Raw genomic sequence first — 72,089 nt, forward strand, 5'->3', positions numbered from 1 at the left:
GCCAAAGATTAAAAAAATCGATATCTTTATTAAAAAAAAAATGGACAAAATTGAAATCATTTTAAAATAACCATTGTTACATGGCTTGCCATTGCAGGGGTCATGATCACAATCCACTACATCAAATGCTCCAAAGGGATGAGATTAGGAGCAATGTGTATGGGTTGACACGTTTCGATGATTCGTCTGCTTTTTCAGGACCCTCGGCCTCGGGTAAGAGTACAGTTAAAGCTTTACTGACACAATAATCTCAGGGGGACCCCTTTCTTCTCTTTGATATGTGTAGGGCAGATTTTCAGCTATACAGTACATTTTACGTACCTATATTTTTAGACTTTGCATTGTGGCCTCTTACATATAAGGACTCGTGCACACTGAACGCTTTGCTATCACTTCTAGATGCCCTTCCTTTTTGGCAGAAAAAAATGCTTGACGCCTGTAAGATTGTAGATTGATAGCAGAAGAGGTCCTGCGCGGCCTCGAAACGTTGCAATCTTTGTGATGTTGTCACTGCATTAAACTTTTGGAAGTCTTGTACGATCCGCAGTGTGCTGGCGAATATGTTCGTATGATAGCAGCGGGAGTCATTGGCTCCCGCTGCTGTCAATCAAATCTCGTGACACAAGAGCGGGGGGCGGGCTGAGAACTGCTGTCTGTGTCAATAGACGCAGCGGCGGGATTCACGGGTGCCCCCCAATGGAACGTGGCTCTCTGTTGGGGCACCCGATGAGGAGAAGGGGCCAGGAACGCCACCGGGGCACCCAAGAAGAGGATGATTGGGGCTGCTCTGTGCAAAACCCTTGCACAGAGCAGGTAAGTATAACATGTTTTTTATAAAAAAAAAAAACCTTTACAATCACTTTAAGCACTAAACGTGCCTAGCGATAACGCGTGTTTAGACGCGTTTACAGGAGTCAAGCGTTTCTTTCGATTAAAACACAGCTGCTCCTGAATGCGCTAGCAGTGGGGTTTTTTTCTGCCATTAAACACCCCTGCCACTGTGTGCATGGACACATAGGCTAGCAAGCAGGGTCTTTTAGCAGCAGAGGAAAAAAAAAAAAACAGACACCCATAGGAGCAGCGTAAAAATGTCCAATGTGCATGAGGCCTAAAAAAACATCACTTTGTTGGCTGCAGAAATGAAATATTACCTTCTTGTTGCAGTTTACTCAAGTGACCTTTGCATTATACAGCTGGATGAAAGTGTTTGGAATAATGCCTTGCTGGTATGTTTGTCTGTATAGCAGGGGCGTACCTAGAGCATTTGACACCCAGGGCGCATCCTATATCTGGCACCACCCCCAACTTTAAAATGTAAAAATGCCCACTGTACCCCATGCATACCTCTGGACCCCCAATATCTCTTTGTCACTACCTCTCCACAACCGCACCTCTGGACCCCTTTACGTTACACAGCCCCCCCTCCCCAGCTCTGAACCACTTTACACTACACAGCCCCCGCCCCACAAGTCTGTACCCCTGCAGATTACACATTGCCCCCCCCAGCTCTGGAGCCCTGCACATTACACTTTGCCCCCCCCCAGCTCTGGAGCCCTGCACATTACACATTGCCTCACCCCCAGCTCTAGACCCCTGCACATTACACTTTGCCCCCCCCCCCCAGCTCTGGAACCCTGCAGATTACACATTGTCCCCCTCCAGCTCTGGACCTCTACACATTACACGTTGCCCCCCCCCCAGATCTATACCCCTGTATATTACACATTGCCCCCCCCCCCCCAGCTCTGGACCCCTACATATTACACATTGCCCCCCCCCCCAGCTCTGGACCTCTACACATTACACATTTACCTCCCCTGGTTTTGGACTCCTGCACATTACACATCCCCCCCAGCTCCGGTCCCTACACATTACACATTGCCCTCCTAAGCTCTGGAACCCTACACATTACACATTGCCCCCCTCCAGCTCTGAACCTCTGCACATTACACATTGCCCCCCCCCCGCTCTGGACCCCTGCACATTACACATTGCCTCCCCCCTCAGATCTGGACCCCTGCACATTACACATTGCCCCCCCCCCCTAAGCTCTGGACACATGCAGATTACACATTGCCCCCCCCCCAAGCTCTGGACCCCTGCACATTACACATTGCCCCCCAGCTCTGGACCCCTGCATATTACGCATTCCTCCCCCCCAAGCTCTGGACCCATGCATATTACACATTCCCCCCCCCCCCCCGCTCTGGACCCCTGCACATTACACATTGCCCCCCAAGCTTTGGACCCCTGCACATTACACATTGCCCCCCCTCGGCTCTGGACCCCTGCACATTACACATTGCCCCCCCAGCTCTGGACCCCTGCACAGTACATATTGCCCCCCCTGGCTCTGGACCCCTACACATTACACTTTGCCCCCCCCCCCCCCCGGCTCTGGACCTCTACACATTACACATTGCCCCCCAGCGTATATCGCTGTGATTCTCACATTTGCTGAGACATGTCCCCCACACATTCCTGGATTGCTGCAGTGAAGCTGTATGGATGAATTAGGTAGGCATACAGTATATAATGATGGGGAGTACACAGTCCTGATACTGTATGTCATGCACTTAATAACGTGTGTGACTCAGATAGAAATCTCTCTAAAATGTGTATGAGTTCCATGGTAATATTGTGATCCTCATACATGATGTCTACGTGATGGTACGTGCACATGTGGAAGGAGAGGAGGACACTACTTAAGACTAGTCCATTGTTACATCAGCTCAGTAGGGGGAGGAGGAGGTGAAGGAGGCTGAACTGGAGGGAGGTGACAATGCAGATGTTCCATAGAAAGCTGCATCCCCTGCACACTGCCTGTATGTGGACTTCTACACCCTCTACAGCTATGTTTACTGCTACAAAGTTATCCCAAGCACTGATACAATGTACTACTCAGTATTGATACAATGTAACACTCAGCTGATAGCTGTATATTTAGTTATACTTTAACCCAATCATGTCTAGGAGCTCCCTGGTGGCTTCATACAAATAAAGGGACACTAAATAAAAATGATATTCAAGTATGTATTGTTACCTCTTAGGTACTTTCTATTGCTTTCAGCCTTGTTTTGTGCTGTGATCCTGTTAGAAGATGGCTACGTTCTTTCTCCATGGTCCCACTGTATGTAAGTGGATTCAAATATATTTGGACAAACGCTAAAGTTACCAAAAAAATAAATAAATACAAAAACAAAAAAAAGAACCCATTCACACTAGAATGCCATGCCGGTGACGTGTCGTTAAGGTTCCCCTATCAAGATGGTTCCTGTAAGGACTGCGCAGGCGCAATCCTTGCCGACGGAAATCTCCGAACCTCGGCCGGCATCCAGGCTCATTCCTTAAAGCGGGGGTTCACCCTTAGAGGGCACTTTTTCCCCTTAGATTCCTGCTCGTTTTCTCTAGGGGAATCGGCAATTTGTTTTAAAATATGTGCAGTACTTACCCGTTTACGAGATGCATCCTCTCTGTCGCTTCCGGGTATGGGCTGCGAGAATGGGCGTTCCTTCTTGATTGACAGTCTTCCGAGAGGCTTCCGACGGTCGCATCCATCGCGTCACGATTTTCCGAAAGAAGCCGAACGTCGGTGCGCAGGCGCAGTATACAGCCGCACCGACGTTCGGCTTCTTTCGGCTACGAGTGACGCGATGGATGCGACCGTCGGAAGCCTGTCAATCAAGAAGGAACGCCCGCTCCCGAAGACCCATACCCGGAAGCGACGGAAGAAGATGCAGCTCGAAAACGGGTAAGTACTGCTCATATTTTAATACAAATAGCCGATTCCCCTAGACCGAACGAGCAGGAATCTAAGGGGAGAAAAAAAATTTTTTAGAAATGGGTGAACTCCCGCTTTAACATCCCCGTGGATTGGAGGGTGTTAAAAAAAGAGCCAGGAGGCCGAGCGAGCGTAGCGAGCCGTCCGACTGGCCACTTTCCTCAAATTCCACGTCGCCCTGGATGCCGTCCGAGGTTTGGAGATTTCTGTCGGTAAGAATTGCGCCTGCGCAGTCCTTACAGGAACCACCTCGATAGCCGGAACCATATCGTCAGATCACCAGATGAGGTTCGGAGATTTCCATCGGCAAGGATTGCGCCTGCGCAGTCCTTACAGGAACCACCTCGATAGCCGGAACCATATCGTCAGTTTACCGGTCGCACTGCCCTGGTGATCTACAGGGGGTGTCAGTGCAAAGTTAACACCCCCCCAAATGCAGGTGGTTTGCCCGCACTGAATCGCTTGATACAAAAGTATCATGTAATGCGGTTCGGTGCGATTTCAGCCCATTTAAAATGAATGAGGCTGAAATTGCATTGCACAGAACTGCATGTGAATCACACTGTGTGGTTCCTGTGCGATTCACACGCAGTTCCTAGTGTTAATGGGCCCCCAATTAAAAAAAAAAGGGGGGGGCAGACTTGGTGGATCACTTGCTCTTTTTTCTGCTGTTACATTTCTATGTTTCTGTATATGTAGCCGTCCTCTCTTGCTGGCTTGCCAGATGGACAATGGACTTTGTAGTGTGCATAGACCAGTATGACCACAAATAACATGTACTGCTCATTCCAAACAAGTGAGGAGGGAAAAGGAGAGGTTCGGGAGCTCACTGAGGATGTTGACAGGAAAAAAATAAATAGATTACAGAACTATTAGGTAGTGGATGTTTATGTTTTTTTGCAGCAGCAGTATAAGGATTTTTTTAGTGTCATTTTAACCCATTCATGACTACCACCTCCTCGGTGACTGAATAATTACCTCTTTAATGACTTGTACTTTCCTGAGACAGGATGTGATTAACCAAGTTATAATTAGCAGCCTGTACATAATTTGTGCCTGTACAATCACACTAGCTTCTTGCATTTGGAATAGTCTAGAACACACGTTATGCTTCCAAGATCAAGTTCTCATGCGTTTAAAAATACTTGGGATTATGTGCGTTTCGACACAGATTATGTAATTTGCTCATGGACAGATAGATTTCTATTTTTTTTTTCTAAACACAGGTAAACTGAGTACACCCAAACATAAGCACGGTGCAAATGAGTAAAAACAGAATTCAACTGCATGTTTTTACCGCAGCACAACAGCAAATGAAAGAAAGCCATACTGTGTTTCTTGAACCTTTTTAAAAGTGTAAGCCAGCGTAGGTGGAAGTGGGCGTGAGCCATGCTAATGAGACGTGACCCCATGCAAATGATGGGCCAAGCACCATAGAAGTACTTAAAACGAACGGCGCATGTCCCGTGGACGCATCCCAGTGCGCATGCGCAGAATCACGTCGGAACTACTCCCTAAGATACGACGGATCACTGCCTACGATGTGAACGTAAACCTACGCCCAGCCCTATTCACGTACTACGTAAATGACGTAAAATACGACGGCTCTGTTCCCTGGTCCATACCTTTGCATGAGTTGCGCCTCCTATATGTGGAATAACTTTAAGCCGGACGTACGCCTTACGCAAACCGCGTATATTATGCGCCAGGAGCAACTACGTTCGTGAATCGGCGTATCTCCCTCATTTGCATATGTGCATAGAAAATCAATGGGAGCGCCCCTTGCGGCCAGCGTAAATATGCGCCGGCAGAGGAAAGTTACGTCGGTCGTATGCAGCCTATTTTCAGGCGTATCTCAGATTGTGGGCACGGCGCACAGATACGACGGCGCATAGTTACACTTACGTGGCGTATCTCGAGATACGTCGGCGTAAGTGCTTTGTGAATCCGGGCCATAGACCGGAAGTAGGGGCAAAGAGGCTGCAGGAGATCAGCAGTGTTGATGGCAACAAAGGGAGAAAAAAAAGTAAACATTTGGATTTTATACTTTAAAAATGCTCTAGCAAACAAAGGGGGTTATAAAAAAAGGGGGGGAGAGAGAGAGGGGGTTATTTACAAAAGGGAAATCCACTTTGCATTACAAGTGCAAACTACAAGTGCAAAGTGCCCTTGAAATTGCACTGAAAGTGCGCTTGGAAGTGCAGTCGCTGTAAATCTGAGGGGAAGATCTGAAATGAGGGGAAGCTCTGCTGATTTTATCATCCAATCATGTGCAAGCTAAAATGCTGTTTATTTTCCTTGCATGTCCCCCTTAGATCTACAGCGACTGTACTTCCAAGTGCACAGTGGATTTTCCTTTGGTAAATAACCCCCAAAGTGCCATATGGATTTACATAAACTTTCAGAAATGCCATCCACCCTGTTATACTATCCTCTAAGCCAGGGCCATCTTAATAGCATCATGGGCCCCTGGGCAAAGTAATGCTCTGGGGCCCCTACAATGATGACAGTGCAGATAAACAGACATCAAGTAGGTAGGAGGCAGATTGCCTCCCCTGTGTATCCATCAATCTCAGTGCCATCATGGGCCCCCCAATTTCGGGGCAGGGTGGGCTCAAGGACCAGCTGCTTTGGGCAAAGTGCAGGGGTCCCCCATGCAGCTGGGGCCCCTGGGCAATGCCCAGGTGTGCCCTCTTATTAAGACAGCCCTGCTCTAAGCAGACATCTCAGAATGGAACTTAAACCTATCTGTGACCTTACCAATGCCCATCAAGCTAATGCAGCATACATACCAGTGGGTTGAACGAAAAAGAAATTGAATGGGAAAAAATGACTTGATTCCCCCAGCCACACATTTGATGTGAACGGGGAAATCTTCCCACTCAGCTACTGTGTTCGGACGGTGGGCAGACTTTACCACCTCAGAATACACCAAATTAGGACTGCCAGCTACAGCCTGCGGCACTGACCGAGCTTACATTTTCCAACAGGTGTGATGTACAGAAGTATATCGGTAGATCAAATTTTGTAAAACCAGCCTGCCCATACATGGATTGAAATTTGGCCAGTCCCCGATGAACCATCTGAATTTTGATTCACTAATGGGCAGCTTTACCCTGGTTCCTGCACCCTACCCACGCAGGGAAACTATTTACAATACAGATACCCGCAGCATTTGTCAAAGAGTGTAGAATTGTCAAAGTGCCTCCACCCTACAGAATATTCTACAATATCACCTGTAATCCCACCACCACATATGCAGCTCATGTTAGCCTGCACCTTCCAGAGGGACACAACATTTTACAGCCTAGGTTGGCACTGTTGGCATCTTTAATCCCTTGGTACATACCCACTCCCTGACATCTCACAATACCTCCAATAGCTGACAACACTCTTCACACTCACTCAAATACCTACACAATGATGGGGAGGGAAGGGAAGGATGGTGCTGTGGGATGCCTGGAATCCAGCACATAGTTTGGTAGGGTACTAAAATATGCTGTTAGGAAAGACAAAGTTCATTCAAACAGGCATCAGAGAGCTGCTGCTAGCCATGAATGGATACATCTTATCCAGTCCTAGGAAGGCATTATTCAGCAAATGGTTAATTATCCCTCACCACCAGAATGTTTCCAGATGTAAATGGGCTAATTACCCCCAGCCTCCAGGAGCCACTAACCTAGAGTAGAGTAATCCTGGTCAGCTGTCAGGGTGCCACTAGTCATGAAAAGGTTAATCATCCACATGCGTCAGGGAATGGTAAGCTATGAAATGGATGAGCATACAAAAAGCATAGAGCTGCCCGTCATTAAAAGGGTAAAGTATGCACATGTCAATGAGCAGCCAATAATGAAAGCATAAAGGCCTGATTCACACCTATGCAGGTTGCAGTTTGCATATTCCAGGTGTGTTTTGCTTTTTCAAATACACATTTTTGATCCATTGACGTCTATGGAACCAAAAAACAGAAAAAAAGTCTATGGCTCTTTCCTTAAAATGCACAGATGTGAACAACATCCATGTTAAATGTACTGTAGCGCGTTTCTGCAAAACTGAAAACGCGCAAATGCATAAGTGTGAACCAGGTCTAAAGCCCAACTCTGACAGTTGGTAACTCTCATCTCTTGTGATTTAACAACTGCCTTGGTTTCCATTTGTACTCATTCACATACACTTGGGAGATGTCAGTCATGAAAGAGTTTTTAAACCACAAATCAGAAGCTGCCAGTCACAAAAAGGTTAATGATCTACAAATCGGGGAGCTTACGGTCATTAAAGAGTTAAATATACACAAATCGGGGCGCTGCTAGACACGAAAGGGTTATTAATGCCCAAATTGGGGAGCTGCTGATTATGAAAGGTTAATAACTCACAATCACCTCAGTCATTAAAAGGTTAATAAGTCATACTTTAGGGACCTACCAGTAATGAAAGGGTTTGGTAATCTACAAATATAGGACCTGCTGGTCATGCAAGGGTTAATAATTCACAAATCGGGGACCTGACAATCATGAAAAGCTTGTTTATCTATAAATCAGGGTCCTGTCAGTTGTAAAAGAAAAAAAAAATCGTAGAGCTGCAGGTCAATAAAGGGTTAAATATCACATTGGCCATGAATAGGTTGTTAAGCTCCAAATCAGGAACCTGACAATTATAAAAGGGTTAAAAACTGCACAAATCAGGGTGTGCTGTTGGTCATAAAAGGATTGACAATTTACAAGTCGGGGACCTGCTAGTCATGAATAGGTTGGTAATCTACAGATTGGGGTCCTGACAGTTATAAGGAGGGTTAATAATCCACAAATTGGGGTGCTGCTGGCCACGATAGACTTAATAATCCACAAATTATAGAGCTGCAGGTCATTAAAAGTTTAAATATTTGCAAATTGGGGAGCTGCTGGTCATGAAAGTGTTAATAATGGCCAAATTGGGGACCTGCTGATCATGAAAAAAATGAATAGCTCGCAATTGAGAAGCTCCCAGTCATTGAAGGGTTAAGAAATCGCACTTTGGGGACCTGCCAGTCGTGAAAGGGGTGTCCGGCTACAAATCCGGAACCTGCTGGTTAAGAGAAGGTTAAAAATCCACAAACCAGTGCGCTGTCGGTCATGAAAGGGTTAATCATTCACATAGCGGAGGGGGACCTGCCAGTCATGAACAAGTCATTAATTGTAAAAAGGTTAATGACCAAAAATTCAGGGACCTACCAGTCATTGGGGGGGTGTTGCTGGTTATGAAAGGGTTAATGCTCCACAAATCGGTGACCTGCCAGTGATGAAAGGGTTGTTAAGCTACAAATCGGGGACTTGCCAGCCATGAAAGGGTTAATAATCCACAGCTCACGGTCATGAAAGATCTAAATATTTTTTTTTATATATATATATATATATATATATATATAATTATTTAGACATCTTTTTATTTTGGATACAAATATGTAACGTTTTTTTTCTCTTGCTGTCTGTCCCAATATGGTGATATAGCATTACTTCCTGTCCCAGGGACACAACAGGAAGTGAGAGGAAACATATCCATTTGCGATGGGTTTTTTAGTGCGCTTAGGGGCATTTAAAAAAAAAAAAATTGTATTATTACATTTTTAATAAGTTGCGTTTTACACGCGTTTGCGCACATGGATGTGCATTTTCAATGCGCTGTGAGAAAATGCAACATGCCGTGCATTTGTAAACTCACGACAGCACTGGTGTAAAGTAGGCTCATACATTAATATGTCTTGCATATAAATCTCTACTGTGTTTATACTGCATTAAAAAAACGCACCCAACTGCATGTAAGAGATGGTTGCAGGTAAGCGTCATCAGAGCTGGGGGGGACACATGGGATTGCCTGCACACTGTTTTGGGATACAGGGGATGCAGATTTTTGTGTAACACCCTGCTAGAATTTAGCTGGGTGGGGGAGGGGCACGACCAGAGGCTTGGCAGACAGCAGCCAATAGTCACTTAGAAGAGTACCGGCTATTCTAGGAAGTTCTGGGTCTAGGAGGGGGGAGGAGGAGACAGAAAATGGTGACACGATGACATTGGTTGTTTGTGCTGTGACTCTGATACAGGATGTATAACACACTTAGAGGCAAATAAGACCTTTGGTCTAATTTCACCACCCCAAACCGGTATTCATGTTGTCCTGCCTCTTAATGTGTCCCTACCCCCAGTCCCTCCCTGTTCGCTGTATCCCCACACCTCCCACTTATCTTCATCTTCTAGGATCTGGGTGACCCACTGCTGTCTCCTTTCTGCTGCCAAGATGCCAACCTTCTCTGTGCGCACTGTGGGGTAAGTGAATGGAATGGGGAGATTCGCACACACAGCATTGCATTCTTCACATAACTTCATACATGACTGGAACTCATTTTTAGATTACATGGATATATATACACGACATCATGAGGTCAGACGTAACCAAGGCTCAATGACGCCTGCGGGTACACCATACAGTCATAGGTGTGCATATCATATGGGGTCACCTAAACGCACAAGATAAAGTTAACGGTGGGTGGTGATAGGTTTTTATGTGATATAAAGTCATTACCATCTAACTGTGCATGATCACATATAATTCCAACGCACGCATCGATCGAAATTCGGCTGGTTCAGCAGGGACCAAACAAATGTCGATCAGTGTGTGGAAGTCAATCATTTCATCAGCTTCTGTGGAAGGGACATGTTGGAAATCTTGTCTCACTCTGTGGCTGATGATCATTGTATACTGAGAGTCGGTTTACACATAGGCGGCACGACTTCGGGGGCGACTCTGCAAGTCGTCCTGAGGACGACTTCAGAGGCGATTCGCAAAACGACTTCTGTATAGAAGTCAATACAGATCGCCCCGAGCCGCCCCCGAAATACTACAGGAACCTTTTTTCTAAGTCGGAGCGACTTGCGTTGCTCCTATTAGAACGGTTTCATAGCATTGCATGGGACGCGACACTTCAGGCGGCTGAGCCGCCTGTCGTGTCGCCCCATTGTGGACCTGGTCTGACAGAGGCGGGTGCCGCTGTCAGAATACAATGTCTTGGAAGGGGGTGGAATCTGTATCCATCTCATTTCTGTGGATGGAGTGGTCTGTAAAGCTGACCATTCATGGGTGAGTTTTTTGGGGGGTTTTTCGTTCGTGCATTAGGTTGAATGTAAAAAACTGACCTGGTTTGGACCCTTTCACACTGCGGCAGTTTTCAGGCATTTAAGCGCTAGAAAAAACGCATGAAAACTGCCTCCACTGTCATCCCAGTGTGAATGCCTGAGTGCTTTCACACTGGGGCGGTGCGCTTGCAAGATGTTAGGAAAAAGTCCTGCAAGCAGCACCCTTGGGGCGGTTTAGGTGTGTTGCATGCAGGGCTGCTGTTGGAAATTATGGGGCCTCGTACAGCCTACCTGGCAGGGCCCCCCTTAAATATATCCACAGGGCATCCTATAATTGCCCCTCCATCCGACCGCACTGATTCCCTCTGCTGTTTGGGCCCCCATGTGTGCCTCAGGGCCCCCTACAGGAGGACTGGTGGTCCCCCCCTATCAGCAGCCCTGGTTGTATGCACCGCTATCAGATTGCCCCTGTCCATTGGAATGAATGGGCAGCACTTCTAAAGTGGTTAAGTGCCGCAACACGGGAGATTTTAACCCCTTCTTGGGGGTTAAAAGCACCCCGCTAAAGAGCAGCACTTTACAGCTAACGCTCGGAAAGCTGCGGTGTGAAAGCAGCCTCAATGTGGATGGGGGAATCCTCCCCGCTGTGTCATTGTATTCTGACAGTGGGGAGACTCCCCTGCCATCAGAATACATGGATCAGCGCTGCAGCCTATAGTGCTGAACGAGTTGAAATATACCGACAGCACTGAAAAGAAAAAAGTTGATCAGTAGATCGACTTGTGTTCAACCACAGTGCCCATACATGGATCGAATTTTGGCTGGGCCCTGCTGAGTTTGGATCCATGTATGGCCAGTTTTCACTTTCTCTCTACAACAATGAGGTGGGTGGAGGTATCCCCCAAAGTGACATTGTATTCTCATGGTGATAGCGGTATCCTCAGCTGTCAGAATACTCTGATCATTGTATGGCCAGCTTTAGCGTACATTTTAATATGGGGATGCAATCTAAAGCCGGCCAGAGATGGTTCGAATCTTGACCAGTTCAGTAGGGACCAGCTGCGATTTGAACCATCGATGGGCAGGCTGAATTTACCTAAGTCGATCCATCGATTGACTTGGGTACAGCCAGCATGTAAAGTTTATCATGCGATTATGTCAGGGGCTATAGCCACTAGCAATAATTGCTGTATGTTTTCCCGGCTGGGACAACTCCCTGCCCCCCCAGCTGGGAGAACACAAGCGCTCCACGGGAGGGATTACCCCCATCAACACTGACTGTGTTGATGGGGGGGGGGGGATCAAGTGATTCTCTTTCCTGTAATCCATGGTTGCAGGGAAAAAAAATCGCACCATCTATGGTCAGCTTAAAAGTTGCTGGTCATCAGGAACAGGATGAAATTCGGGTCGTAGGAGACCCAGACAGAACCCACTTGACCGAAATCTGAAAGTTGCAGGAACCGAGGGACGAATTGTCATCCAATCAGCTGCAGGCACTGTTTGTGTATTCTGACAGCCACAGACGTGGGCTGTCGGAATACAGTAGCCAGCAGGGCATATGCCTCCTTTCAGACTAAACCAGAATCTATAGATTGGGGGAATCGATAGACAGACATCTTACAGTGTATGTCCAGCTAAAGCCTACGCTGGTTTACTTTTGATCTACCTATAGCTACTCTGATGAGCAGAGATAATGTTTGTCTAGGGATAACCACTGAAAGTCCGCTATAGGTTTCCTGTAATGGGCTGATTTAGTACGGAATGCGGTGGTAACTAGTCATGCTGGGTTAGCAGCTGAGCTCTTCAGCAGCAGTCATGGTTATGACCACCCCATTCCTGAAAGGTAGCTCTGCTTACTCATATGGGCAAGCCACTGTCATCTACAGTACACAAAAAGTAACTTGCACTTCTTAGCTGTGTGCGTAACTTTGCTGAATATCACCACTTAATAGAAAGCATAAGCAGGAGTATAATTATTTATAATAATAGTTGTCCCATGCTAGAACTTTATACACTCAGTGCCTAGGCTCAATTTAGAGACAGTCGATGTAGCATTTATACATGATCTTCATTTATAATATATACTGTATATACTACTCTGACATTGTCTGCTTTACACCACCACATACAATTGGATAGGGTCTATTCTTGCGCACAAATAAGGCAGATTGCAGTCATGATGGCTCTGCTGGTGTCCAAGTTAAATTGAGCATTTTCTATTTTCAGATATCTCTAAAATAATCAGCCGGGGCAATATATTTCTATTGTGCATGTGAGATATGGACCTTAGACTGTAAGCTCCTTGAGGGCAGGGACTGATGTGTATGTAAATTATCTGTGCTATATACTGTACATACTGTACCTGTAATAAAAAAAGATAACGTTCAAGAATAAGGGTGCCAGAAAGGGTTTTTCAAAGCTTTGCATACTGTTAGGTAGATTCACGTAGAGTGGCCTAACTTTAGGGCGGCCTAGCCTTTTTAGGCTACACCGCCGTAAATTAGTTAGGCTAGTAGTGATTCACAAACCACTTACCTGCTAATCTAAGGCGGTGTAGCCTAAAACGAGCGGGCGTAAGGGCGCCTAATTCAAATGACTTGGAGGGGGGCGTGTTGTATGGAAATGAGGCTTGACTTCACGTTTTTTGACACTGCGCATGCGCCGGGCGACTACATTTCCCAGTGCGCATTGCGGCTAAGTAGGCCGTACGGGCCTATTGATTTCGACATGTACGTAAACAACGTAAATCCCGATTCGCGGACGACTTACGCAAACGACGTAAAAAATTCGAACCTCGCGGCGGGAACGGCGGCCATACTTAACATTGTTATTCCACCTCATAGGTGGAATAACTTTAGGCGGCCTATCCCTTACGGAAACAACGTAATGCGACGGTGTAGGCCTGGCGTACGTTCGTGAATCGGCGTATCCCTTCATTTACATCTACGCCGGCCGCAATGGAAGCGCCATCTAGCAAACAGAAACATTGCAAGCTAAGATAGGCCGGCTTGCGCCGTTCTATCTTAGCTTTGTTTAAGTGTATCTCTGTTTGAGAATACACTTAAACGCCGGCGTAGATTCAGTTAGGTCGGCTTATCTACTGATAAGCCGGCCTAACTCTTTGTGAATCTACCTATGTATGTGGAGCCTTGTGTTATCTACTAGGACAGTGTTTAAAATCTCTGCCTTGCAGCACTGGGGTCCAAGATTCAAGTCTCGGTCAGGACACCGTCTGCTTGGTGTTGTATGTTCTCCCTGTGCTTATATGAGTTTCCTCCAGGCAGTCTGGTTTCTTCCCACACTTCGTAGTATGTACCTGAGTTTGTGTGAGATAGGGACCTTAAGCTAGCCATAGAAAGTTTGAATCTTGGCCGGTCCAGGGACTGTCCTGTCTAAGTCTTGGCCAGGACAAAGTCTGCATGGTGTTGCATGTTCTCCATTTGCTTAGATGAGTTTTCTCCAGGCATTCTGGTTTCTTTCCACACTCACTAGTATGTAATGTGTGTGAGATAGGGACCTTAAGCTAGCCATAGACAATTTGAATCTCGGCCAAGATTCAAACCATGTATGGGTAGACCGATTGTATCTAAGTTGTTTGCTCAACTGGGGTACAACCAGCATGGTGGATTTTGCATGCGATTATTAGCCAACAATAACCACTGTGTGTTCTCTCTCCCCCCCCCCCCCCCCCCCCCCGCAAGGAAAACACATTAGCTCAGTGAGAGGCATTCCCACATTGATACTACGTTGATGGGGGGGAAATTGGTGATTTTCATTTCTGTAATCTGTGGAATTTACAGTGCTGTATAATTGCCTGCGATAGATAAGCTATACATGTAACAAACTCATGTTCCATATAGCTGGTAACCTAATGGAAAAGACAATGATGTACAGTAACCAGATTCAGGTCTGCTGTCTTGGGCTTTCTCTAAAGCTGGCCACACCAGTGGCGTAGCGTGGGTTGTCAGCACCTGGGGCGAGGCAAGTAATTTGCGCCCCCCCTGACCCATGGACTTGCCTATTTTCAGCTAGCTCCAGTCTGGTCACATGATCCACTGTGTAAAGCCTGGAGTGGTGACATCATGTTTATGTTCCTATGTCCCATCTGTTGTTGGCGCTCCCTCCTCTCCACACTCATGACAGCGCCCCTCTAAATGTTGTGCCCGGGGCGGTGGCCCCCCTCCCACGCTACACCACTGGGCCACACACATTATGATTTTCCCTTGTTCAGCCCCATGCCCATCTACACTAACCAATGTGAATTGAAGAGTCTGAAGCTATTGTATTCTGACAGCCAGCAATTGTGACTGTCAGAGTACCTGAACAGTGTCCGTACCTGATTGGATGCAGGCATTGTTCAGCCAGCTCAGATTGAAAAATAGAGTTTTGTTGAGCTGGTTGGTGCTGACAGGGCCACCCACAGACCGTATTGTGGCTGATTCAGCCGGAATCAGATAAAATTCAATCCCTGCATTGAGTGCCTATGGCCATCGGTATACAGGTGCAGGATGTGAATGCATCCTCCATTGATCCTCTGCACACAGTTGTGAATATTCTGCAACGAACCCTGCATATGGCATCAAAGACAGAGGCGGCTCTCAAATTAGGCGGTCGCCTTAGGCCTTGCCCCCACAGGGGCCTCGCGGCCGCCTGATTTGCCTAAAGAATTGGTTAGAGAAAATTCTATAAACGGTGAATTCATAGTTAATAGAATTTTTTAAAACTCTTAACATATGCAATTTATACAGTTAGTTTTTATCGCTTGAATTATTTTTCCCATTATGGATGTGAGTAGGGCCTCATGTCTCAGATTTGCCTGAGGCCTCACAAAGCAAAGAGCCGCCTCTGATCAAAGGTGCACTCAAAGCTTATAATGACAACTTCAACCAAAAGATGTATGGCACCCCCTAAGGGCATGTCCTCCTGAAAGAATAGACAGCCCCTGTGGCTGCTAGAGAAGGCTGTACAGGGTGTGTTGCCATATTGTCAGACTGCTCTGTGCATAGTGATTTTGTATGGACACACCAGCCTGTACATTCTGATGCTGGGTCATACCTGAGTAGACTGTGCAATCTTTTATTTCAGTCATCCTTAACAATGTAAAGTGGGAAGGCATAGACTGGCAGTCTGCACTCCCTGGCAGATTCTAAATCGTCATCTGTGTCTAAGAGCACCTTTGGGCCACTTGATGTCTCTGGGGGGCTGCTGAGATTCAAGGCTATGGCAGTACCAAATGTAACGAACATCCCCGCATCTCTCTGTGGGTACTTGGCTGTGGCTTCACATCCGGGCATGCACTGCGCTGTGATTGGCCGGGCAATCTTCTGGGACCTGTGACGTATAACAGAAGATGGGAGGGGGAGAGGTGAACTTCCTTCCGGCACCGTGTACCCCCGGAAGGAAGTGGGAGCTGAATGCCTCTAAAAAGAGGGTATCCCCCCCCCCCCCCAAAAAAAAATAACAGGGGGTCACCATCGCTTAAAGCAGAAGTTCTAATTTTAGGTGGAACTCCGCTTTAAGGTGAAAGACCCCTTTAATTTAGCAAGCTGAAGTTGGAAGCCAATTGGTTTCTATACACAGCTGCACCAGATTTTGCACTCTCCCAGTTTTCATGAATCAACCCTATAGTTGTATGACTGCTACTTTCTAATGCTGCCCTTGCAGATTTAATGTTGGTTGTGCACACTGGCGAGACGTTGTATGATAAACTATCAGAACAGGGCGTGCTTGCTCTGTGATATAGAAAAGCCATCTGTCTGGGATCCTATTTATTCACAGTACATACTCAGACAAGGGTCCTTGGCAAATATAGGGTATAGTCTAAACCAGGGGCGGACTGACCATTCGGTCAGTCGGGCACTGCCCGAGGGCCCCGTGGTGGGAGGGCCCGGGCCCGGCTCAGTCCGCCCTTGGAGGTGCCTGCAGCAGCGTCAGCTTCTATGTCTACACAATAAAAAAAAACGCACTCTGTACCCCCGAGATGCCTTGAGTTGAACCATTAAATCCTGGGTGGGTGATGTGACTATTGTAGGCTCGCTCCGCTCGGGAGGTATGAGCTGCCCCGGATGGATGGCTCAGAGCCGTGCGGGGATGTACAGTCACTGTGACAGGACGCTCCGGCCACCTCTCCCCCTGTGGAATTCAGCTGAGGGGGCGGGGCCATAAGTCACTGCCGCGGAGGATTGTCTGAAGGAGCTGCTGGACTCGGAGGCAGAGCAGACATAATTGCAGCACAGACACAGGAATGAACGGCATCCACTCTGACCTGCCTTGTGTGAAGAAGCAGGTCAGTGTCATAAATAATGAAAGCACTGTGATTACAGTTACTGTGACAGTCTAATCTGTGTTATAAGAGCCATGCTGAATTGATTGTTTCTTTACATTCTTGCCCTGTGCTGTGACAGTGGGCTTATTTACCAGGTAGCAGGTCAGGTCAGGACAGTTGCTATTTACTAGTGCACATGATGAGCCATCCATCCCGGCCAGCTCATACCTCCCGACCCTCTCTTACAACAGCCACATCATCCTAGCTAGTGGGATTTAATGGTTCAAGGCACTACTTTCTCGGGGTTATAGACTCAGTTTTTTTTATTGTGTATGATAAGCTGCCGCTGCTGCGGGCACCTCCAGGGGCGGGCTGAGCCGGCCCGGTCCCTCCCACCATGGGACCCTCGGGCAGTGCCGAATGGTCAGTCCGCCCCTGCACACCAAATGGTGAGTCCGCCCCTGCACACTGATATTTGGTACACTGAATGCCACTCAGTGTACAGATATCAGTGTTATATATAGGGAATAGCACTAAGACCTGGTTCACATTGAAGAAATTTACCATGCGATTTGACATGTCAAATCGCATGGTAATGGCACTACCCGAATCGGTGCAATGCCCCATTTGTGGCGCTGCACCAATTCCTAAAAGTAGTTTCTGTACAACTTTTGGCGACTTCTTGGTGCAATTTCCATAGACATCTGTGCAGCAACCCGCACAGATGTCTCTGAAATCACCCGCCAAATTCGCACTGACATGCGGGTATGAAATCGTACGAGTTTAGCTGAACTGTCTCTCACAATTTCATTCCCGCTTTCAGTGTGAACCTGCACTAAGGCCTGATTCACATCTATGGCATTTTTTGTGCTTTTTGCATTTTGCAGATTTGCACAACAATCCATTTATCATGGTTTCCTATGGAACATGTTCTGTAGTGCAAATCTGCAAAATGCAAAAAGCACTAAAAATGCCATAGGTGTGAATCCAGCCTAAGTGAGTGTTATTCCCTATATATATTCCTTACATTGGTGATCAGTGGGAAGAATGTCCCTTACATTGGTGATCAGTGGGAAGAATGTCCCTTACATTGGTGATCAGTGGGAAGAATGTCCCTTACATTGGTGATCAGTGGGAAGAATGTCCCTTACATTGGTGATCAGTGAGAAGAATGCTCCTTACATTGGTGATCAGTGGGAAGAATGTCCCTTACATTGGTGATCAGTGAGAAGAATGTTCCTTACATTGGTGATCAGTGAGAAGAATGTTCCTTACATTGGTGATCAGTGGGAAGAATGTCCCTTACATTGGTGATCAGTGAGAAGAATGCCCCTTACATTGGTGATCAGTGGGAAGAATGTTCCTTACATTGGTGATCAGTGGGAAGAATGTTCCTTACATTGGTGATCAGTGGGAAGAATGTCCCTTACATTGGTGATCAGTGAGAAGAATGTCCCTTACATTGGTGATCAGTGGGAAGAATGTTCCTTACATTGGTGATCAGTGAGAAGAATGTCCCTTACATTGGTGATCAGTGAGAAGAATGTCCCTTACATTGGTGATCAGTGAGAAGAATGTCCCTTACATTGGTGATCAGTGGGAAGAATGTTCCTTACATTGGTGGTCAGTAGGAAGAATGTCCCTTACATTGGTGATCAGTGAGAAGAATGTCCCTTACATTGGTGATCAGTGAGAAGAATGCCCCTTACATTGGTGATCAGTGGGAAGAATGCCCCTTACATTGGTGATCAGTGAGAAGAATGTTCCTTACATTGGTGATCAGTGGGAAGAATGTCCCTTACATTGGTGATCAGTGAGAAGAATGTTCCTTACATTGGTGATCAGTGAGAAGAATGTCCCTTACATTGGTGATCAGTGGGAAGAATGCTCCTTACATTGGTGATCAGTGAGAAGAATGTTCCTTACATTGGTGATCAGTGAGAAGAATGTCCCTTACATTGGTGATCAGTGAGAAGAATGTCCCTTACATTGGTGATCAGTGGGAAGAATGTTCCTTACATTGGTGATCAGTGAGAAGAATGTCCCTTACATTGGTGATCAGTGAGAAGAATGTCCCTTACATTGGTGATCAGTGGGAAGAATGTCCCTTACATTGGTGATCAGTGGGGAGAATGTTCCTTACATTGGTGGTCAGTGGGAAGAATGCTCCTTGCATTGGTGATCAGTGGGAAGAATGTCCCTTACATTGGTGATCAGTGAGAAGAATGTCCCTTACATTGGTGATCAGTGAGAAGAATGCCCCTTACATTGGTGATCAGTGGGAAGAATGTCCCTTACATTGGTGATCAGTGGGAAGAATGTTCCTTACATTGGTGGTCAGTAGGAAGAATGTCCCTTACATTGGTGATCAGTGGGAAGAATGTCCCTTACATTGGTGATCAGTGGGGAGAATGTTCCTTACATTGGTGGTCAGTGGGAAGAATGCCCCTTACATTGGTGATCAGTGAGAAGAATGTTCCTTACATTGGTGATCAGTGGGAAGAATGCTCCTTACATTGGTGATCAGTGAGAAGAATGTTCCTTACATTGGTGATCAGTGAGAAGAATGTCCCTTACATTGGTGATCAGTGGGAAGAATGTCCCTTACATTGGTGATCAGTGGAAAGAATGTTCCTTACATTGGTGATCAGTGAGAAGAATGTCCCTTACATTGGTGATCAGTGGGAAGAATGTCCCTTACATTGGTGATCAGTGAGAAGAATGTTCCTTACATTGGTGATCAGTGAGAAGAATGTCCCTTACATTGGTGATCAGTGGGAAGAATGCTCCTTACATTGGTGATCAGTGAGAAGAATGTCCCTTACATTGGTGATCAGTGAGAAGAATGTCCCTTACATTGGTGATCAGTGGGAAGAATGTCCCTTACATTGGTGATCAGTGGGAAGAATGTTTTAATTCCTATAATAAACATTTATTTTGAACATTGTGTAGAGAAATTGTTTGAACGCATGCAATGTGGGCAGTGCAATATGTAGGTGGGACTTTGTGTGAATGTAGCTTTAACGTGGGCGGAGACACAGGGGGCCCCATGATCTTTTTTTGCCCGGGGGCCCCATGAGCTGTCAGTCCGCCCCTGGTCTAAACTAGGTAAATGCTGAATACATGTTTATCCTGAGTTTCTGCATATCTTGTCAATGACCTTCGCACTTTGTACGTGTTGTTTATCGAATGAAGGGTTAAAGGTCACTAAGGCTGGGCTGTAATTACAGAGCTAAGCAAAACAAGATGAACGGGTAAAAGTTACAGGAACACATCACGCATACACCAGTCAGCCACACAATAGCCTTTTGCATACTGACACCGAAGAGTGCTACACTTTGACCAAATGACGTTGCAATAAGAACATCTTCTGGTACAAGGCCATTTTTTTTTAGAGTAAAACTGACTATATACATGACACCTTTTCTCTGGTCTCAACTGAGATGGAACCAAAATCCTGGGTGATAGACTAGTGTGAATTGGCTAATTAAATTGCATGGAGAGGGAATCAAAATTGCCTTAATTGAACCCAGCAGAAATTCTGATCACGTTCAACCAACTTTTTCAATAACCTCCATTGGAGCTGTCATTTATAGTCCATTACGATCGTTGGACTTTGGGTGATCAATCCGCCTCATGGGTGCTTGATAGCTTGTTTCACAGCAACCACTTTTGACTGTATGTTCGATTCTTATGCCGGGTTCACACTTTTGCGAATTGGATGCAATAGCAGAAGAATGTGTGAATGGCTCTCTATGGAGCCGGTTCACATATCTCCAGTGCGAACTTGCACAGGAGCCCTGTGCGTTTTTTGGTCCGAATTCAGGCTGTCCCCAAGCTCTGGTCTGTGGGTGGACCCTTAGCCCTACATTGTGTGTGATGATGCCATTAACCCTACACTGTATGTGAAGAGGCGAGGCAAGCCTGTGACCACTTAGAGCAGTGGTCTCCAAACTTCGGCCTGGGGGCCAGATGCGGCCCTTTGTTTGCTTTTATCCAGCCCTTGGGGGCACTATTTCATCCACTGATACCAACAAAGGGGCTCAATGACCCCAACGATGGGACACAATTCCTCACAATGACACCAACAACGGGGCACAGTTTCTCTCAATGACACCAACAATGGGACCCAATGATGGGGAACAATTACTCCCACTGAAGCAATAGGGCATTCATTTATCCCACTGATGTCAGGACCTTTTCGACTCCAACTGACCACTGTCCGGCCCACGTAAACTCTGAAGGACAGTAAACTGGCCCTTTGCTTAAAGTTTGGAGACCCCTGACTTAGAGTATGCTGTTGGGGACTTGCCCGCAGCAAGAGTAGATTGTGCCTTATTCCAAGATATTAACTTCCCCACATTTTACCACTGTCCCTTTTTTTTTTTTTTTTTTTTTTATAGCAAAAAAAGACATGTGAATGCTCCAGTTTGGCCTACTCAGAGCTTGCACAGACTAAGGACCTGTCCCGATGTGCTAAGGCCTGGCAACTGGCCCCAGCATCATGAGGGGGAGGAAGTCATACTTTTCACTTCAGGGTATAGGGTGGTAATTGGTAAATCACTATGGGAAATAGTAGTATTTAGGGGTCGACGAGAAGAACCACTGGGTGCGGTGTAGGACCCAGGATATTGACAAGGTCCTGGCAGTGGAAGTGCCGGGTCCTAGCAAAACTTTAATGGACAATTTTTCTCAGATTTAGCCCTGGTTCACACTGGGTACGATTTGAGATGCGATTTCACATGTCAAATCGCATCTCAAATTGTCGGCAATGACGCCGTCCTAATCGGTGCGACGCCGCATCTGCGACACTGCACCGATTTCAAAAAGTAGTTCCTGTACTACTTTTTGCGATTTCGGGCCACGATTTACATTGACATCTGTGCAGAAACCTGCATAGATGTCTTTTAAATCACGGCCGAAATCGGGACTGCCAGCGGGAGTGAAATCGTGCAAGTTCAGCTGAACTCGCACGGCTTCACTCCCGCAGCCCAGTGTGAACCAGGGCTTAGAGGCATTCAGCAGTTCAGGCAGCATTAGAGGCAAGTATTTCTTATCTTTAGGCTCCATGCACACTGGCTTAAAAGACTTTGCTTTTACAGGAGTTTTGTGTTGTGCCTGTAGAAGCGGCCTATGTCTCCATGCACATTAGGACGTTAAGAGGCATATTTTGAGTTAGACGTTTAGAGCCAGAAAAAAAAACCTTCTGGTTCGCGTTTCTGATTGGAGCTTGGAGGCAGAAAAAAAAAGTAAAATTCTCCTAAACTTTGTACAAAAAATGCTCCTATATGAGCGTTTTTTTTACTCCCGAGAGAACAGGCGTTTTTTTTAAGTCCAGTGTGCATGGAGCCTTACAGGTACAGCTGTTAAACATTTGCAATAGAGTCACTTTAAAGAGATTTACAGCATGATCTGATTATAAAGGCTGCAGTCCTGTTCAAAAGGCATGTGGAAATCGTGGTGAATCTTTACCAAGGAATTCCATGGAACACAGATTTAAAGTACAACATTGGAAATTGAGTACACTTCCCCAATCATAGCAGGCTTGCAATGTTTGCCGTAGCATTAGTAGTTCACATACACACCATAGGTGCCGCCTAAAAGTTGATCATTATTAATATTCTTCCATGTGTATTGTGCGCTGCGACCTTTGCTCTATATTACAAATGAACAGTTGCTAGTTTTCTGATGATGAAACAGCTGGTGAGGCCCTCTGCTGTTTGCAAGCGATTTTTTTTTTTTCTTTTTTTTGTGCCTAGCACATTCATAGAATTCCTAGAACAGATACAGATTTGTGTGTGTGTGTGTGTGTATATATGTATATGTGTATGTGTGTATATATATATATATATATATATATATATATATATATATATATATATATATATATGTGTGTGTATATATTATATATATATATAAATTTTCTATATCTATCTCTCGAGATATTAGAAACAAAATATACACCAAGTAGTCTTTATATAAGCTATAAAAGTGTTATAAATTAATTCCCTAAAATATCCTTGTGTAAAAACACCCCCATCCAACCCACTGTTACCTCTCCTCCTTTTTTTTTTTTATTTGTAAATATATTCATTTCCCAAAATATCCTTGTGACAGTGTCAGCTGAACTCGCACAATTTCTAACCCGCTGTGAACCTAGGCTCAAACCTGGAAACCGATTGGTTTCAATAAAGAGCTGCACCATATTCTGTGTGCACCAGTTTTTGTAAATCTCCCCAGTGTCTCTTTTGTGACAGTACCAGAGATGTTGGTGTAGTGTCTCCCTTTACATTGTAAAATGCTGCGCAAACTGTTAGCGCTATATACATCCTGTAGTATTATTATTATTATTATTATTATAACAGTAAAACTAGAAATGTTAACAATGACATGAATATAGAGAGTGAAGTCTATCCAGGGCAGCCATCAGAATTTTTTGGGCCCCTTACACAGCTTTAGGCCTGGCCCCCCCCCCCCCCACCCGAGCCTGACCACCAATATTCCCCATATATCCCACCGAATCCACACACTGGCCACCTCAATCCTGTATATATGCCAGCCCCCCTCAATCCTGTATATATGTCAGCCCCCCACACCTGTATATACAGGTGTGAGGAGGGCTGACATGTATACAGGTGTGGGGAATATATATAGAGATATATATATATCTCTATCTCTATCTCTATCTCTATCTCTATATCTATATCTATCTATCTATCTATCTATCTCTCTCAGCTCCACACATACACAAATCTGTAAACACACAAGCCTCTGGCCCCTCCCTGTACACAAATGGCCCCCTTCCTTTCCTTCACAGCCCCTACTTGTAAAGGAAATCATTCTACCTAGTCCCAGCTCGTTTTCACAAATCTGACATTTTGCTGACCCGGAGGAGCACAGTACAGGCAGCTCACACGAGGGGTGCACATGCACATAGTAGCCAGAGGTGGCAGTAAAGAGCTCGATGTCTGAGCTCAATGACACGGAGAGCAGCAGAAGCTGCAAGATCCTTTCTATAGTGCACAACACGGCTCCCCTTCACCTGTCCTGCCTTCTTCTGGCCCGGGGCCCCTTACAGTTGATGTGGCGGCCCTGAGTCTATCTGCTATATAGCTGGTTCAGACACTGGTTTTCAGCAATGGCCAACCCCACAACCTTTGATCCTGGAACACATCTGCTGGTCATGCTGAGACACCCTCTTTCACATACAGCCTGATATAAAAAAGAATACAGTACTAACATTTTTTATAGCCAACAATCAGATTCAACCTTGCCCACCTCCTACTGACCCTCTGAGCTATAATTTGGTGATCCTGGAACACTCCTACTAGTGATGCTGGGACACCCTCTTTGTGCCTTTAACACACAGCCTACCAGGGCTAAGAAGATTTGTACTGATACTGATCAGATTCAACTCTGCCTGACTACAACTGGCCCTCTAGTCAGCTGTGTGTGCTTATTCTGCGGCTGACTGCCAAAATTTAGGCCAAACTGAGGCAACTTTATGAATATAATACAGTTGTTGGATATAGTGAGATAGATAAAAATGATAGGTCACCTTTGCATTTTTTGTAAAAAAGTGAACCTAAGTTAGAATATCCTGGCCACCCCTAAGGACCCTGCTGCATTTAGTGGCTGTGATGCCCTAATACTGTAAACCACAATACACAGGACGCAATACTTGTATTTTGCAAGTGCTGAAAAATTCTGTCATCTATTGATTTTATATTCCATCAATACTGAAAAAGAATGCTATAAATATTTTTGTTTTAATACATTTATAGGGGTTGCATTTTATTTGCTTAACTTAAAAATAAAAATCATTTGCTTACTGATTGCTAAAGGTTTGTATGGCACAGTAATGCCGCGTACAGGCGATCGGACATTCCGACAACAAAGCCGTGATTTTTTTCCGACGGAATGTTGGCTCAAACTTGTCTTGCATACACCCGATCACACAAATGCTGTCGGAAATTCCGAACGTCAAGAACGCAGTCACGTACAACACTACGACCCGAGAAAAATGAAGTTCAATGATTCCGAGCATTCGTAGGATTTTTGTTCATCGGAATTGGCTACAGACAATCGGAAATTTCCGACAAGAACTCTTGTTGTCGGAAAAATTGAGAACCAGCTCTCAAATATTTGTTGTTGGAAATTCCGACAGCAAATGTCTGATGGAGCATACACACAGTCGGATTTGCCGACAACAAGCTCACATCGAACATATTGTTGTGTGTATGCAGCATTACAGTTTTTTTACATTTGTGGTGAATCACATTCCACTTGAATGATCTTGTGCATTTCCATGTTATGAAAGTTTGTCTTTTATGTCACATTTTATAAGTGAATGGCAGTCTCTCTCCATATATTCTCCCTACTGAACAATGTGCTTCCCTGTTTTGCTTAGTCTTTAGAACTGATGGTGTGTTATGCACATTTTCAAGGCAATTTAGAGATCAGGGTGATGTTTCTATCATGCTTACTGTATGTCTAGACTGAACACAAGTGAAGTCTCACTATTACTATAAATTTATTTTTTTCTTGCACAGGCCGTGCTCCCGGATAGTTAAAGCATGGGTGGACTCACAGCGGGTACGATGCCGCGGGGCACATGCTGTGCAGACGCTCAGTGCGCAGATGGAGCGTCTCCCTCCAGGTGTCCGAGAATTTGTGATAAGAGGAGCTGAATTGTGTAATCCCCAAAATATCCACATATGTGATGGGTCACCTTCTGAAAATGACACCCTTCTGACCTTATTACAGCAAGAGGGAATGCTGAAGAAACTAAGCAAGTACTCTAACTGGTAAGGTGGCATTTCTATTTCCATAGCCAAGGGTTTAACTATAGCCATAGCAGACTTTGCCACTGTCATAGGGCCTGAAGCTGTTTGGCTACCCCAGGGGTGCTCAACTTTTTGAAGAGCTAAGGCCACTTAAGTGATTTTGTAACCGGTCATGGGTCACAATGAACTATGGTATTTTACCGTCTCCCTAAACGGCAAATGTAAATGAGCCCATACTGTCCTGAGCCCCCAATAAGGCCGCTTTCACACTGATGCACTGCGGGTTAGCTGCACTAAGCCATAGACTTCTATTACATCTTGGGGGTGTGGTGCACTTTCTGAAAGCACACCAAAACTCCTGCATTCAGGATATAATAGAAGAATATGGCTCAGTATAGGTAACCCACATGAAAGCCGCAGGTGCTCTGAGCTACACCTGCGGATCAGTGTTAAAGCAGCCTAAAAACCCTTCTTTATAAATGCTAATATGCCCATTGCAAAAGTGCAGTGCATGTGATGTGATGTTTAATACACTGACCCTTTCCTCTTCCAGCATTTGCTGGCATCTCTCTCCAGGCTGCTAGAAAGGTACCAAACAGAGTACGTGGTATCACTCTGCCTGGGACAGGTGCTGGCGCTGCAGAGGAAGTATTGGCTTATGCGGCTCCTGTTTCTTCTGCAACCCGTTGATCGTGATCTGGGCTTGCCAACGCGCTATGCCAGAGCATGGGCATGCACTTCCCTGGTTTTGAGGTCGCAGGCCACATCAGAGGGCTCCGCAGGCCAGATGTGGCCCTTGGTCCAAGCGTTGAGTACCCCTGGGCTACACAATTATTTATGCAGGAATATTCTTTTAAAGAAAAACATTTTTGGATATAGAATTTTGGAAACTACACGATTGCAATGAAATTAATTAGTATTAGGTAGGACACATTAATGTAGAGCTTAAATAGGAAGGGGGCCCTTTAGTGGTTTTCTGTAGAGTCCTATCACAAAGTTTTGGTACCAGTTTCACGATTGCTTATTTTATTAGTCCACATTCTTTTTCAGTATGTCGTTATTGCTCTTTTTTTTTTTTTTTTAATATAAATGTCATCTTTGGCTGGCTTTCTATTTAGGCAACAAATTAAAAAAAAATTATGGTTTTCTTTTTTTTCTTGTTAGCTGGCTGGCAAGAACTGACCCAAAAGATGTAGCCCGAGTGGAGAGTAAAACTGTAATAGTGACGGACAGGCAAAGAGAAACTATACCAATTCCACTGGAGGGTGCAAAAGGACAGCTGGGAAACTGGATGTCCCCTCAAGACTTTGATCGAGCAAAGAGTGAACGTTTTCCTGGCTGCATGAAAGGTTTATACATTTTTTTTGGGGGGGTTAATAAAAGCAATGAAGGTATCTGTTGGTTGAAGGAAAGGAAACTTTTATAGCCAGATTTGTGTAATTCTTTCTGCATATAGTCTCCACTCTTATTTCTTATATAGCCTCTCTCATCTGATTTGTCTCTGGCTTTATTCAGGTGTTTGCTTTGTTTTTCTTAGGTCGCACAATGTATGTACTACCATTCAGTATGGGCCCAGTTGGTTCCCCACTGTCTAAGTATGGGGTACAGCTCACAGATTCTCCCTATGTAGTCGCAAGCATGCGCATCATGACTCGGATGGGTAAACCAGTGTTGGACGCGCTGGGAGATGGTGAATTTGTGAAATGTTTGCACTCTGTGGGACAGCCACTTCCTCTGAAAGGTAGGATAAACTCTTTGTTATCATTTGATCATTGTGCATCCTATAAATATACATGTTATATATGGTATCTCTTTATTTTATTTTTTTGAACAGCTCCCCTTGTGAATTCTTGGCCCTGCAACCCTGAAAAGACACTAATTGCCCATGTCCCTGATAATCGTGAAATTGTGTCCTTCGGCAGTGGATATGGAGGAAACTCTCTGTTGGGAAAAAAATGCTTCGCTCTGCGTATTGCCTCCCGAATCGCAAAGGATGAGGGCTGGTTGGCGGAGCATATGCTGGTGAGAGAGGAGCTTATAGCACCCTGTACACTCTCTCCTGCACTAGACCCTCTGTCTTCTGTTTCCTGAGCCTTTTCATGTTACTGTACATTCTTCTGTTATGGGGTTTCTTTCCCATGTTAGATTTTGGGGATCACAAACCCTGCTGGACGTAAGCGATACATCGCAGCTGCTTTCCCAAGTGCATGTGGAAAAACAAATCTGGCAATGATGAGGCCATCGCTGCCTGGCTGGAAAGTACAGTGTGTGGGAGATGACATTGCCTGGATGAAATTCGACAGTGAAGGTGAGTGGTATAATTCCTTTTTGTAGTTGGGCTGCCAACAGGGAACACAGTGAACTAACTATTCAGTAAGAAATAAAATAGCAAGGGCAAAATCAGTGAAGATGGATGCATTTTCCGTGTTACATTAAAGGTAAATTCCTTACAGAAATTAAAATGTGTAATTGATATACGCATAGGGAATGCACCCTCCTGTACAGTGCATCTAATAAGTCTGTCATTAAATATGTGCACCAGATTGCCCTAGTCTTCAAAAGTAGCCAGAAACCTAGTCTCCTAGCACACTATCATCCACATCCCCACATATGAAAATAGAAGAGAGAGTGGATATTAGAGAATACCTATTTTAAGAAAAATCTGTAGGCAGCAGAGGTTGCTCTAAGCTTTGTGAGGCCTTGGGCAATACTTGACAAGGGGCCTCACTCGCACCCATTAAAGGAAAAATAATTCAAGGACAAGAGCCTCTTCCCCACAACCCTGGCCGGTGGTTGTGGGGGTCTGAGGGCAGGGGGCTTATCGGAAACTGGAAGCCGCCTTTAACAAGGTGGCCCCCAGGTCCTGCTCTTTAATTAAGGGGAGGGGGCCACCCGGTGACGTCATTGACTGAGGGCATGTTGGTGAACCCATCCCCTTGTGACGTCATTGACTGAGGGCATGTTGGGTCATTGACGTCTCAAGGGGTGGTGTCACCAATATTCACTGGTTAGGGACGTTGGTAGCCGCGCTCCTGAGTCAGGGCTCTTAACGCTGCCTGAGCACAGCAGCGTTAAAGTCTCTGGTCCCTCAAAACTGGGGTAATGCATTGGGTAAGTTAGGCGGCCGTGAGGCACTAGGCGACCGCCTAATTAAAGAGCCGCCTCTGGTAGGCAGCTATTACTAACCTTTCTATAAATGGCTGGTTTCAGGGCTTGAATACTTTGAGTCTCTGCCCTAGAACAGATATGCATATATGAGAAATAAGGACTACATATCTAGTCAATTTGCCGTATACTTGTTTTTATGAAAGTACTTGATCAAGAGATGGTCAGATTACTTACTAGAAGGAGGCTATTGAAGAAAACCTGTATTGGAAAAACCTAGGGGCGGCCATTGCTGACCATGCTGAAAATGTCAGTTGTCTGGCTGTCACGTTAAAACAGTGGCTTTAACAGTTTTCTGAAGTGCATACCTGGAAAGAAAACATGTAGATCAGAAGTTCTGACTTCACTCAAACTTTATAATCCACATTTCTGTTCAGGTCAGTAACTCAGTACTAAGGCCAGAGACAGTCAAGGAATTAGTATTTTTAGAAAGAAGTACAGGCAGTCTGCAAACATCTGTACAATTTTTTTGTTTCATAAAAGGCACTGCATTTAAAAAATAAAATAACAATTATTTTATATATATATATATATATATATATATATATATATATATATATATATATATATATATATATATATATATATATATATATATATATATATATATATATATCCTCTCGGTTCTGTTCACACCTAGTTTACTGCAATAGGATGTGCACTCCTACCTGCTACTGCAACATGTGTATGCACATTGCCAGTCATTTTGAATGGCGCCGCAATGCACATACACAACTTACCTACGTGCGCTACAGCGCACTGCAGTACACAAAAGGAGGATGCAGTGTGCTGCGGTGGAAAAAAAAATACTGCAGCCAAGTTTATTTTTTTATTTTTTTCTTTTTGTGTTGAGGCCCATTCAAAATGAATGGGCTGCAATAACGTAGCATAGCTTGACTTATAATGAAGTGTGTTGCCGCGTTGTCATAGCACAGCATACTGTAGACAGGTCCAATGAGCAGTGTAAATGCATTTATCTATATTTTGTTTCTGGTGTAGAAAACCTGTTACTACCAACTCCATGCTATAAGACTACTCCAATTCCCTCCTCCATTCTTTATTGTATGCTTGCTGACCATCTGCTGCCTGATATAGGCAATAATTATTTTCCTCACTGTTTATTAGTTGGTCCTGCAAGATGTGCTTTAATATGGCCTTTCTGATAATACATGGCCACAATCACACCCTGGTCTACCCCCATTTCAGTCTGTCTGCACTGTTTGCAGAAAGGTTTAGAGCAAATCAATTTTCAAATCGGGCAAATATGCAAATTGCTATATATATATATATATATATATATATATATATATATATATATATATATATATATATATATATTATAATCCCTGTTTAAAAGATACACAGGATTCCAACATGCTTCAATCCATCCCTCAACAGTCTTAAAGCCCTGCTCAATGGCGCCGTAAGTTATTATGTGAAAAGTAGCTGTTCATACTTTATCATTAATAGAATTTAAAAACAGCAGGGTTCCTATTGTATTAGTCCCTATCATTGGTATGCCCATGTGGGTGCAATCTGAAAAAATTGTACTCTTCAATATAATTAATTTGTTGGCACCTGTACCAGGAATGTCTGCCAGCTGCTGTTTCTCCTTAGTGAAAGCAGATTGTCAACCTAAACTTTTTAATTTTGGACATGGGTGTGCACCCCAATGCTCAAACACACATGCCTTTCTCTGCAGCCTTAGCTGCGCTGGACAGTTAATAAACAGGATGGTGCTCTGTGCTGAGCGGTAAACACAGTTTACTATGCTTCAGTTATGAATGAACACAGTGAGTGTGTTCATTTAGAAAAGGAAGGGGCTGGTAAATGACGACAATATTTACTAGCAACTTCCCCCACTCTCCATCCTGGGAGCCCAACACAGGGTAAAGCCCAGGCAATAGGGAGAATCGGCACACCTGGCACATCCCCTGCGCTCGCCTATGATTTTGGATAATATGGGTGCTAGAGCTCAGGAAGATCCCCCTCCCCCTTTGTCCAATTTAGAAAGGTTTCACTGGGACAGGAATCTTTCCATGTGTGCCACAGACCATAATGAAAAATGACTGACTGAGATTAATTTCTACCCTCTTTACACTTCTTCAAGCACTCAAGTATAAATGTTATGTCTGTTACAGGACGTCTCCGTGCTATTAATCCAGAAAATGGATTTTTTGGAGTGGCTCCTGGCACCTCTGTAAAAACCAACCCCAATGCCCTTAGCACAGTACAAAAAAACACTATCTTCACCAACGTGGGAGAGACCAGTGACGGTGGGGTCTATTGGGAAGGGCTGGATCAAGAAATACCTTCCGGTGTCACAGTTACATCCTGGTTGGGAAAGCCATGGAAGAAAGGTCAGATGTCCGTTTTTGTGTGTGTGTGTTTGTTGTTTTTTTTTTTTACTAATCTGCATACCGTAGTTTTTAGATCTCAAGTTGTAATGAGATTTTTATATCTACAGGAGACAAAGAGCCCAGTGCACATCCAAACTCACGCTTCTGTGCTCCTGCTGCTCAGTGCCCCATTATGGATGAGAATTGGGAGTCTCCAGAGGGTGTTCCTATAGATGCTATCATTTTTGGCGGGAGACGGCCTGAAGGTACGTGATTTAAATATAACTAAAAAATATATTACTAATAAATATCCACTTCTAGACCAGGCCTTATTGTTTACATGTAACAATCAGTATTTTTTGCTAGAAAGTTACTTAGAACCCCCAAATATATATATATATATATATATATATATATATATATATATATATATATATATATATATAACATTTTTATTACAGGCCCTAGAGAATAAATTGCCAGGTTTTGCAGTATTTTATGTTGGTATTTGCGCAGCAGTTTTCAAAGAACCTTTTTTTTTAATTTTAAAAAAAGTTTTCAAAGAGAAACACTACATAACCCATTTATTTTTTATTTTTGTAAAATATATTCGATATTAAACGGTTACTAGATACCAAAAATGTCACTCTTTATAAATTCCTCGCACCCGTGCAACGGCAACAAATAACATACATTTTACTATCCATAGGCAACGCTTAAAAGATTTTACAGGTAATCACTTTAGATTTACAGAGGGTCTAGTGCTAGAGTTACTGCCCATGATCTGATGTCCATGGTGATATCTCGTATGTTTGGGATGATTGCTGTTTTTGTGCGTGCAGGACCGATGCACATGTTTGCTTGCACAGGGGCACTTAAACTCCTTTTTTTTTTTTTTTTTTTTTTTTTATACACTGTTGCTTTAACATTTTAATGTAAACATCCTTGTGACAGTAATAGGCATGTGACAGATGAGATACTCTTTGAGAGATCTGGGGTATAAGACCCCCAAATCCCTCTTCTCCCTTTAAAAGCACCAAGATCTGTATTTTCAAATGCTTTTGATTGTTTTAAGATGGCACCATTGACATCCAGGTAACCCAGAAGTGATGTTAGGTCATCGTTTCCAGGTTACCAAAGGGGAGAGCTGATCCAAGCTTTGTTCAGGTTTCCGAACAGCTGGTCGCTCGGGCACCCCCGTGGGACAGGAGAGCCCTAGCAAGCAACAGGATCCCCCTCCCGCCGCTTGTTAGCCGCTAAGATTGCTTTTACAAGACAGATGACTGTTGGTTACAGGCATCGTTCCAGTATAAACACCCGAAGTCCAGCAAAGTACTGGTACATCACTGGTCTGGAAGTGGATACGTTGGATCACTAATGAGCACCTTTAATGCACAAGTGTGCTGGTTACTATTCTTGTACTCGAATTGTATAATTTACAACAAACAAGCTGTGTATGTTTGTCTGAAAACCTTTTACTATGTATGTTAAATTGGATATTGGATTTTTTTTTTTTTTAAGGTGTGCCTCTAGTATATGAAAGCTTCAACTGGAATCATGGTGTGTTTGTTGGGGCTGCTATGAGATCTGAATCAACAGCGGCTGCAGAGCACCAAGGTAAGTCAAAAGATGACTCTTCTACAGACGCAACATCCCTTTTTGATGTATAATTGTCCAAACTCTTTTAAATTTGTATTTTTTATATTCATTCAGGCAAAGTGATAATGCATGATCCATTTGCAATGCGTCCCTTCTTCGGATATAATTTTGGCCACTACCTCTCTCATTGGCTGAGCCTACAAAAGAGGGAAGGTCTTCATCTCCCCAAAATCTTCCATGTCAACTGGTTCCGAAAGGATGAAAATGGACAGTTCTTATGGCCAGGTTTTGGTGAAAATGCACGCGTGTTAGACTGGATCTTCCGTAGAGTAGAGGGAGAAGAGAGTGCACGACAAACTCCTATTGGCTACCTCCCTGCTGAAGGTGCACTGAATTTACAAGGAATAGGTGGAGTTGACACAAATGAGCTGTTTTCACTCCCTAAAGGATTCTGGGAAAGGGAAGTACAAGAGGTGGGAAAATACTTGACAGAGCAAGTTAATGATGACTTGCCACCACAAATTATGGAGGAGCTGAAAGGTCTTCATAGCAGGGTGAGCAGAATGTGAAGCACTGGAAGGCCAGAAAGGGAGTGATAGGCAAACCTCGGTTCATACATTGCACAAGTGCCATTCTTTACATATCTGTAACGCCATTTAAAACATTGCAAGCACCCTTTTGAAATGAATGAACTACAAAAATAGGGGCAAGAAGCGTAATCACTTTATAAAGTGATTTAGAAGCTTCAGGACGCAAACCAAAGAAAAAGCAGCAAGATGTATGCATCAAATAATTGTATTTCTCTCACACCACCATCTGATGACCTCAGGAATTATGATTGTATTTTTCTGTCTTTTATAATACGAATAAAACAATTTTTTTTGTCTTTGGTGTCCTATTAATCTTCTGCCATTTTTGGGCCTGTTACAAGAATCTGCAGTGTATACTGCATGCTAAAAGTGCCAAAACAAGTGCCGTTATCAGAGGTGATATAATGCTTGATACAAAGTTTCACATGTATTAAATGATGAAGGTAATCAAGGGACAATTTTCAAGCATTTATAAGGTGTTTTGCAATTTTAACACTAGGTGAAATTTTCTGCATGGTGCACAGTTTGTTACATCTTTATTGTTAACTGTTTCCTGTGCCCTTAAAATCAAAACTTGGTGTGGATACAACTCCTATCCTCCAACAGAGGCCCAGGGCATGAGCAATGAAAGAATCATGCTCCTGTTTTGTACACCCCACCAAGACTGGGATCTCAGCAGGGATTAACAATTCAAGCTTTGGGTTTGTGTTGATGTCATCCATTAGACATCATTTTGGGAAGATTCTGAGATCTTTCAGGATTCCTTGACAAGTGCATTTGACCTCCGTTTGACTTTCTTTAACCACATAAATACCACGACATAGCTACCTATCAGTGCCACCTCAGAAGTGTCGATCGGTTCATCTTACCAGTGCCAATCAGTACAGCTTCATCATTTCCCATCAGTGCAGCTTCATCAGCACGCATAAGCAAAGAAGGAAAATTACTTATTTGCAACATTTTATAACAGAACCCCCCCCCCCCCCACTCCTACATATTTAGCTTTTTTTTCTTTAAGCAAAAAAAAATGAAAAACCCAGTGGTGATTAAATACCACCAAAAGAAAGCTCTATCTGTCCCAATTTTTATTTTTATTTTTAAATGTCATATAGATACAGTATTGCATGACCACACATATTTCATTCAAAGTGCGACAGAACTGAAAGCTGAAAACTGACCTGGTCAGAAAGGGGGTGAAAGTGCCCGGTATTGAAGCAGTTACGTGGGTTTTGCATTTCCATATACAAGTATGGGAATGCAAAACCCACTAGACTCTCATTTGTATATTAAATAGTATCACAAAGTGTATAATGTAAAAGGCTAATATGTGACGAATAGGTGTTCCTATATTAAAGCAGAGCTCCACCCAAAAGGGGAAGTGCTGCTTATTTGCCGCCACCTCTTCAAGGGGGGAAGGTAGGTACCTGGTTTTGATAGGTACCCTCTCCAACGTCTTGCTGACTTTGCAACAACGAACCCATCTGGAAGTTCAACCCCCTCCTTTCAATTGAAAGTCCAATATCCAAACTCCCTCCTCCTTCCCCTGCTATCTGACATTCACAAAGCGCAGCCTGCTTCACGTATGAGCAGCAGGTAACTGGATGTGAAGCCGCAGGGCTTCACTGCCGGTTTCCTTTACCCAAGATGGTGGCGGCAGAACCCGAGAGCCAACGAACAAATTGGCTGGGGTGAAGGCACCACTGTATTTGTGGACAGCATAGGTGTGCACAGCCTATTGCACTAGGGTGTGCACCCCAAAGCTCATACACACATGTGTTTCATATATATATATATATATATATATATATATATATATATATATATATATGTGTGTGTGTGTATCTATATATATATATATATATATATATATATATATATATATATATATATATAGCAGTAGGGAAATGGACCGTGTCAGTAAGGCAGAGACTGGTGTTAGTTTATTTTTTATTACTTTTTACAATTATTATTTTTTACATTTTTACAACATTTTTTTTTTTTTAATTGGGAGCCCCATTGGGGAGCTTTGGTAAAATATCTAGAGACTAAACAGACCCCGTATGTCTCACTTTTGGGACAGAGAAAGGGAATGAGGGCAAAGGTTCCCCAGTCCCTTTCTCTGCAGCAGAGGAAATCTGTGCAGCACAGGGTGATTAGGGTGCGCCCAGGCACACCTGGCACACCCTGTGCGCACGCCTATGGTGGACAGGTAAGTGTCCTAATATTAAAAAGTCAGCAGCAACAGTATTAGCCTAAAGCTCTGCTTTGAACTGATTGTAAACAATCACCTTGTCCTTGTAAAAACAACACATTCAGTTTAAAAAAAGAAATGAAAGCAAAACATTTGTGCATCGATATAACAAAAAATAAACGTAAATGTGTTTCTCTCGGACATCATTGAATCTACCACATGTGCAAGACCGTAATGCAGACAGAGCTAACATAAGCATGCCAGTGCTGCCTTGTTTGATCTTCAAGGAGAGGTAACAAGACCAGGTGCCCTGCTCAAGGAGGAAGAACTGCAGTGATCGGTCATTGCAGACAGAATCTGCTGTCTTAGGGTCAGTATATACCCAGGTTTCAGAGTGGTTTACACAGGTAGTGCTGCAGTAGGTATGTTTTTTTTTTTTTTTTAAAAGCACCCTAACCACTTCAGTATTTGGTATTTTCCCCCTGCCATTTTTTGCAACATCGCACTGCGTCGCTTTAACTAACAATTGAGCGGTCGTGCTTACGTTGTACGCAAACAAACTTTATGTCCTTTTTTATGGACTATTTTGAAAAAAAGCTATATTTTTTTTCAAACTTTTCTATAATAAATATAAAGAAATTAGTTTTTTACATTTTTTTTTATCAGTTTAGGCCAATATGTATTCTGCTACATATTTTTGGTAAAAAAAAACAAAAAAACGCAATAAACGTATATTGATTGGTTCGTGCAAAAGTTTTATAGCGTCTACAAAATAGGGGATTTTTATTATTTATTTATTGTTTACTAGTAATGGTTTTCGGAAACACTGAGGCCCCGTACAGACGACCGAACATGTATGCTGAAACTGGTCCGCGGACCAGTTTCAGCATACATGTTCGGTCGTGTGTAGGCCCGAGCGGGCAGGATTCCAGCAAACATTTGCCCGCCGGGCCTTTTCCCAGCGGACAAATATTTCCGGGCTTGTTTTAAAACAGCCCGCTGGAATCCTGCCCGCTCGGACATGTTCGGTCGTCTGTACAGACCTACCGTACATGTCCGAGCGCCCGCCATCCCTTGCATGCGTCGAATGACTTTGACGCATGCGTGGAAGCATTTAACTGGCAGGCCCGCCCACGTCGCCGCGTCATTGTCGTGGCGACGGCGCGGACACACCCCGCGTATTGTTTACGCGCGGATTTCTGTATGATGGTGAGTACAGCCACCATACAGAAATCCCCGGGCAGACATGTACGGTGAAAACGGTCCGACAGACCGGTTTCATCGTACATGTTTGCTCGTCAGTACCCGGCATGACATTTATACAGCGATCAGTGCTATAAATAGCCACTGATTACTGTGTAAATGTCAGTTGCAGGGAAGAGGTTAACACTAGGGGGCGATCAAGGGGTTAAATGTGTACCCTTGGTGTGTTTCTAACTGTGAGGGGATAGGACTGACTAGAGGAGGAGACAGATTGTTGTTCCTACTTAGTAGGAATAGACAATCTGTTTCTTCTCCCCTGTCAGAACAGGGTTCTGACAGGGGAGAAGAAACAGGGTTCTGGCTCTCGTGCCCACAAGCAGGGGTGGCCGGCGGTGATCGCTTTGAAGAGCCGACATACCATGATGGCGATTTTCGCAGCCTTGCCAACCTGCTGCAGTATAACTGCAGCGGCTGGTCGGCAAGTACCTAAAGCAGACTTTGCAGTACAATGCAAAGTCTGCCTATACTCTCTGAGCTGCCTCCCCTTTTACAAATCACCTACTATTAGTAGGTGTGAAATGTACCTGTAAAGAAAACGTTAGGCCTTAAAATGACCTTACCCCCATCTTTCACCAATGGTGCCTAGGCGAGGATAATGTCGCACTCCTTCTGCCTTTATCCAGGGGAATACAGAGCAGCCAAAGTCTCATGAGAATATGCTCTTGCAGTGGACTGGAATGTCTCCTCTCTGTATTCTCCAGAAATCCTCCCAGAAGGATGGTTACAGGCCCACTGATGTGAAGAAAAGGGTAAGGTGAATGTAAAACTTTTTTTTTTTTATTAAAGTGAATGTAAACCCACTCTCATCCTTTCTAAACTACTACCATAGTGCTGACCTATAAGGGTATAGACGCCTCCTGCATGTATCCTTACCTGTCAAATGTCTCCCCTCTGTCTGTTATAATAACTGAAAAAATGCAGATTCTGTGGGTGAATCTGTTGTCTGGAGCTCTGTGGTTGGAGTCGTGATGTCAGTAGACTCCCCGCCCTCCTTTAAACTCCCCTTGTCAACATGCATTTTTTCCTATGTATTCCTTACACTGAATTCTGCTATGATCACTAACATCCAGTCAAAATCCAGAAAAGTAACCACATAACTTCAGAAAAGGAGTGGGGGTGGGAATTAAAAAATAATGCCCGTCTCAGGCTAGTGCATGAGATATGTAAATAACCTGTCACTCACAGCAAGGAGGCGGAACGGACTAAGGTTTTTCTCTGTAAGTCTGTTTTTATTTCACTGAACAATAAGAGGATTGCTCAGAGCTGGATTAACTCTGTGTGGCAAGATTGGGCACAGATGATAGGAAATCTTATACTGTACATTGTGCCAGCAAAGAATAAAACATTTTTTGAGGGGTTTACATCCACTTATATTTTTATTGTAAGAAATGGTGTTGTAATAAAAATAAAATTGTTTATTAGCAATAACCTGGCTACACATTAGCCACCTCTATTATTGGTTACGACCTGCTCTTCTGTGTCTCAGAAGAGCTCACAATTGCGCATGTGTACAGTGAAGAAAGATGTACTATCAATGACAACTTTTTCACGAATTCAAAGTTAAGCGGGCTAATCAAAAATAAGAGAGAGAGAGAGAGAGAAAAGCAAAAGGGAGAGAAAGGGGAAAAAAGATGATGAGAGGGTAGTGTCTGGCAGAGAGGGTCTGCCATAAGGACAGATTCAATGTCTGTTTGTTTAGTAATATTTAACAGTAGGGGGTCGGCCAGATATAGACTGCGCAAGGAAGGTAGAGACAGAAACGATCTCATATAAGATACGAACGAGGGAGAATCAAGAAACGTCACCCACGGGGTCCAAACTTCTCTAAACTTGAAGTCAAAAACTTGTTGTAGTTACTAGCTCCTCCATCCGCATAATGTGGTTCATCTTCGCCAACCACTCCAATAGTGTTGGTTCTTCTGGAGATTTCCAATGTCTTGGAATTAAAGGTCTACCTGCCATCAGTAGAAATCTACATATTGCCTTTTTAATAGATTTAATTGTTTCAGGGATCATGGAGAGGAGCTCTATCCCCAGGGTCTCTTTATTTTACAGGTACATTTTACACCTACTAACAGCAAGTGATTTCTAAAGAGACAGAAGGTGTGGGCAATTGGAGCAGTCCTCAAACATGGTAAATGTATAGCCATAGGCAGCAGAGACAAGGAGGTGTATTTTCAATGTATAATTATCAGCAATGAATGTTTTTCCATCAACAGTACAAAAAATCATCTTGTATTAGGTTATTTACCTAATATCACAATATTCCAAGCCAGGCTAAGACAAGGGATCATGCATGTGTTTTGTGTAAGAGCTGATCCCGGGAGCAGAGAGGTCATTTGGCTGTACTTCTCCTATGGGTCACAGGATTTGTTTTGCGCTCCTGTGTCCTGCTTTCAGCAGAGAGCGGGCTGAAGTCCGTTCTCTGCTGACGTCATCAATGTCCTTTCAGGCACCGCGTCATCCCGACCACATAGTCTGGATCCGCCAGGTGCCTGGACTGACACCCATCTCAGCCTCTCAGCGAGCCATTGAGAGGCTGAGACGGCAGCTCCCCGCCCCCTCCACAGCTCAGCTCTCCAATGAGTGAGGAGGGAGAAGAGCAGGGAGCTTTGACTGACTGGCTGATGCACAGCAGCGCCGCCATTGTCAAAGTCAGTCAGCCAGCCAATCAGGAGAGAGAGGGGTTGGGGCCATGCCACAGCACTGTGTATGGTGGACACAAGGGAGCTGTGACTTGGCTCGAGTGCCCCCATAGAAAGCTGCTTGCTATGGGGTTACGCAACAGGAAGGAGGGGCCGGGAGCACAGAAGAGGGACCAGAGAAAAGGATGATCCAGGCTGCTCTGTGCAAATCCACTTCACAGGAGAGGTGAGTAAAACATGTTTTTTATTTTTATAGAAGAAAAAAAAATTGACTTTACAATCACTTTAAGTTGTCACATAAATTTAAGAACTGTGTATGGTCCACAGTTGCCAGTCACATTCTTCCTTTTTAGCACATAAAGTCTGACCATTCAGATCTGATTATTGGCTGTGTTGAAAACAAACTGCTGTTTTAATACTGATTTAGCACATACACGAGCCAGTTAAAGCAGAAGATAGGAAATCTATCAAAAATAAATACAGGGAAAACGTATGAACTCTTGGCTGGATCTGATTGCAAGGCCTCCAAGCTGCAAGACAGCAACCTTACCAGTGCACTGCCATTAATTTGGGTCTTATGCTAAATTAGATCAAGAATTGGCTGTATGTGGTCTATAGCTGCTAATGAGTCTGGTTATTTACAAAATGAGTTCATATGCTCTGTCACTGATAAGGACCTTTTTATCTAATGTGTGCAGAGAAGATAAGTGATAGATCAAAGTAATCAACTGTTTCTCATCATCTTTTAGTCACTGCCCAGATGGATATTGTAATTCATCGTATGTTGTTATGTTTGTTTGCAGGTCCATGCTTTTTAATAAGTCATCCACACAATCACTTTTCTGCTGTTGGTAGCAATTACATAAATACATTATGTCATATTAGCAGAATAATAAAGCCAGGAAAGTCATATCCCATCTATGGTCTAAAAAGCATCTTTTCATGGAGACGATTCCTAATTTCTACTAGCATAACAGTAAATAGAGGCAGCATCTTTTCAGGAAATGCACACAGGACAGAGTGTATTTCTGTGGTCTATTTCTGTTCCGTTCATGGACGGACACAGCAGCAATTGACCTTAGGGTATTATCCTCCCTTTTAGGAGATTGACTAGGCAGAAAAACAGCATGTTAAGTGTTAAAACACTCCACACAGTACAGTACCTCCCAGGGGGCGGATCCCCCGGGTACATCCCCCATTCTCAGTTCTGCAGCCTCAGTTTTTTTCTGCCTAGCAAGGAGATGACATGTCTCCTCTGGGCCCATGTGCTCTGGAGATTTGTTTTTTGCGATTTTCTTTTTGTTTTTCCTGCATTTTAGGATCCTGAGATCTACAATCAACTGCCGACTGGGTGACAGGCTGGATCCTCGATCCTTGTAGTCCCCCCATGTTCGGCCATCGAGCGTGTGCCGGCCTTTAGCTACGCGCTGGGCCGTTCACGACATGCCCCGTTGCTCCAGGGGTGGCCGGTGAGCTATACGCTCCAGGGCACGCATATGACCGGACTCTATGTCCGTGTCACAGTGTGCCGGGCCGACAGCCATGCCGTAACTGCGCGGACGTTGGTTCTGTCCGGGATGCCTCCAGCTAGTGGTCGCAGGACGGGTAAGTAGCAGTCCCCTTGCTTTGGCATGGTGGTGTGGCTGGTGCATTCCTGGGGAGGTCGATCGGGGGTCCGCCCTGCTTTCCTCTCCCTCCTTCCCCGCATTCTGGGTGGACGGCCATGAGGTGGGGGTCTGCCTGGGGGGCTCCATCCTGTGGCTGGGGGCTGTGGCTGCTGTCAGGGGTGCTGTGTTCATTTTATTGCTGCCGTGTGTGCGGGGGGGGGCCTACTGTGTGTTTAACTGTGTGTTTTCTGCACTTTCGCGGCGGCCATTTTGCCGGCGCCGGGCGCCTTTATTAACGATCGGTGGCCATTTTCTTATAGCCTGCATGCTGTTTTTGCATGTTGTCGGCCATTTTGGATGAGGTTTTTGCCTCTAGTGGCCAGAATAACGGCGCGAACGGCTCCAGCACACTTCCTAAGGGACGGCACAGCACGGACAGCGCTCTGGGGCAGTCAGCAGCAGTACAGCCTGGTCAGGTGATGAGTCCTCTGGGGGGTCTCCTGTTCTCTGCTGCGGCCGGGAGGGTGGCCTGTGGCTCTTGCCTTGCAGTCCAAGGGCGGCTATTGGGTGGGTCAGCATGCCGGAGTTAACCCTTAGTGCCCCTGTTCCTGCGGCCTCTGTGGATGCTATGACGGCAGTCCTTGAGGCGTTTGTTGCCAGGATTGAAGCGGCGAGTGGCCAAAGGGGGGGTAAAAAGCTCCTCCTCCTTCTGGGGATGCATCTGATGCGTAATCGGGCCCTGCTACTGCTTCTGGCCCTGGTTCCGTGGTGTCAGAGGATGCAGGCCTAGTAAACATTGACAGTGAGGATGACTCTGCATCAGGGTCAGCACATGATATGGCGCTTGTTGGAGCTCTTATCACTGCGGTGCAGGATACTCAGAAAATTGAGGATTCGACAGAGACATCAGAGATGTCGGTCCCTTTTGGGTTCCGCAAGCCGGCACGCACTGCAAAAGTAATTCCTTGTGTTCCTTATCTGGAAAAATTTTAGTACAAGGAATGGGATTGGCCGCTGAAAGTTTCTTCTGTTCCGAAATGCTTTGCGGTCCGTTACCCTTTTGAGGAGGACTTCCTAAAAAAGTGGACCTCTCCTCAGTCAGTGGACCCCCCTGTGTCCAGACTGAACAAGGCGACCACGTTGCCTGTGGAAGGGGCTCCCGCTTTTAAGGACCCTGCGGATAGGAGAGCTGAGGCTGTGGCGCCCTCCATGTTCACAGTGGTGGGGTCAACGGTGAGACCAGTCTTGACCGGGGCTCTAGTGTCACAAACACTTACCGAACGGGCAAAGTTGCTGCTTCAGGAGTTGGAGGAGCATGATGCCTCTGCGGACTGTGTGGCGCTGGCCGACCAGTTGGTGCAGGGCCTAAAATTTGTCTGAGTCGGCCCTGGATACGCTTCCCTTGCTATCCAGGGCTTCGGCCTACGCGGTAGTGTTGCGCCGCCTTGTCTGGCTGAAGTGTTGGTCTGCGGACCAGTCTTCTAAAAAGACCTTGGTGGACTTACCCTTCAAGGGTGAACTGCTTTTTGGGGCGTCTCTGGATGACATCATAAAAGATGCCACGGGAGGTAAGAGCACTCTGCTCCCACAATCTGGTAAGGTTAAGGAGCCTCGCCGTAGGCAGGGGCCCTCCTTTACCGACCCCAAGCGTTTTTTTTGTCTGCCCGGTGCAGCAGGTAAACCTTCCCAGGGCGCTAAGGCGCACGCTGAAGGGCAGAAGTGCCCCTGGTTCCGCAAGTCCAACAAGCATGCGGAAAAGCCTGCTTCCGCATGAAGGTCTGCCCCTGCCCGTCTCTCGGGTGGGGGGCCAGCTTCGTGATTTCGCGGCTCGGTGGAGGTCTCTTCTTTCCGACCGGTGGGTTTGCAAAGTAGTTTCCTCGGGGTACAAGATAGAGTTTCTCTTTTGTCCGCCAAACAGATTTTTTCCTTCCAACCTCCAACTTCCTCCGGAACGTCGGGAGGCCCTGTTTGGGGCTGTTCAAGATCTGCTGGTCAGGGGGGATTGTGCCGGTCCCTTTCCTGGAACGGTTTCAGGGGTTTTACTCCAATCTGTTTGTAGTCCCCAAGAAGGAAGGGGTCCGTCCAATCCTGGATCTCAAGGCCCTCAACTCTTTTGTCAAAGTGCAAAAGTTCAGGATGGAGTCGGTTCGCTCTGTAGTGGCGGCACTCCATCAGGGGGATTTTCTGGCGTTCTTGGATTTCAAGGACGCGTACCTGCATATCCCTATATGCTCAAAGCACCAGAGATTTCTGCACTTTGCGGTCGGGGAGGACCACTTTCAATTTGTGGCCCTCCCTTTCGGCCTGGCTTCGGAGCCACGGGTTTTCACCAAGGTGCTCGCTCCGATTCTGGCCCTGCTGAGGCAGCGCGGGATCGCTATTGTAGGATACCTGGACGACCTTCTCCTGAGAGCTTCTTCAAGCTCAGAGTTAGAGGTGGATGTGTCTATCACCTGCCAGACCCTCCGAGATTTCGGTTGGCTGCTAAATGTCCAGAAGTCAGTGTTGGTACCTTCTCAGCGTCTGGAATACCTGGGGCTGCTCCTGGATTCCTCGGAGGCGAGAGTTTTCCTTCCAACGGAGAAACTACAGACACTGCAATCGGTGGTGCAGCAGTTGGCGACCCAGAAGTGGTCGTCGCTTCGCTTTTGCATGCGAGTTCTGGGTCTGATGGTGGCCTCCTTTGAGGCGGTTCCGTATGCTCAATTCCACACTCGAGTGTTACAGAGAGAAATTCTGTCGCGTTGGGACAAGCTCCCTTCGTCTCTGGATTACCAAGTCTGGGTGAGTCGCCTGCTCAGGTCCTCCCTAGTGTGGAGGCTGACATCTCCGGTACTTCGGGCCAGCAAATCATTTCTGCCGTGCCACTGGACGGTGGTCACAACAGATGCCAGCCTCTCCGGCTGGGGGGGGTGTCTGGGGTATTCAGTCTGCCCAGGGGCGCTGGACTCGGGAAGAGTCCTGGAACTCCAGGCGATCAGGATGTGCCTCTTTAAGTGGTCTTTGAGACTGCAGGGCTGCCCGGTCAGGATCCAGTCCGACAACGCCACAGCTGCGGCGTATGTCAATCATCAAGGGGGCACACGGAGCTCGGCTGCAGCGGCGGAAGTCGCTCACATCCTCCGGTGGGCCGAAAAGTACATTCCGGCTCTCTCGGCCGTGTACATTCCGGGGGTACAGAACTGGCAGGCGGACTACCTAAGGTGCCAAACGCTAGACCAAGGAGAATGGGCGCTACACCTGGATGTGTTTCAGAGTCTGTGTCTGAAATAGGGCACTCCAGATGTGGATCTTCTGGCGTCCCGTCTCAATCGGAAGGTGTCACGGTTCGTGGCCAGGGCAAGAGACCCGTGGGCGGACGCGTCAGACGTGTTGGTGTCGCCGTGGGGTCACTATCGCCTAATCTACACCTTCCCTCCTCTGAAGCTTCTTCCTCGTCTGCTGCGCAGAGTGGAAGCCGAGGGGATACCAACAACCCTGATTGCTCCGGATTGGCCTCGCCATCCCTGGTACGCAGATCTGGTGCGTCTGGTGGCAGACGTTCCTTGGCGCCTGCCTCTGCGAGAGGATCTTCTGTCGCAGGGTCCTATCTTTCATCCTGCTTTACAGTCGTTGGCTTTAACGGCGTGGCTTTTGAAAGCCAGGTGTTGAGGGATCGAGGCCTGTCGGACTCAGTGATCTCTACCATGCTGCGGGCGTGGAAGTCTACTTCACGGAAGATTTACCATCGTACGTGGAAGGTTTACATCTCTATGTGTGAGGAGATGAATTGGCACCCCTGTACATATGTGATGTCCTGGATTCTGCTGTTCTTACAGCGTGGAGTGGATCAGGCTCTCGCCTTAAGTACGATTAAGGGGCAGATTTCGGCCTTGGCTGTTTTCTTTCAGCGACCTTTGGCGGCGCACTCTCTGGTGCGTACGTTTGTGCAGGGGGTTCGACATGTGGCCCCTCCTGTGCTTTTCTGGCGGCAATTACATCGGTCAGACGGGTTTCTGAACTAGGGGCCTTGTCTTGCAAAGCCTCTTACTTGGTCATCCACAGGGATAAGGTGGTGCTGCAGCTGCAGCCGTCTTTCCTTCCTAAGGTTGTTTCGGCCTTTCACATTAATGAGGACATTGTTCTTTCATCCTTGTGTCCTCGGCCGGCTAACCCAAAAGAGGCCACGTTGCATTCCTTGGACGTGGTTCGAGCCCTACGGGTGTACCTGTCTGCTACGGCTCCGTTTCGGAGGTCGGATTCACTGTTCATGTCGGTGACTGGTCCTAAGAAGGGTCTGGCTGTCTGGTCGGCCACCATTTCTAGGTGGATCAGGCAGGTCAGGCTTCAGGCTTATGCCCTAAAGGGGCGGGCTCCCCCCTTCCCGGTTACAGCGCATTCGACCAGGGCGATTGGTGCCTCTTGGGCTTTCCGCCATCAAGCGTCTGTTTTACAGGTGTGTAAGGCAGCGACCTGGTCGTCAGTCCACACCTTCTCAAAGTTTTACAAGGTGGATGTGAGTGCATCTTCGGATGCCTCCTTCGGCAGCAAGGTTTTACAGGCCGCTGTTTAAGGTTGAAGTTTCTCCGTTGAGGAGCTCTGGTTTGTTTGGGGTGAAGTTGGTTTGCTGTGTTTTCCCACCCCTCGATTTTTGACACTGCTTGGGGACGTCCCTAAGGTCAATTGCTGCTGTGTCCGTCCATGAACGGAAGAGAAAATAGGATTTTTGTACTCACCGTAAAATCCATTTCTCTGAGTTCATGGACGGACACAGCACCCTCCCCTCCTTTGTTTGTACTGCTTGTGAGGGATATACCCGGGGCCCCGCCCCCTGGGAGGAGCTATATTGAGAAGTGTTTTAACACTTGAAGTGCTGTTTTTTCTGCCTAGTCTCTCCTGAAAGGAAGGATGATAAACCCTAAGGTCAATTGCTGCTGTGTCCGTCCATGAACTCAGAGAAATGGATTTTACGGTAAGTACAAAAATCCTATTTTCTCCCTGCAGTATATTAATATCTGTTAGGCTGGCCATACATTATACAATTTTCTTCTATAGATTTCCTTTAGATTTACCAAAACCATATAATATAAGATCAAATCTAAGCTTGCAATTTGTGTGTAATCAGGCAGGCCCTTGTACTACACAGTTGAAGGTAAATCTATAAGAAAATTGTATGGTGTATGGCCAGCTTTAACCTCCTTAACGGTATTCCCGAGTCTGGCTCAGGTGAATTTTACATACCAAAAGCAGTAACCCCGAGCCAGACTCGGGATTGCATTGCAGGATACAGGGGGAAGTTACTTACCTTGTCCCTGGATCCTACGATGTGTCCCCACTGTGTGTGCGGGCTCCTCCGCTGTGTCTCCTCACTCGATTCACAGCTCCGTTCCCTGCAACATTGCGACGCATGGGGACGGAGTTCGGCGCAAAATTAAAAAAGTGAAACACACTATATACATACAGTATACTGTTATAGTATAGTATAGATTACAGTACTGTATCAAATAATTACACATCCCCTTTGTCCCCAGTGGTCTGTCCAGTGTCCTGAATGCACTTTTATATTATTAAAAACTGTTCTTTCTGCCTGGAAACTGGAGATTGTCCATAGCAACCAAAAAGTGTCAACTCCCTGTAGTCCCAATGGCCAGTCCATCCCTGCTGCCTACTATGACATGCAGTCAATATGACAGACCCTTGTAAAAAGGTTTTTATAGTTCAGCTTTCAGATTTATTTTGAAACCTAAGTACAAGTCAGCAAGTATATACAGAATATGTAAGTGATTACAATACAAGAAAGAGAGTTACAGTTTGATATAAGTAGACAATTTTTCATTATCAGTGTTCTATCACAGCAGGTCCTGGCTGGCCGCATGCAGCCTCTGATGTAACCTGTACTGACAGCAGTAGAAAATAACAGGCTGGGAACAGAACAGACTGGTCTGCCTGTGTTGTTGTGAAAGACTGTTGGACTCTGGGTCAGAGTTTATATCTTTTTGTCATAACCAATTAAAATAACCACTAAGCAAAGATAAAAAGACAAGGGCTCTGTTAAACATTTATTCTGTGCTAAATTGTATGCAACTTGTTTTTAGAATTATTAGTAACTCAGTAGTTGTTTTCCACTCTAGCCTTTACTTTCCTAATGTTATCAAATAACTCATGCCCTTTGTAACATGTATTATTATAGTGGCTGCCAGCTATCGGCCTGTAGACTGCAGAATCATTGCCACTAGTCAGTTTTCAAACCCAAAAAAATACATTTGAAAAGAGTAGAGGTCTTTTTGCTGTGCGGGAACCACAGTGATCTAGATTAATTGTCATATTTGTAGCGCCCTGGGGTTTAGTCAGGGAGCTCCTCATCAAATTCCTTGTTAGGAGTAGCTACTGTAGATGGTTGTTAGAGATCCATTGATTTCTCCCTAAGTTTAGTCTTGTTATACATTTCTCTTCTGCCACTAGGTGGCCGGGCACTTGGTGGCATTAGATGTGAGAAGGACATTTCAAGCTTAAGTTATGGGTATATGGGATATCTCAGCCAATGAGCAGGGGTTTTCTTGAATCCCTTAGAACCTGGGAGAACCTATATATTAGTGTGGAGTCAGGTGATCTATGTTCTGTGCCATCCAGACATGTGTCGTCTGCCCCGGGCTGCTAGGCTGGAGGTTGGGCCTATCCTGGGGGCATCTGGCTGCCAGGCTGTGTGAGGGCCTATCCAGAAGTAAGAGGGCAGCGCAGGGTTGGGACTGCAGCTTGTAGTCCAACCAAAAGTGCCGGGTCTGCCAGCAGAAGTGCCTGACATGGTCAGAGGTAGAAAGAAAGCTGTGGCCACTAAGGGACAAGCTACCTTTACCAGAGACCACAGTAACTGAAGCAAGTACCAGAGCAACATTCTCACCGAACGGTGGAGAATCGGGAAACTTCAGGCAGTGATTAAGTCAGATACTGTCATGAACAACTCTGTCCACTAGATAGCGGTAGCGGTGCATCGGCGCACACGGGCGCGCACAATTGCGGTAACGGCGGATCGGCGCGCACGGGCACGCACAATTGCGCCACTTTGGCGCGCATGGGCACGAGAGGCAGTGGCGCGTGGGCACGTGCAGATGCCATTTCGGCGCCAAATTTGGACATTTAAGGGAGCTGACACTGGGGCCTCTTGCTGTTCAGTCTACAGCGTTTCGTGAGACCCACCTGCTACCCATTATCTGCTACCGATCCTGTTCCTGAGACCCGGCTTGTTCCTGATTGCCCCAGACCTCTGCCTGCCCTGACTTCGGCTTGTTGTGACTACTCTTCTGCCTCTCCCTTTTATCCGTCTGCTGCCCGCCTGTTGCTGACCGGGCCTGAACCACGACTATGCCTCTGCCTACTGTACCTGATCCGCCCGCCTGTGTATGAAGCTTGAAAGGTATCTGGAGTGTCAAGCTAGGGACCCAGAAGGGGGGCGCTTGAGAGAGATACCACCGCAAAAGCCTTGAGGAGCTCACAGGATTCAAAGTCAGTGAATCAGAGAGTCCAGTGAGAGACTAGGAGTTCAAGGGGCTGAAGAGCTACAAGTGGACATTGTAGTGAAGCTGAGAGAACTGTTGAACTTTGCGTTAGGAACTGTTAAATACTGTTACCATAGGAGACAGCAAACCTGCACGTGCAGAAGTGGCAACTTGCTGGGGTCTTTCCGTGTACGGCTGTCTTTCTATTGAAGTCTTGTCAGCCTATTAAAATTGCAACCACTTAAGGGTGTCCTGACCCTAACTCTCTTTCCCTTGCAAAATATAAAAAGGACTGTTAAAATAAATAAAACCTCTTTTGCATCCAAGAAGTGTCTGGCGCCCAATGACTTTCACAATATTTGCACTTACTATGCCTCACAACCCACTACATATTGAAGGATGTCAGCGGTCTGTTGCCTCAAAGGTTCTCATTAGACTGTAATAAAATTGTAGTCTATCAGTTAATTTAATGCATTCAAATAGACTCCTTTAATTGTTAATTTTATTCTTTGTATTGTCATTTATTATAGTTGGTGATAATATACTTATTCCATTTACTTCTAGTTATCTTTGTGCCTAGTTCCTATATTCTAATGCTCACCATAGATTATGCCATTTTCTTTCCTGCAGCCACAGGTACAGGAATTAATACCTCTTGAAAAAAAAAAATCCTTTAGTGATCCTTTAAGCCATACAGAAATTAAAACCTTTATGCCAGATTGGCACTCTGTATTTGTTTAACTGTAAACAGTTGTAGAACATAAATCCTTTGGATGAGCCACCAGATTTCTTGCAGTGTTCAAGCACTAACCTTGCTCTTTCAAACACACTCCAATAGATAAATGTAATCCTTGTTCCCTCCTCCTGGATAAATTCTCAGACTAAGCAATGCCAGCTTTCAGGCACCAAACTCAGGCCTTCCTTCTTCAAACATGTCTCCTTCCTAGGCACCAGCCCTGGGAGGTTGAAAAACAGTTGAACATATTCCTCCTCAGGCGAAGCCTGGGAGGCAAGAGAGTTCCCAGAAGGAAGGTGTAACGGAATGACCCATGACACCCAGAGACTTTTGAAGGATGAGGGGTACACCTGTGCCAGCGTCACTAATAACTCTTGGGTCTAGGGTCACCCTGTGCCCCTTTTGGGCATAGGGTGACTGAGAAATATTAATTATAAATTACATGAGGTGGGACATTACTGATAATTCATGTATGGCAGGAGATCTGGACATATTACAGGTGGTTTTTCTGACCCCCAACCGGTCAATAAGAGTGTCTCCTTCAATGCTAATACTGTTTTGTGTGAAAAGTCTATTGGTGATAGAGGTGTATGAGTTAGCAGTCTAAAGGTCAGATGGCTCCTTTCAGGGGTAGGGAATTAGCATGTCAATTATGTTTAGTAAAGGAATGTGTATTATGCAGGTGAATCACTTATTGTCTGAGACGGAACGTCTGGGGGATAATTAACTCAACTGAATGTGACTTGTCAAGCTGTAGTAATTACCTCCTCTAATGCGGAGACAGGCTGTCTGGACAATGTTTTGTAATTAGCCCATCTGAAGGTGTATTGGAGAGTTCTTTGTTCCTTTGATTACTGTAACATGTTGTACTGTATATAAAAGAGCTAACCATTAAAGCATGGGTTCATACATTTTGACTCAGAACACAGAGCGTATGTCTCGTCTCTCCGAGGGAATTCTTATGGATCATGTCTGCTGGATTTTGGAGTGTCGGAAGCTGTCTTGGGTTGATGAAATGGGATTATCGTAAACGGTGGTGACCGTTACAGAAGGTTTCCCACAAATATTTATTCATTTCCTCAGCATGCACCACTGGCAATGAACCTCCAAGTGGTTGGCCAGGGACATATACATATTTATAACTCTGGCTATTGTATCTTCTTACGCTACTGGCAGGAACATTCCTCAACCACATTCAGATGCAAACAAGAACCAGAACTTAAGGGAAAGCCTAAGAAAGTAGAACTATCAAATGGGACCTGGACTGACTACAGCCTAGCAGTGCTAAATTTATAATAGGGACAATCCTACCTAAGGCAGGGTCCCTACATTATATTTTGGAACTTAGAACACGTTTAACAAAAGTCACTTTAGGAATCTGAGTTTCATAGAATTGTGGTGCTACCCTCAGCTGCCAACCACTTGCACAAATCCTGCCCTTAGTCGGGGTCCCATGAAACCATCAAGGATTACTTTTACTATTGACAACTAAAGCATTATAAAGTCACTATAGTCAAAGAAGAACTCCAATAAAGATAAAAGGCATCAGTAATTAACAGAATAGTGCCAACAGATGTTCATTCAACAGTGCAATTATTTTGTTGTATTGCAGATGAGCTGACTGGCACCAAGTAGCTAAATCTTTCAGTAGCATGAGAATAAAGGAAATGAGTCATGACATAAACATGCTGAGTGCCATTGCTGACCTTTCCTTGTGAAAATGCGAATTGTCTCGGTTTCATGCTGACCCTTTTTCAATTCTTTAAGCTACTGACCCTTAACCTGGCTAAACATGGATTGAAATTTGGCCGCTTCAGCAGGGACCAGATCAATTTCAAACCACGTATGGACAGGGACGCTGTACAGAAGTTGATCTACCAATCGACTTCTGTACAACCACCCTGTTGGGCTTTTCCCAATCGATTAGTGCAAATGGAAAGAAATTCTGAACAGCCACACTCCAAAAAAAGTTTTTTCCTTTATTCATAAAATGGATTAAAAAATACATGCCACAGCAGATAAGAACGGACAGAAGAGCTGACGCGCTTCACACTAACAAACCGTGCTTAACAATGCATTGCCAGCACTGGGGGCTTTTAATCTGGAGGAGAGGCTTTTACCTTTGTTTGACCTGCCTGGAGCGGTGATATCCTGGTGATATCCCTTTCCCCAATTGATTAGTGCCGCTGGCTATAGCTGGCGGCACTGATCAGTGAATTCTGATGGCATAGAGGCCTCCCCCATCAAGATACAATAAGTCTGCATGAAGCATCCCTCCCCCTCCACATCAAGTATGGTTGAACTGAAAAAAAAAAAACTAGCCATAATTTTTTTACTTTACATACATAAAATAAGCACTTACTGGCACTGCATTTGTTGTTTCAGCATATCCCTTCATTGTGCAGTAATTTATTTATTTTCATTCTAGAATGTCTGTGCAACGTATCTACTGTATGCTTAATGCTGTTTTTTATATCATTCTATTTTTTTTACATGTTGTTCTAGTGTTTACAAAATTATACTGTAGATTTGGTGTCTTTTCCTCAGTATTTGCTGTGAAAAATGTAAAACAAAAATTAAAAAGCAAATCTGATTAATCCCTAAAATCCCACAAACTCTCTGGCCCTGATGGGTTTACTGTGTTTTGTTACGAAAAATATGCGAAAATCCTTGCTCCCATGATAATAGAGGCCTTTTATGATCTAAGGGCCACTGCTTTTGCCTGAAATCCATCTTGGTGAAGGTGTACATGATTTCAAAACCGAACATGAATGACTCTACAGAAATTGGACTAATTATCGCCCTTTTCGCTGCCTAACATAAACATGAACTGTTATGCCCCGTACACACGACCGGTTTTCCTGCCAGGAAAACTGCCAAGAGAGCTTTTGGCCAAGAAAACCGGCCGTGTGTATGCTTCCGCGCAGTTTTCCCGACAGGAAAAACTGCCGGGAATCCCGGCGGGAAAATAGAGAACCTGCTTTCTATTTTCCTACCGGGATTCTCGGCGGTTTTAAACCCGGCAGTTTTCTTATGGTGAAACACTGCGAGGGAGCATACACACGGCCTGGATTTCCGGTCAAAGCTCTTCCCACAGTTTTCCAGACGGAAAAACCTTTCGTGTGTACACAGGGAAAGTTCTCAGTTTTCCCGTCGAGATTCCCGGAAGACTTTATACCGCCGGGAATCCCAGTCGTGTGTACAGTGCTTGAGTGAGAATTCTGGCTATCAGATTGAACGCTAATATTGGGCAATTGATTCATAAAGAATAGGTAGGATTCGTTCTCCTTCACCATGCAGGAGATTACATATGCAGGGTTACCCTGTTGAACAAGGCAGTATGGAAGTGTAACATAGACATGTCAGGCCCCATACACACGAGAGGATTTATCCGCAGATACGGTCCAGCGGACCGTATCCGCGGATAAATCCTCTCGAGGATTTCAGAAGATTTCTATGCGATGGCGTGTACACACCATCGCATTGAAATCCCCGCTGAAATCCTCTGCCGATGACGTGTCGCGCCGTCGCCGCTATTATGACGCGGCGACGGGCGCGACGCTGTCATATAAGGAATTCCACACATGCGTCAAATCATTACGACGCGTGCGGGGAATCCCTTTGGACGGATGGATCCGGTAAGTCTGTACAGACGAGCGGATCCATCCGTTGGAATGGATTCCAGCAGATGGATTTGTTGAGCATGTCAGCAAATATCCATCTGCTGGAAATCCATCCCAGGGGAGATTTATCTGCGGATAAATATCCGACGGAGTGTACACACCATAGAATCTATCCGCAGAAACCCATTTGATGGGATTTATCTGCGGATAGATTCTATGGTGTGTATGGGGCCTCACTCTCACAAAAGGCATTTGACCCAATCTCTTGGTCCTGCTTATTCTTTATTTTTTGGAAGTAGGGGTTTAGGCTGCAGTTCTACAGATGGGTGTACACATTTTACACCTCCCCTACTGTCCAATACTGTATGTAGGTTTCAAATAAGCAACTTTGCCTATCTTTAGAGGCACAAAACAAAGTAAGTTAAGATTATTTATAATAATCCAAGATTAAGTTAGGCCAACTTCCACTATCTCAGCGCTATAAAATTTTAAAGTTAAAAACAATCAGTATACACATAAACTATGCAGTTCAAATGGCAAGCAGCTGCTTAAAAATTATAAATTGGTAAAAGATAGTATCAAATCCACAGGTACATAAAAAGTACTCAGAAATACTAAAGCAGGACTCCTGTTGGTTCATAATATGACCGGCTTTTATATGGTTCTTAGCATATGAGAAATAGATGAATGACAGATGGTGGTAAAAAGTCCTGAAAGCACAAGTTGGTTGTCTTATGCCGCGTACACACGATCATTTTTCGGCATGAAAAAAAAACCGAAATTTTTTAAAACGTCATTTAAAATGATCGTGTGTGGGCTTCCCATCGTTTTTCGGCTTTCAAAATGTAATTTTTCGTGTTGTAAAAAATGATCGTGTTGAATGGTAAATGTGCACTGTACACCAAGAACCTCACACTGTGCGTCACACTCCCCTAAGGGGTTCTCACTCACCAGATATAGATAGATTGCAAGCCTTGAAATACTTAGATGGCTGTCATCCTCATCGCAAACTGGGTCAGAGCTGCATATCGCCTCCACAGGTACTTGAATATATGAGAAGAAAAACTCCACATAGCGTGATTTCATTTGACCTTTTATTGCAGTTCTCCACGTCTTAAAATAACACTTTCCCACAGTTTGGTATTGAACAAAAATACATGTGCCAGCATTACCACCAGTCCTTACAGAGCAAGAGACGACAAGAGGTGGAGCCGCCTCCAATGTCTCTCTTCCAGTTGTCCCTCTCTAGCTGTGGAACGCAAATGTCACTTCTGGTCGCCGTAAGGTCATGGCTGGCGCGTTTTTTTTTCTCATTACGACTTCGTCTGAGGGCATGGCTTTACGGCGCGGCATCGCTGTATTTATTACAAATCAATTTAATTGTGATAGTTAACAGTGAAGTAAACAGCCTCAGATGATACACAGGGATGAAACAAATCTCCCTACATAAGTTTTACATGTATATCTGCTGTCTTCAGCTTTCAATTTTTTTTAGAACGTTCAGATCATGTTTCAGAAGTGGGTGTGGAGTCTAGACTTAAGCCTCGTACACACGATCGGACTTCAAAAAAACTTTTCCTTGGATTTTTGTCCAAAGAGAGTTGGCCGGGCACCCCATAGCATACACACGCTCTGACTTTTCTGCAAACTTTCCTTAAACTTTCCCAATATCACTTGTTTTTTCTGCTCTTTACCGCCACCCTTTGGTCAACTTCTGCTATTGTTGGTTTGATTTTAACATTGGTTCTGGGCATGTGTATTTGCACTTTGTACAAAAGTCCGATGGCTTGCTGTACACATGGTCGGACTAGGCACCATCGGACTTTTGTTGCCGAAAAGTTTGTCCATTTGCAGAGCGAACTTTTGTCCGATGAAAACCGAAAAAGTTTGTCCGATGGAGCGTACACATGGTTGGATTTTTTGGAAAACTTGCTAATTTTAAAGTTTGTTGGCAAAAAGTCTGACCGTGTGTACGAGGCTTTACACTGTGTAAGAGCTGATTAGAGGAAAGGCACACACTCCCCTCCACATAGGCAGAGGAGGAAAAAGGCTTGCAGAGCTGTACTCTGAATAGACAAGCTCTCTGCTTATCTATCTCTGTTCCCTCCCCGACACAAATTTCCAGCTGCTTTTATCTCATGTCAAAAGTTATCATATTGATAACAGAGGAACGGAGCAGCAGAAAGACGCGGGACTCAGAGCTTTGGAGAGAGATAAGTAAACACTACAGATATATGTGCCTAGGTCAGATTTCATGAATGGGGTTTACATCCACTTTAAGTCCTGCTAGATCACTTCAGACTAGCCCACTTTTGCAGATATAGCTATGTAAAACATAAAAAAAAAGGGCCTGTTCTGTTTAAAATTTAGTAATATGCTGTCTCATCCTGCTCTGCACATGCTCAGTTGCTCTCCATTTTTGTCATTGTGCTGAAAATCAGAGCCACTAGAGGCCGATCTGCTGATGACCTAATGATTTACTGCTGTTGAGGGGCTCTGGGCTTTAGCAAAATGGCAGCCTCAAGCAAGAAGAAACAGGAGCAATGCTGAAGGCAATTTGCAGCTCACACTTATTTTGGTACCATAATTATTAATGTGGAACGTATGTTTCCTGCTAAAAAACACTATTTTTATTTATGTTGTTATGGGTAAAGTTCCGCTTAAGGCTGGATTCACATACAGTGAGGAAAATAAGTATTTGAACACCCTGCTATTTTGCAAGTTCTCCCACTTGGAAATCATGGAGGGGTCTGAAATTGTCATCGTAGGTGCATGTCCACTGTGAGAGACATAATCAAAAAAAAAAATTCCAGAAATCACAATTTATGATTTTTTAACTATTTATTTGTATGATACAGCTGCAAATAAGTATTTGAACACCTGTCTATCAGCTAGAATTCTGACCCTCAAAGACCTGTTAGTCTGCCTTTAAAATGTCCACCTCCACTCCATGTATTATCCTAAATTAGATGCACCTGTTTGAGGTCATTAGCTGCATAAAGACACCTGTCCACCCCATACAATCAGTAAGAATCCACCGTCGACGCGTTACGTCGCTAGGCACGTGACTAAGTCACGTGCCTAGTGACGTAACACGTGGGGGAGGAGCCTAGTGACGCGATCGACGGTAGATCCGTCTGAATGAGGAGATCGCAACGCTGAGCGGCTTATCCCATTACTGCCTCACTGAATGCTCTGATTGATCGGGGGTTTCGTGAGTGGCTAACCGCATTGAATACCTTTTGCTACCCTATTGTATACAGTCTTGCACTATGTTCTGTTTCCTCTTTTACATGAGCTGCTAAATCTGGATGAATGGATGCCCACTCGCTGCAATACATCAGCGTTCATATTACCATCATATTACCATCAAGTCAATCTGGGACTGATCCCTTTCGGGCTAATCCATATGCCTGTGTGTGCATTATCCATAACCTGTTATTAAGACTTCCTCATATAGTGTGTCACTATTTTGGTTCGTTTATATGCACTTGCACAAGGTGTGAGTGAGCAGGGACGCTGGGTTACCTGTTTTTTTGGCATTTATTTATTTTATTTTATTTGCTAATTTGCACATTGTTTCTAATTGCACGCAATGGATTACTGCAACTAATTGCAATTATTTGCATGTATTGATACCTCCTAAGAAGGTTGTGTATGAGGTATCTTTAACACTATTTGTACCTACAGCAGCAATTGTTGGTAATAGCGCAGCACTTATGTTTTAAACATATATGCGGCTGCAGTTTGCGGTTGAGTCTGATGCAGTTTGCAGTCAAGTCTGATGCGTTTACTGGTTTAGGTGTGATTCAGGTGCAATTTTATTTCCTAAATTTGCACCTGAACCGGACCCAAAAATGCACAGGACCCATTTCAAAACCGCATTGCGCCCGCTCCGCACATGTCTGAATCGGCTTCATTGAAAGGCGGTCACATTCACATGTTATGCAAATTGGATGTGGTTAAAAATTTGCAAATATGTGAACCCAGGTAAGGAGGCTTTGTTTTTCCCTGGGCATTCCCCAGGTTTTGTTGTTATCTGCTTTAGCCTTCCAATGCCACTTACTGCGATTGCCAGCTATAGATGGGGCGGTGGACACGTTTATGTTTCACCTGTGGTGCTTATATTGGTCCAGCAGTGCACCAACACCTTTGCAGCCATTGTGCTATATGCTGGGTGTTTGGTGTGCTCCTGTACCTTTAAGGAAGGGTGGCTCCCCTTCAGTCCACCTGCCCCTATCTATCCATTAGAATGCATGTGCCTCCATTGTGGGGACGCTCATTGTTTAGTGTAATAGTGTTAGGACCACAGATTACAGGGTGCCTTGGCGCGGCTCTGTGGCTCACGCATGCGTTTGCAAGTGCGTGCGGACAAAACCCCTGTTTTTAACGCATACTGTTAGACGGGTTAATTGGTTGTTCTGCGGGCTGGTCGGTAAGGAGGCTTAGTTTTTCCCTGGGCATTCCCCAGGTTTTGTTGTTATATGTGAACCCAGCCTTAATGTCTTTCTTGGGAGCTCTTCCTTCTACCCTGGTCTTGATCTCCATCGGTTGCTCATGGCAAACGGTGAAAAACTGTCCTACAAACTGAATTTCATCTACATAGAATGTAAGTTTTCCGTTATATACAAGCAGGGCTATTTTTCAGCTGGAACGCAGCAGAACTCTGTTCCACCAACATTGGCTCTGGACCTGTGCTTCCTTTTTACAACTGTAGCGCCCCCTTGCTTTCAGCATGGGCACTACGCCTAAATTTAGTGGGGAAGGAAGAGTTATTTTGCTCCCTTCCAGTGTTTGTTTAAATTTGGAACCTCTGTCAGTCTGGAAATGTCCACTGGGTCAGTCTGCGGTCAGGGAGTGCAATGCCACCCCTGGCCGTCAGCTGGCGCCAGAGGAGTTCTAGCAGAACAGATCTTCTCCCAGCAGCCAATTAGAGGATGTTTTCCCTCGCAGGGCATGCTGGGGTAGGGTATATCTGGGACAGAGGTCATGTGTTGGGAATCTCTTCGCGGGGTCCCCGTTCCAGGTGCGGTACCCACCTTCAGGGTACGCGCATCCATGGACCCCGCCGGCGCGGCCCACCTGACCAGAGCTGAATTTTGCAGCGAGCCTCATCCTGATGAGAGAAGGGATCTCAGCGTTCCGCTGGGTTCCAAGGCCTATTGACAGAATCCCAGCCTGGGATCGGGTGTCCGGACCACTGACAGGTATGCTTGCTGTCATCCGAGGACCATTTATAGAAAAGTCTACTGGGAGGATTCTCTTTCCTTATTCACCAAAGTCCTCTATTTAAATTGGCCCGTGGCAGGGGCCCTAGAGACAGGTCTGTGTGAGAGACCTGTTCCTCCCAGTATTACTCAGAGTGACGCTCCGGCTGCCAGGCCTATCATAGGGGTCGGTCCGGGGGCACTTTACCCACTCCGAGCAGAGTGGCGACGTGTTACAAAATTGGTTCAATGCAGAGCAGCGTATTGCTCAGTTCTATATCCAGGCCTGATACAGCATGGTTCTCTTTTTCTTCCTTCATCAACTTTGACCTTCCAAATTGTGTTGATGTTGGCCGTGTTTGGCCTGGACAATAAAGCATTAAAAACTCTTTATTGGATGTCTGGACTCCACTCACTGTTGCTATTCTCACAAGTTACACCCCTAGACACTGCCAGGGTAACTAAGTAGGCCGATCCCAAATCAACCAGCGGCTCCTTCGGGGGTAGTGCTACACAACAATCACCTGTAAACACAGAAGCTTGGCTGGTAAATCTAGGTATTCTTAAAAATGTTCCCTTCCCCCTCCTCTTACCTTTCCTACATACCTTGTCTATATACTAATCTGGTCTGGTCATGTGATTCAGCAGCTCTGGCTCCCTGTGTAAGGAAGTGCTTGACAACGGCTGTGAATTACTGCAGCTGTGTTGTCACCAATAGGCTCCCATGGCACAGCCACTGTTGGTTCCCCCTCCTCACCCCTGCAGCCAACACTCACTGACAGAGGAGCTGCTGGATCACGTGACTGGACTAAAAATGGATACACAGATCTTTTTATACAAATTGATCAGTGTTTTCCAACAAGACAGAGCCATGGGGCACACCACTCACAATGTTAGCTCATTTAGAGAATCAGTCCTTATTGACGTGATGACAAAAACTTCCCCCCGGCGCATAAGGCACGTCACGAGTTTCCGAAAGAAGCCGAACTGCGAGTCGGCTCTTTACGGCTATACGGCGCCTGCGCACCGACGTTCGGCTTCTTTCGGAAACTGGTGAAGCGCCTTATGTGCCGGGGGAAAGTTTTTGTCATCACGTCAATCACTTAGCCTCTGCATAGAAACGCCCACTCCCACGGGAGCCACTACCCGGAAGCCGGGGGGGGGAAATAGCTATATGACGGTATTTACAGCAAAAAAATAAAAATAAATCAGCATACTGTCAATGTTGGAAGTGAGCACAATGTAATGTTAGAAAAATGTTTTTAGGGTGAACCTCTGCTTTATTTCAATAAAGGCTACCATTGTTCAGAGTGCAGCTGTCCAGAAACATCCTTTGTTCCCAGCTTTAGATACAAATTCATTTTTTATGATTTATTATAACTCAATATATTTAACAGGCTAAATAAAATGACAATAATGCCTTGTGGGATATCTTTTCATTGTAAAACAAACTGATCCTGAAGATTGTGACCATTATGAGACTTTGGTTGGTTATGAGATCACTGGATGGGAAAAATTTACTGATATACTGCAGCTAGAGACAACATAGCAAGGTAGCCAGATAATGCATCAGTCGAGACAGCTCGATACTATGGCAATAAAATAATATTTTTTTTGGATAGTACCGTTCAAATCACTTTTTTTCCATTTTATCTCTGAAACCATAAGGCACAATCTATAAAGCAACCAAAAGTGAATGCACACTGTTGACATTGGATACAGTGTCTGGTAAAAGTTTGTTTACATAGCACGTCATAAAGATTATCTTTGCTTTGTTTTTAATTAAAATATCTTTTTATTGTTAATATGCATTCAGAGAAAAATATGATAAGATGATTTTATTTAATTATTTAGCCTTAATAAAAGGAAATGTTATTGGGTTGATTTAATAGAGGTGTAGGAAATATTTATTTAGTATTCTAAATACTCACTTTAAAAATCCAATTTGACTTACATAGGACATTATCCAGTTTCTAATTAAATATAATATATAATTATATTATTATCACCTTAATTATAATATAATTTATATTATACATAAAATATAATATACACTGTATACGTATATTATTGTTAGCTCAACTCCTCCGCGTCCACGCTATAGCCGAATGACAGCTACAGTGCAGACCAACTTTGCCGGGACACCATCATATGACATCCGCCCCTTTGCACGCTCGGCTGAGACTCAGCCAATGACAGCTGATCACGTGATGTAAACAGAAGATCGATAATCGTTTTTTTTTTCTCCTCAGGCAAAGAGCCTGAGGAGAAAAAAAAGCCGATCACCGTCTTCTGTGAAAGGGACATCGGTCCGAAGAGGACAAGGCACAGACACATCTTCTGTGCCCACCAGTGAAAATCAGTGCCACTAATTAGTACCCACCAGTATAATCAGTGCCACCAATGAGTGCACATCAGTGCCACCTAGCAGTTCTGCCTATCAATGTCACCTACCAGTGCCCATCACTGTCACCCATCAGTGCTCATCGCTGCTACCCATCAGTGCCACCTATCAGTGCCACCTATTAATGTCCTCCCGTGCCAGCCATCAGTGCTAACCATCAGTGCCACCTATCAGTGTCCACCAGTGTGGCCTATCAATTTCCACCAGTACCGCCTTATCAGTGCCCATCAGTGCAGCCCATAAGTGCAGCCTCATCAGCATACATCAATGAAGGAGAAAAATTACCTGTTTGCAAAAATGTTAAGCAAAATAAAAAACAGTTTTGTTTTTCCAAATTTTCGGTCTTTTTTCGTTAGTGATTAAATACCATCAAAAGAAATCTCTAGTTGTTGGGGAAATTTGTTAAAAATTTCATTTGGGTACAGTGTTGTATGACCATTCAAATTTCAGAGCTGAAATTTAAAAGCGGGGGGGGGGGGGGGGGCGGCGCGAATTGAGAAGCGGGAGGGGCCCTTTACAAAAAAAATAAGAAATAAAGAAAAATATATATTAAAAAAGGGGTGTAGCCATCCGGGGGCCCTGGGGACCTCTGGGCCCTTTAATAAAAAGAAAAAAAGAAATAAAAACTATATATAAAAAATATATATATTTTTTTTTTTAAAAAGGGGGGTTGCCATCTGGGGCCCTGGGCCCTTTAATATACATATTTTTTTTTATAAAAAGAAATTATAAGAAAAGGGGGGTTGCCATCCGGGACCTCTGGGCCCTTTAATAATAATAAAAAAAAATAAAAAAAAGAAACCTCTGGGCCCTTTAATAAAAAAAAATAAACATTTATTAAAAAAAAGGGGGGGGGGGGGTTGCCATCCAGGACCCTGGGGACCTCTGGGTCCTTTAATAAAATAAATAAATAAAAAAAATATATAAAAAAAAATAAACTTTATAAAAAAAATAAAAAGGGTGTTTGCCATATGGGGCCATGGGGACCTCTGAGCCCTTTAATAATATATATATATATATATATATATATATATATATATGTAGCGCCCCCTTACTTTCAGTATGGGCACTACGCTAAAGTTAGTGGGGAATGGGAGAGTTATTTTTGCTCCCATTCATAATTTTCTAAATTTGGGCTGCTGTCATTCCTGAACAGTCTTGTAGGTCAGTCTGCGCTCCAGGGGTGCCAATCCCACCCCTGGACGACAGTTGGCGTTAGAGGGGTTCTGGCAGAGAAATTTTTCCCAGCAGCCAATTAGAGGAGTTTTCCCTCGCGGGGCATGCTGGGGGAGAGTATATATGTGGCAGACGCCATTTTTGTGTGTTCTTCGCGGGTTCCTGGTTCCAGGTGCGGCACCCACCTTCAGGGTGCGCGCATCCAACGGACCCCAGCGTTATGGCCTACCAGGCCGGGGTCGCATGCTACGCGGAGTTCCATGTTGCTGAAAGGGGCCCCGGGGCCCCAGTGACTTGCTGGGTCCCCGGGTCTATTGAAGAGATCCCAAGCTATGTGCTGAACGGTGGGGGATCTGCCCAAGGAGAACCCAGAAGCGGGTTGTCTGAGGGGCTTGGACGAACCATCGGGGATCTGGTGACCGGGACATTGACAGGTACGCTTCAGCTGTCACCCGGTGACCCAAATCTAATTTACTGGGAGGATTCACTCAATCCGTTCAGCTCATTTAAGTACTAGGCCTGTGGCAGAGGTCCCTAGAGCCAGGCCTGTGGCAGAGGTCTGTTCCTCCCAGCAACCTTAAGTGGCACTTTGGCTGCCAGGCTCGTGGCAGGAGCCTGTCCGGAGGCACTTTACCCCCTCTGGCTAGAGTGGCGACGAACTGTATCTACTACTACTGAGAGCAGGATTTCTCTGTTTATATCCAGGCCTGATACTGCAAAGTTCTCTATTACTTCATCAACCTTTCCTCTGTATTTCATGTTGATGTTGGTCGTGTTGGGCCGAGAATAAAGCATTCAGAAAACCTTTATTTACTGACTGAACATTCGCTCACTAAGTCTACTCATCAACTTCACCCCTAGACAACGGTAAGAGGTAACTTAATACGCCGATCCCAAAACAACCAGAGGCTCCTGAGGGGGTAGCGCTACATATAAAAAAATAATAATAATAATATATAAAAAAAAAAAAAATTATAAAAAAAAAGGGGGGGGGGGTTGCCACATGGGGCCCTGGGGACCTCTGAGCCCTTTAATAAAAACACACATATATATATATATATATATATATATATATATAAAAAGAAATAAAAAGAAAAAAAAAGAAATAAAATAATATAATTTTTTTCCCCTTAATAATAATAATAAAAATAATAATAATAACATTTATATTTTTTATATATATATATATATAGAGATATATATATATATATATATATAGAGATATATATATATATATATATATATATATATATAGATATATATATATATATATATATATATATATATATATATATATATATATATATAAAAAAATAAAAAATATATATATAAAAAAAAGGGGGGTTGCCATCTGGGGCCCTCCGGACCCCTAAAAAAATGGCCCTTTAATAAAAATAAAATAAAAATATATTAAAAAAAAGGATTTTTGTACTCACCGTAAAATCCATTTCTCTGAGTTCATAGACGGACACAGCCTTCATTGACCTTAGGGTTATGCTTCTTCCTACCAGGAGATTTAGGCAGAATTCTACAGCACTTAAGGTGTTAAAAACTTTCCTTAATGCCGCTCCTCCCAGGGGGCGTGGCTCCCCCAGGCATAACCCACACCCTGCTTTAGCAGCCTCAGTTCGTAACAAGCAGTACAAACAAAGGAGGGGTGGGTGCTGTGTCCGTCTATGAACTCAGAGAAATGGATTTTACGGTGAGTACAAAAATCCTTTTTTCTCTTTCGTTCATAGACGGACACAGCCTTCATTGACCTTAGGGACGTCCCCAAGCAGTGTCAAAAAAATTCGAGGGGTGGGAAAAATAACACAGCAAAAACAGGTTACACCCCAAACAAAAACCGGAGTTACTCAACGGAGGAACTCCAACCTTAAACTGCCGCCTGTAACACCCTGCGGCCAATGGAGGCATCCGAAGATGCACTCACATCCACCATATAAAACTTTGAAAAAGCGTGGACCGACGACCAGGTCGCAGCCTTACACACCAGTAACACAGAGGCTTGGTGTCGGAAAGCCCAAGAGGCCCCGATCGCCCTGGTCGAATGCGCCATGACCCGAAAGGGGGGCGCCCGCCCTTCAGGGCATAGGCCTGAAGCACAATCCGTCGGATCCACCTGGAAATGGTGGCCGACGAAACTGCCAGGCCCTTACTGGGACCGGACACAGACACGAACAGCGAGTCCGACATCCGGAACGGAGCTGTCGCCGACAAGTAAACTCGAAGGGCCTGAACCACATCCAAAGAATGTAAAGTGGCCTCCTTCGGGTTCTTCGGCTGAGGACACAAGGATGGAAGAACAATGTCCACATCCAAGTGAAAAGCCGAAACGACCTTAGGGAGAAAAACGGCTGCGGCCGCAGCACCACCTCATCCTTACGGATGACCAAGCAGGGAGCCTTGCAAGACAAGGCCGCCAGAACAGACAGACACCCGTCTGATCGAGGTAATTGCTATCAGAAATAAAATCACCTTTTGTGACAATAAAACAAAAAACCTCCCGAATGTCCTCAAAGGGAGCATCCCGAAGCACTGAAAGGACTAAATTCAAGTCCCATGGGGGTAATGGAGGGCGCACCGGAGGGGCCACCTGCCAGACCCCCTGACCCAACGCACGCACCCAGGAGTGCGATGCCAAGGGTCGCTGCAAGTAAAAAACAGCCAGAGCAGAAATCTGGCTCCTAACCGTACGTAAGGCGAGAGCCTGAACCACTCCCTGCTGCAAAGACAGCAGAATCCTGTACACAACGCATGTACGAGAGTGCCAGTTCATCTCCCCACACACAGAGAAGTAGGCCTTCCATGTATGAGGAAAAAACCTATGTGAGGTAGACCTCCGTGCAGGCAGCACGGTAGAGACCACCGAGCCCAATAGGCCTCGGTCCTTAAGCCCCTGGCTCTCAACAGCCACGCCGCTAAGGCCGGTGGCTGTGAAACAGGGTGGAAGATTGGACCCTGTAACAGAAAATCAATTCCCAGGGGAAGACGCTAGAGGGCGTCTGCCAGCAGACGCACCTGGTCCGCGTACCAGAAGCGACGCGGCCAATCTGGGGCAATCAGGACCGATAGAATCCCTACAGCTTCTACTCTGCGCAGCAGGCGAGGAAGAAGCTTCCGAGGAGGGAAGGTGTAAAGTAGGCGACAGCGACCCCAAGGAGCCACCAACGCGCCTGACGCGTCCGCCCACGGGTCCTTAAACCTGGCCACGAACCGTGGCACCTACCGATAGAGACGGGACGCTAGAAGGTCCACGTCCGGAGTGCCCCACTTTCGGCACAGACCCCGAAACACCTGCGGGTGGAGAGACCACTCTCCTTGGCCCAGTGCAGTGCGACTTAGGTAGTCGGCTAGCCAATTCCGTATTCCCGGAATGTACCCGGCCGATAGAGCCGGAACGGACCCTTCGGCCCACCGAAAGGATGCGCGCGACCCCCGTCGCTGCAACAGAACTCCGTGTGCCTCCCTGATGATCAACCTACGCCACGGACGTGGTGTTATCGAACAGGATCCTGACCGGTCGGCCCTGTAGATCCAGGGACCACCTGGTAAGGCAAAGCTTGATTGCTCGGAGCTCCAGAACGTTGATCAGTAGGCAGGACTCCACCTGAGTCCAGTGCCCCTGGGCTGACTGGGTGCCCCAAGCGCCCCTCCCCAACCGGAGAGGCTGGCATCCGTCGTGACCACTGTCCAGTGGCCTGCAGAAAAATGACTTTCCGGCCCGAAGCACCGGAAACGCCAGCCACCATACCAGGGGAGACATGATCAGATGACTCAACTGAATCTGGTAATCCAGAGATGACGGAAGCTAGTCCCATCGTGACAGCAGTTCCCTCCGTAGTACCCTGGCGTGGAATTGGGCATACGGAACCGCCTCGAAAGAGGCTACCAACTGACCCAGAACCTTCCTGCAGAATCGCAGAGATGACCGCTTCTGGGTCGGCAACTGCTGCACAGCAGATAGCAGAGTCTGAAGTTTTTCCGCTAGGAGAAAAACACTCCCGCCCCGGAGGAATCCAGGACCAGTCTCAGGTATCCCTGAGACGGAATCAACCCTGATTTCAGGACAATCCAGAAACCAGCCGAACACTCGGAGAGCCTGACACGTGATAGACACGGCTCCACCAATGCAGAGCTCGAAGAAGCTCGTAGGAGAATGTCGTCCAGACATCCCATGATAACAAACCCCCGCTGTCACAGCCGGGCCAGTATCGGTACGAGCACCTTGGCGAAAACCCGCCGAATGGGAAGGACACCATTGAAAATGGTCCCCCCCGACCGCAAAGCACAGAATCTCTGGTGGTTTGAGCATATGCAGGTACACGTTCATGACATCCAAGGATGTCAGAAAAACCTGACAAAACAAAACGAGGGACTTGAGGCCCAGGATCGACCGGGCCCCATCCTCCATGGGGACACAAACAGAATGGAGTAAAACCCCGAGACCGTTCCAACGAGGGAACTGGCACAATCACTCCCCTGACCAGAAGATCCTGGACAGCCCCTGACGGAGTCAACCGGCGAACCGGAGGAGGCCAGAAGCCGGAGGGAAAAAACCTGTTTGGCAGACAAGAGAGAAACTCAATCTTGTACCCCAAGGAAAACACTTCGCAATGCGAAGCCAGTCTCCCACCCGAGACACGGGCGGGAGCAGACCTTCAGGCGGAAGCAGGTATGTCCGCAGACTTGTTAGGCATGCGGTATCCGGTGCGCTGCTACCCCGCAGCGGGGATTCAAGCACCATGTAGACCTACCCCCACCGCACAGGGCGAGCGAAAAAAAGCTCGGAGGTAGGCAAGGAGGGTCCTTGCACAGGGCGAGGTCCCTAGCCCTTCCCAAACCGTGGGAACAGCATGCGCTTACCACCTGTGGCATCCTCAATGATGCCAGTCAGGGAAGACCCAAAAGGACCGTTCACCCTTAACGGCCATCACCAAGGCCACCTTAGAGGTCCTTCTTCCAGCTCCTGCAGCAGGAGCTTCGCCCTTTTAGTCGGGGCCTGCCAGGGCCCCGGCCAGAGCCGGCCTCACCGCCGAACCCACCACCGTGAATAGGGAGCGGGCCACGGCCTCCACTCTCCTATCAGCGGGATCCTGAAATGCAGGAGCCCCTTCCACAGGCAATGTGGTGGCCTTGCGCAGTCTGGACACAGGGGGGTCCACTGGCGGAGGAGAGACCTACTTTTTTTTTTTTTTAAAGCCCCCCTCAAGGGGGTAACGGGTTGCAAAGTTTTTTGACAAACTTTTTGCGGTGCATCCCATTCCTTGTATAACATATAGTCCAAATAAGGAACACAAGGAAACACTTCAGCGATGCGTGGTAGTCTGCTGGTACTGACACGGAGGTGTCTCCGCCACATCCTCAATTTTTAGAGCCTCACGCACCGCAGAAACAAGAGCTCCAACAAATTCTTGCCAGCAACTGACTGCAGCAGAGTCATCCTCACTATCCATAAGGGTTAACACCCGCAGCCTCTGACATAACAGAACCAGAAAAAAACAGCGATTCTGTGTCATCCCCAGAAGCAGGCTTCAGGGAGGGGGCGCTTTTTTACCCCCCATCCGGGCACTAGCTGCTTCAAACCTGGCAAGAAACCCAGGACAGCCAACATAACAGATGTGGCAGGGGGAGGGGCGTTAAGGGTTAACTCAGGCATAGCTTGAGTTCCATAGTGTCAGCGCTGAGTCACCCACCCTGCAAGGCAGGACAAAAAAAAAAAAAAAACCCACTGGTCACCTCCTTGCTGCTATTGCAGAGCATGGGGGCCCCCGGTATTCACCACCCCACCCAGCTGCAGAGGGAGCTGAAAAACCTCAGGTGTGCTCTGATGTGCTGACTGTGATGTGTATTCACCTCATGGAAGATTCACAGCACTAAAACTGACCAGAGGCTGTGCCGAGTCATACCAAGGAGATTTCCAAGATGGCCACCATCTGAGGTAAAAATTACCTCATAGAACACAGCAGCACTGACTGCTTTGTCTGTTACCTCAGAAAAGAATCACAGCGTTACCAAGGAGATTTCCAAGACGGCCGCTGTCTGAGGTAAAAATTACCTCATAGAACACAGCAGCACTGACTGCTTTGTCTGTTACCTCAGAAAAGAATCACAGCGTTACCAAGGAGATTTCCAAGACGGCCGCTGTCTGAGTTAAAAATTACCTCATAGAACACAGCAGCACACAGCAGCACCCCCCAGAGTAACAACACAGTCCCCTTAACAACACACGGGCCCCGGTGGTAACAAAGAAAACCCAGGAGGCCCCCCTTTCACAGCCACTACCCAGTCAGGGGAAGGAGGGAGAGGAAGGGGAGAGAGGAAAGCAGGGCGGACCCTCAGTCGACCTCCCCAGGGAAACCACCAGCCAGACCACTTACCTGAGTAAGGGGCCACTACTTACCTGTCCTGCGACTACCCAGCTGGAGGTATCCCAGACAGAACCAACGTCCGTAAACGGCATGGCTGTCGGCCAGACACACTGTGACAAAGCCATAGAGACCGGTCATATGTGTGCCCTAGAACCAAAGTTCCCCGGCCGCCCCTGGAGCAATGGGGCCTGTCGTGGACGTCCCAAAGCTGAGCTGAGGGCCGGCACACGCTCGAAGGCCGAACATGGGGGGACTACAAGAGTCGAGGACCCAGCCTGTCACCCAGTCGGCTGTTGATAGAAGAATCGCAGGATTCAAAAATGCAGGAACAAAATAATAAAAAAAAAGCGAGAAAAATCGCCCGAAAAAAACTCCAGAGTCCAGGAACTCCAGAGATAGCCTTGACCTCCTGTCGTTAGGCAGAAAACAAACTGAGGCTGCTAAAGCAGGGTGTGGGTTATGCCTGGGGGAGCCACGCCCCCTGGGAGGAGCGGCATTAAGGAAAGTTTTTAACACCTTAAGTGCTGTAGAATTCTGCCTAAATCTCCTGGTAGGAAGAAGCATAACCCTAAGGTCAATGAAGGCTGTGTCCGTCTATGAACGAAAGAGAAAATATATTTTTTTTTTATTTAAAAAAAAAAAGAAGGGGGGTTGCCATCTGGGGCCCTGGGGGGTTGCCATCCGGGCCCCTTACAGGTGTACTGCCTGTACCCCCCTGATGGCGGCCCTGGTGATAGCAGTCTATCTGTGTTACATGGAGATAAACAAGCGCCGATGCGCGCGGATGCGAGGTGCACGCTCGTGCACATCTCGAATCCCTCCGTAGGCATCCATGGAGGTTCTGGGCAACATTGCCAGTACTGTGACGACCATGTCCCTGACAACTTCCCCGAGGGGGTTAGTGTCATAAACCATGAATCAGACCGAGACAGAAGTACAGTTAAATCACACTTGTTTAATAATAATCATAAAAAGATAAACAGAGTAAGCGTAGTCAAAACATAGCCAGAGTTCAGGAACCAAATCGGATAGTCGGTCAAGCCAAATGTCAAAGAGCCAGAGAAGAACGTGTAGGACAGCAAGGGACGTCAGCCAAGCAAGTCTTCACCAGGAACGCAGGAGATAGTCTCTGTGATGTTGACCAAGGCGAAGGCAGAGAGGAAGTGAACTGGGAGGCTTAAGTAGGCAGGACTGACGAGCCGGATCATCAACAGGTGAGTCACTGTGGAGAGATAGGAGCTGGCAATTAGCCGACAGCTCAGCTCAGAGAAGGGCTGAGCCTAGCCCTGACAATTAGCTTTAGCAGGGAGGAGCAAAGAAAGCCGCCGTGGGACCCCAGAAGAGGACGATCAGGGCCACTCTGAGCAAAATTAACTGCACTGTGAAGGTACGTATGACATGTTTTTTTTTTATAATCTGAGACCCTTTACAACCCCTTTAAAGCGGAGTGTCACATTTGGCACCTTTCGGGGGAGGTGGAGCAGATACCTTTCTAATACGCAAGAAACCCGCTGCGATCTACGCCATATCCGGCCCCTCCTCCACCCCCCGCTGTCTTCTGGGACCACTCAGAACACGCAGCGTGACTTGCGCATGATCAGTAGAGAACCACGCTGTGAACCTGCAAGACTTCACTTCCTGATTCCCTTACTAGCAATGCTGCGCCTCCATCGGGAGCTGAGGGACGGGTCGGCTTTGGGTCAGGACTAGGGATGAGCCGAACACCCTCCTGTTCGGTTCACACCAGAACTTGCGAACACACTAAATGTTCGTGTGAACTTTAGAACCCCGTTAAAGTCTATGGGACTCGAACGTTTAAAATATAAAGTGCTAATTTTAAAGGCTAATATGCAAGTTATTGTCCTAAAAAGTGTTTAGGGACCTGGGTCCTGTCCCAGGGGACATGTATCAATGCAAAAAAAGTTTCAAAAACTAACGTTTTTTCGGGAGCAGTGAATTTAATAATGCTAAAAGTGAAACAATAAAAGTGAAATATTACGTTAAATTTCGTACCTAGGGGGGGGTGTAAAGTTAGCATGTGAAATATCGCATGTTTACCGTACATAGAACTGTCCCTGCACAAAGTGTAATTTCTGAAAGGAAAAACAGGCATTTAAAACTGACTCGCGGCTATAATGAATGTCGGCTCCCGGCAATTCATAGAGAATTCATTCATAAAAGAAAAAAAAAGCGTGGGGGTCCCCCCAAATTCAATAACCAGGCCCTTCAGGTCTGGTATGGATATTAGGGGAACCCCGCCGTCAATTTAAAAAAAAAATGACGTGGGGTTCCCCCCCAAATATCCATTCCAGACCCTTCAGGTCTGGTGTCGATTTTAAGGGGAACTCCACCCCAATTTTTTTTTAAAAATGGCGTAGAGTTCCCCCAAAAATCCACACCAGACCCCTTATCCGAGCACGTTAACCTGGCCAGCCGCAGAAAAGAGGGGGGGACAGAGTGCGCGCCCCCTCTCCTGAACCGTACCAGGCCACATGCCCTCAACAGGATGTCCCCATGTTGATGGGGATAAGGGCCTCATCCCCACAACCCTTGCCCGGTGGTTGTGGGGGTCTGCGGGCGGGAGGCTTATCAGAATCTGGAAGACCCCTTTAACAAAGAGGACCCCCAGATCCTGGCCCCCCCCTATGTGGATTGGTAATGGGGTACATTGTATCCCTACCATTTCACGAAGGAAGTGTAAAAAGTTGTAAAAAACACACACATACACCGTAGAAAAAAAGCCTTTGTTAAAGGGGTCTTCCAGATTCTGATAAGCCCCCCGCCCGCAGACCCACACAACCACACAAGGGTTGTGGGGATGAGGCCCTTGTCCCCATCAACATGGGGACATCCTCCCCATGTTGAGGGCATGTGGCCTGGTACGGTTCAGTGTCCCCAAAATAATGTCACCACACAGTAAAAACACCTGTCCCACATATGCCCCAGTAAAATCATCTGTCCCAGTGATTATCTCTGCACATCTGTCCATGATCATCTGCGCACATCTGTACATGATCATCTGTGCACATCTGTCCATGATCATCTGCGCATGATCACCTGCACTCATCTGTACATGATCATCTGTGCACATCTGTATATGATCATCTGCGCATGATCACCTGCGCACATCTGTACATGATCATCTGGGCATGATCACCTGCGCACATCTGTACATGATCCTCTACACACATCTGTCCGTGATCACACAAACCAATTATTATACACTTATCTGGATTTTTTTTTACCATAAGCCGCGTACACACGACCATTTTTCATGTCATGGAAAAAAAATAAGTTTTTCTCTATGTGATTCTTGTCAAGCCTGCCTTGCATACACACGATCGTGAAAAAAAAAATGCTCGAGCAAAGCGCAGTGACGCAGTGAAGCCTACACACGACCGTTTTTTACGACGTGAAATTTGACGAGAAAAATTAGAGCATGTTCTAAATTTTTAATGCCCATTTTTCACATCGAGAAAAGTGCTCTGGAGCCCACACATGATCGTTTTTAATGACCAATTTAAAAAACTGCATTTTTCACGTCATGAAAAACGGTCATGTGTACGCGGCAAAAGACATGAAGCAGAATACAGTTTGGCCTAAATTTTTGAGGAAATTTGATTTTATTGGATTTCTTTTAAAACCAAAACTTTTTTTTTTTTTTTTTTTTTATATTTTCTCTTTTTTTTGCTTCTATCGCAAAAAAAAAACAAAAAAAATACAGTGGTGATCAAATACAACCAAAAAAAAGCTCTATTTGTGGGAA

At 45.5% G+C, this 72,089-nt stretch overlaps 1 protein-coding gene across 1 annotated transcript; it reads left to right on the forward strand.

The window, feature by feature from the left end:
- The first annotated feature begins 9,965 nt into the window (after nt 1–9,965).
- PCK2 (phosphoenolpyruvate carboxykinase 2, mitochondrial) lies at nt 9,966–33,924 on the forward strand. Its single transcript, XM_040354569.1, has 10 exons — nt 9,966–10,077; nt 25,702–25,956; nt 27,100–27,284; nt 27,473–27,676; nt 27,770–27,957; nt 28,081–28,243; nt 31,242–31,460; nt 31,568–31,705; nt 32,961–33,056; nt 33,153–33,924. The coding sequence occupies exons 1-10, from the start codon at nt 10,049–10,051 to the stop codon at nt 33,605–33,607; spliced, it is 1,932 nt and encodes a 643-aa protein (XP_040210503.1). The 5' UTR covers nt 9,966–10,048; the 3' UTR covers nt 33,608–33,924.
- The last annotated feature ends 38,165 nt before the right edge of the window (nt 33,925–72,089 follow it).

The sequence above is a fragment of the Rana temporaria genome, chromosome 1 (genome assembly GCF_905171775.1).
Source record: "Rana temporaria chromosome 1, aRanTem1.1, whole genome shotgun sequence".
Lineage (NCBI taxonomy): Eukaryota > Metazoa > Chordata > Amphibia > Anura > Ranidae > Rana > Rana temporaria.

Coding starts and splice junctions, on each gene's coding strand:
- PCK2 (XM_040354569.1), top strand. CDS start 10,049: ATGCCAACCTTCTCTGTGCGCACTGTGGG. Junction 10,078..25,701: donor TTCTCTGTGCGCACTGTGGG/GTAAGTGAATGG, acceptor TTTCTTGCACAG/GCCGTGCTCCCGGATAGTTA. Junction 31,706..32,960: donor TGGCGGGAGACGGCCTGAAG/GTACGTGATTTA, acceptor TTTTTTTTTAAG/GTGTGCCTCTAGTATATGAA.